The sequence below is a fragment of the Quercus robur genome, chromosome 8 (genome assembly GCF_932294415.1).
Source record: "Quercus robur chromosome 8, dhQueRobu3.1, whole genome shotgun sequence".
NCBI lineage: Eukaryota > Viridiplantae > Streptophyta > Magnoliopsida > Fagales > Fagaceae > Quercus > Quercus robur.
In genome coordinates this window covers 25,027,032-25,093,930 of record NC_065541.1, presented here as the reverse complement: position 1 = coordinate 25,093,930, position 66,899 = coordinate 25,027,032, and the positions used below count along the sequence as shown (strand labels likewise).

The 66,899-nt window shown below is 36.1% G+C and overlaps 1 protein-coding gene and 1 pseudogene across 1 annotated transcript; both read left to right on the top strand.

Moving 5' to 3' along the window:
* The first annotated feature begins 35,889 nt into the window (after nucleotides 1–35,889).
* On the top strand, nucleotides 35,890–49,371 carry LOC126695079 (uncharacterized). Its single transcript, XM_050391692.1, has 6 exons — nucleotides 35,890–37,720; nucleotides 41,329–41,469; nucleotides 41,585–43,346; nucleotides 45,658–45,947; nucleotides 46,858–47,720; nucleotides 47,815–49,371. Exons 1-6 carry the CDS (start codon nucleotides 36,359–36,361, stop codon nucleotides 48,992–48,994), a joined length of 5,598 nt encoding a protein of 1,865 aa, XP_050247649.1. The 5' UTR covers nucleotides 35,890–36,358; the 3' UTR covers nucleotides 48,995–49,371.
* A 9,723-nt stretch (nucleotides 49,372–59,094) lies between these two features.
* Nucleotides 59,095–60,469, top strand: LOC126696080 (UDP-glycosyltransferase 79B6-like; annotated as a pseudogene).
* Nucleotides 60,470–66,899: the final 6,430 nt, after the last annotated feature.

Here is a 66,899-nt window from a genome sequence, read left to right as displayed (position 1 = left end):
TCAATTAAATGCCTTGGTTTGTCAATTTTATATGAGAGAGAGAGAGAGAGAGAGAGAGAGAGAGAAGGGGGGAGGGGGAGTTAAGTTATAACTTATAATATCAAAATTTTTTTTTGGCTAAATGGACAATTTTATATTAATTAAAACTTAAAAAATCCAAGAGTAAGGTATGAGAATATATCTCATGTATTAGATATATGCATTTTCCCTCTCATTAAACTTCTCTTATATTTTTTTATTAGATGTGAATTTTGAAAATTTAACCGTTAGATTGCATGTTCTTTATATTCTTCATACACATGTCAAATTTCGTTTTTATTTACTATTTAATCAATAAACTTATTTTTTACGCCTAAATTTAGAATTTAAATATTTTATTGAAGACATAGTTATTGATATTTGATATTCGATATTCTTGAAATTTCGCCAGCATGAAGAATAGTAAAAACATACAATTTAATAGTTGTATTTTCAAAATTCACATCTAATAAGATTTATGCCCCCATAGTACATCCCCAATGTACTCGGGTTGGCTGTTTTCTTTTGTTTAATAAAATTTTCGTTACTTATCAAAAAATTCAAATCTAATAAAAAGATATAGCTGGAGAGAAACATTTTCTTACTATGTGCATGTGGGTGGTTTTACACTATTGTGGAACCTACATACAATAAGATGGAAGGTTCATATATTTGATGTATGAGAAAATTTTTGCGATGGTACAACTTTAGAAGCCTCCCCAGGAAAGATTATGAAAATGATTGGCCATTCAAAATCATGGACTAAATCAAAATTGCAATTTACATTCTTCCCCCACATAGTTAAAAGATATTATAACCCTAAGGAGTTGGTTTAGTGGTTTCTAGGTCTCATGATATCTATGAGATTTTAGGTTTGAAACCTCTTGCCAGCATGGGGCCATCCTATGGGATTCTTCCTTGTAATAACCCAGTGTGTGTGGAACGAGGGGGACTGCAGGATACCCTTGTTTATATGTATATATATATATATATATATATATAACAACCACCTGCAGATCTAAATTAGAGGTATGTAGCCAATTAGCCAAAACTAATCCGATTCAACCCAACCAATTGAGTTGAGTTTACCTCTAGGGGTTGGTGGGTTGGGTTGGGAATTTTTTTTTTTTTTTGGTGCGTCAAATTGGGTTCAGGTTATAAGATTTACAAATCTGTCGTACTTAACTCGACCTACCTATATTTAATATATATTTAAATTAAAAAATATTTAATGTATATATTTAAAAATATATTATACAATTTTGTTATTTACTTTTTTGCCCCTCTTCCTAAATAAATTCCAAACCTATGTACTCCTCATATTATGTTGGTTTGGTGTTATGCTTAGGATTATTTTATTATAAATTTTTCCTTATTTGTGGTGGTGTTGTTCTAATGCTCAATTTAATAATAATAATAGTAATTAAAAAAAAAGTCCAACCCAATCCATGTGGTTTGGGTTGAACCCCTGTGATGAGATGTGTTGGGTTGGATTGGATTTTTTTAACCTATCATGATGGGTTGGGTTGAAAAAACCCCTCAATCTGGCCTAAGCACACCCCTAATACCCAAGGTCCCCTCCTTTCATCCTCATGGCTTCAACTTCTTGCATTGCATCACCTAGAGTAACGTTACTTGTGTCTTCTTCCATGATCCTTTTATTTGCCCACATGGAAGGTTCAACTTTAGGCACCAGAGGAGGAGAGGATGATGGGATGTATTTTTTCCATGCTTTAAGGACTATCTTTTCTCTATGTACTACTACCATTCTCCCATTCTCTTTTGCTAGTGCTGCATCCACTTTGACTTTGAACATCTTTAGAGGAGAAGAAAATTCTATACGTAATTGGGATAGGTGTAACGCCTCTCATATGGGGGTGGGGTCTACATGTGTGGAGCCCATCCCATGTGAGAGGCATTACTCCTATTTTCATTACACTTAATACCATCTCTTAGAGGTATCATTTTTCACTCCATCTTATTTGCTCGAATTTATTGATTGATAGTTGTCAGTATCTCGTTCATCCATTAAAACATTTATGTGCGTGATAATTTCTTCAAAACATTTGATCTTGGTCCTCGTTGGCCTCCTCCTGATAACCAACCTAATAACTGCAAACAAAGAGAAATCAAGCTCTCAATGAATCCATACTCCAACTCCTTAGAAGGATCAATTATAATCTTCACAAAATCTATTATTAATTGAACAACAATTGTCTCTAAACATCTACTTCCAAACCATACTAGGTTTGTGAACTCATAAACTAGTTAAAAGTTTTTCTCCTCATTCTTACCTAAAAGTATTATAATAAAATTACAAGTGTCATAAGAAGGATAAGACGTGTGAAAATTCACATGTGACTGAATTTACTAGAAAATTGTTTGATTTACATGTGACTAATGATGTGGAAATCCCTTGTTAAAAGAAGCAGGAGTGGGGAGCAACAATTACAATAGTTTTGGGATTTAAAATGAGAAGTTAATGCTTGAATGAAGGAGATGATCATTTTAGTAAGGAGTTACTAAAATTTATATTCAATAGAATTAGATTCCATAATAATGTAAGAATAATCAAGAGATTAAATTAGGGACTCAAGGACTTAAGATGTAATGATTTACAAAGTGACAATAACATGGGTTCCAGTTAGCTCAACTAATAAAATTTTTGATGGTTGAATAAGAGACATGAGATTCAATTTCCGTTTACACCAAAAACTTATTAGTGCCTTGATTTAATGATAAAGAGTACAATCATCAGAAATGCATGCCATAGGTTGAAACTCTATCAATAAAGTAATAGTAACCATTGAATTTGTTTCACTATGGATATTTTCATGGAGATATTAAATGCTAATTAATAGATTATTTGGATGACTTAATAGTCAAATAAAAGCCTAGAGTGCGACCATAAATTTATAATGGACTAAATTATTGGCTAAAGGTAATTTTAGGCTTATCATGAGTTAACATGAGACCCAAGGCTCAATGGCGTAAGTGTTTTTATATCCCTTTGGTCCCACTTTGAGCCCTATTACTAAAGCCCACATGGGCTGGCCATTAATTGATCCATAATGTGTCAAATATATTAAAAGGGATTAGTTAGTTGAGAAAAACCCTAGACTAAGTGTGAGAGACCTCGACGAAAGCGTCCCTCAAAAAAGAGATTCGGATACCTTTTAGGGCACCTCTCTTTTTGGGTAAGTGGTATGGAGTCGCCATTTATTTTTTATACAAAAAATAAGAAAAACTAAATATATACAAATACATGACTGAATTGTTCTCTTCATTGATTGAATATTACATATTTGGAAAATTGAAAAGTTACATAGCTTTGGGTTCTAGTTACAATCTACCAAATATTTACATGGCTTTTGTCCTAGTTACATTTTACCCAAAACGAATAAAGACAAGGCTAGATCTACTTAGTCAAAGACCTAAATCCGGAAGCTATGTTATGGAATGGGAAGGTGTTAGGTACCCATTCCGCCTAAACAAAGTTCGGTCTTCTATACTCTTGTGACCAATGTACTTTTTCATGCATGTCATGAATGATATGTTGAACATGTGATACTAAAATTACATCACACAAATTTATTTATGAATGAAGTTTCTTCTTTTGAAAATAATAAGATTTGTTTTGATTGGTAAAAAAAATGGATTTTGATTTGTCAAAATACCAGATTTGTTTTGTGGTATGTGGAGAAAAAAGTGGTTTTTGGAGATAAAAATTCAGATCTGTGTTGTGATGATAAAAAAAAAAAGATTTTTAATAACAGAAAAATCAGATCTGTTTTATTGTTAAAAAAGAATGAAAAAGATTTTTTTAAGAAGAGAGTTTTACTCACAATATGAATTTATGCAATCATGAATTAAAACAAACACAAACCTAGTAGTAAATGATCTCTTTCTTTATTTCAACAACTTGCATGTATTAAAAAAATTAGATTAAAAAAATTAGATTTGTATCTTAAGAAAGATACAAATCAGTTTTGATTTGAGAAAAATTTAGATCTGCATCTCATAAAGATGCAGATCTCTTTTTGTTTGAGAAAAATTCAGATTTACATCTAAGAAAGATACAGATCTGTTTTTGTATTGAGAAAATTTTAGATCTACATCTAAAAAAGATGCAGATCTTTTTTTATATTGAAAAAAATTCAGATCTACATCTAGAAAAGATGCAGATATGTTGAGAAAAATTCAGATCTATATCTAGAAAAGATGTAGATCTGTTTTTATGTTGAGAAAAATCCAAATCTACATCTAAGATAGATGTAGATCTGTTTTATTTTAATAAAAAAAGTCATTCACATGCAGATTATTGACATTCAAGAAAGAGACTATAACAATCACATTAAAAAAAAAAAAAAAAAATCATGCTGTAAACAAAATAAAAATTAACAATTCATGTTATGGACATTTGAAGAAGAAAAAGATGTCATCACATCATAAGAAAAAGGGTTAAGAAACAACCTCTTGCATGAGCACTCTTTGTTCTTGAGAGGATGTTTTAGGGTTCAAAGAAATTTATGCAATTCTCTTTGAAATCTAAAAACCCTAATTTAAGCAGTAACACTCAGTGGAGGGATCAGAAAATATGGGCAATTTGAGAGCCTAAAATGTATGCCTCCCAGAGCGTAGAAAAAATGTGCTGAATTATGAAGTTCAGTCTCTATTTATAATGATCAGAGGGCTCTAAAAAATAGGTATGGACGATTAGGTTTTAATCTGGACGCATTTTTTTGCGAAAATATAAAAAAGGGTGTGTCTTATCGTTACCCGAAGGCCGTTGGGCCAAAGCCCAACCAAGGAAAATTCGGCCCTTTTAGAGTGTCATTCGGCACTCCAAAAGTGCCAAATTGGCCTTTGGACTCCAAACGTTATTTCGCGTTCGAGTGCCGTTTAGACTCCTCTTCTAAGGTTTTTTAGCTAGTCCTTGTACCTAGACACGTTTTCACCCTCCATCTATGATTTTTCATCTTTTTTTTGAATAATTCAAACTATTTAATAACAATTATCTTGTAGATAAACACCTTAAAATAAATCTTGATAAAGTTCAGATTATCCACAATTTTAATGTTATCCAATCATCCCTTTTATTCCTATGTGTGCATCCCTATTTTAAACACTAATTATCAACCAATCACAGAATTATTTAATTAATTTTAATGATTTAACCAATTAGAATTAATTTAAACTAATCATGTGTGGTTGTCCTTACCTAGACACAATGCATGCTGATCGTGCAGGCTTGAACATGCGATATCTTTCGATCCGATGGTCCGATTTGGAAACCGGAAACACCGTTGTGATTGTTAGAATCTCAAGATCATTTCTATGAATTAATGCATGTAATGGAAGAAAAAATTGATGTATGTAATTCAAGAACAAATTGATGCATGTAATGCAATCATGATTTTTGAAGTATATGAATGGTCATTCAAGTCATCCTCCCTGATTAAATTATGGGTGCAAAATTGAATGTCTACAGAATGTCCCTCATTGGCAGAACTTGAAATGCGAATGTCAATGTAAAACAAAGACACTGATTTTAGCGGCCATGATTTAATTGAGGTTGAATTTTCAAAGATTACCTAGCCCTCGAACCTAAAATCTTGGAACATAGAACTAGCTTTATCTTTTGACAAAAAATAATGAAAATATTGGACCTAGCTGGTAATTGATGATTTTGGAAATAATTCTTGGCAAGTGGGGTGACTTGGAAACTTTCCAATCCTAATCTTGAAAATGGAATTATCTGGGATGACGATCAAAGGTCTTCTTCTACTTTGATCTAGATTTGTTGGAATGACGATGAAAGATCTTCTTTTACTTCGATCTGGAATGGGATGACGATCAAATGTCCTTTTCTATTTTGATAATTTGGAATGGGAATGGCGATCAAATGTCCTCTTCTACTTTGATAACCTAGAATAGTAATGTTGATCAAAGGTCCTCTTCTACTTCGATCTGGAATAGAATGACAATCAAAGGTCCTCTTCTACTTTGATCTGGAATGGGATGACGATCAAAGGTCTTCTTCTACTTTGATCTGGAATTACTGGAATGACGATCAAAGGTCTTCTTCTACTTTGATTTGGAATTGCTAGAATGATGATCAAAGGTCCTCTTCTACCTTGATAATCTGGAATTATTGATGTTGATCAAAGGTCCTCCTCTACTTGGTCTAGAATGTTGAGATGCTGATCAAAGGTTCTCTTCTACTTTGATAATCTGGAATTATTGATGTCGATCAAAGGTCCTCCTCTACTTCTATCTGGAATGTTGAGATGATGATCAAAAGTCCTCTTCTACTTTGATAATTTGGAATTATTGATGTCGATCAAAGATCCTCCTCTACTTCAATCTGGAATTATTGATTTCGATCAAAGATCCTCCTCTACTTCAGAATTAGACTTTAACAAAGGTCCTCCCTTACTTCGATCTGGAGTTGCAATGTCACCTGCAAAAAGTCAAGATTCAGAATTAGACTTTAACTGATGGCTTAGTGGTCCCACCATTTTTGAGATGTGTGATTTTCATTTGCTCACTCTTGATTTGAATTTTATCAAGAAAAGTTTAATTGACAAAAGATTTTTCTTTTGAGAAACATTTAATTTTTGAAACTTGGAAGTTTTGAAATTTTTATTTCAAATTTTGAGACTTTGGAACCTACAAATTTTTACTTGAAATTTGGAACCTAAAATCTGAAATTTTGAACCTTAGAATTTTGAAAATTAAGGCTTGGGATTTTGATCCTGAAATCTGAAGTTTGAATTTTTGAAAACTGAATATTTGAGTTTAAAATTTGGGCATTGAGAATGTGCAATTGAAAGCTTGGGAAAGAAAATTTTTGAATTGAAAATTTGGATTTTGAAAGATACTTGAAACTTTGAAAAAGATTTTTTTTTTTTTTTTTTTTGGGTTGACTGAGTCAACTCAGTTTAACTGAGTTGACTCAACTTTGGCAGAGTAGTGTGTGGGGGCCGAAATTTTGGTCCCCCCACTTCCTTGTCTCTCTCTTTTCCTTTTTGCTTCATCTTCCATCAACTTTTTCTTCCTCCATTGACACTATTCACCTTCTTCTTCCCTTGATTTTTCTTCTTTATTTCATCATTTCTTCTTACAAAAAACACTTTTCTAAGTTTCTTAACTCTCCATCATCCATCTCCATCAATATTTCTTTAGATCTTTGTGTTTTGAGCACTTTCATCCCACACCCATTTTGGTGAAACCCATACCCATTTTCTTTGCATCAAAATGGCTTCTTCTGCCAAGGGATCTTCCTTTCTAGCTTTTCATGGTAAGAAATATGATCCAACATTTGAGTGGCATGATGATGGTGGACTTTTTCAAGATCCTAGGACCCATGCTCCATATTGTCATGTGTCCAAGGTGAGTTATTCTTTCATTTCATTGCTTGGAAAAATATTGTCGCATGTTTCATTGAAAGTTCCATGGTGAGATATTTATCATTTGGTTATTTTGAAATTTTGGGGGCATTGTGGGATTGTTCATGTTTGGAAATGTTGGCTTTGTAGCATTCTTGCAGTGTTTTTTTTTTTTTTTTAATTTTTATTATTTTTTTTTATGGTAATGGTGCAATTTGGACAATGTTGGTGACTCTTGGAATTTTGACAATGTAGGTAAATTGTGATGTTGTTGGATAAATTTTGGTTTGGACTTTAGGAGTATTGGCTTTGTGAAAAATTTGGGTTAGACTTATATGAATATGTTAATGGTGTATGGCAAAATTTTGTGGGTATGTGCATGGATATATTTATGGAGATGGGCAAATTTTGTGGGTATGAAATTTTGACTTGTGAAAAATTTTGTTGGGCATGTGATGTTGATTCTTGGAAAATTTGTATGGTTATGATTTTGGCTATGTGAGAACTTATTTGTGCATGAGCTTATGGGAATTTTTATCTTGGTCATGTAGGAATTTTTTCTTTTTGCATGGCTATGGAAAATTTTTGGTAGTTGTGTATAGATATGTTAAAAATTTTGATTGTGGTGAAATTTGGCAGTGGTGACATTTTGGTGGGGCATTGATTTTCTTTTATGGTGGTGGGGCATTGGTTGTAAGAATATTTTTTTGGGTATGAAATTTTTTGGTCATGTGGGTCTTGGTCATGAAAATTGATGAGTTGAACTTTTCTGTTGCAGAGTCTTAAGAGTTGAGGCAATCTCCAAATGTTGAAAAGTGTATGGGCATCATTGTCTCCTAGCATAAAAAATATCATCAATGAAGCAGACTTCGGTACTTTCTTCGAAACTTTGTTAAATCATAAGACACATGAGTACAAAGATCTTTAGTTACTTCTTGCCTTGGCAGAGCGCTTCTGGGACACTACCTCTACCTTCCATTTTCCAGGCATTGGGGAAGTAATGTTGACACCTTATGACTTCTCTGTTATCACTGGTCTAAGGTTGGGTGGTAAGAGAATTCTTGTCAATGATTCCTTTACTTCCACTGAGCTAAAAAAACTTCTAGGTGTAGTGTCTTCTAGAATGAGGAGTAACAATATCCCCTTGTCTTGGCTATGTGAGAATATTCCCCAATATGAGACTGTGGCAAAGGGTGCCCGCATGTTCATGCTTCTTTTTATTGGGACCTTTTTGTGTTCGGATTTAGGTAGTACTGTGAATCTGCGCTACTTGGGGAGCTTGAGAAAAATTGAACAAGTCCGGAATTATGATTGGGGCAGCATGACCTATGCTACTCTGATGCATTTCATGACCCAACTCTCTAGGCGAAGCCTTTCAAACTTGGGTGGAGCTCCATTTGTTTGGCAGGTGAGTTTGGTATTTATTTTGGCTATGTGTCGGTTGTGGGAAAATTATTTTGGCTATGTGGTAATGGTGCTGTGAATTTTTCAGGTCTGGATGTATGAGTATTTTGGAGTTGGTCCTGAAATTCGGGAGGAAGTTGCTGGCATATGTCCTAGATTTCTCTGTTGGTTGCCTAAACATCGTTTGTCTATATCCTAGGCGTCCTTTGGAGATTTGGCGCTTGGTGATTGTCTGATTGACAACCTGACAATTGATGATGTGAGTTCTTTCTTTTTATTCATTTTCAAATCTTTGGCACTTGGTTATGATTCAGTCTCTTCTCTTTCTAAGTTCCTTTTTGTGATTTTTTAGATGAACTTAAATCCTTAGGTTGGATGTGAGGGGTATGCTGAGTGTGAGCAAGCTCTAGAATTAAATGGCCACCAAGTATTGTTTGAATGTGGGCATGGAAGGTACTGGTATCTTAGTGATCAAGTGTTGTGCCAAGTTGAACATGTGTATCCTCCTACCACAACTTCAACTCCTCATTGTCACACTATTCAATTGGTTGACCTTCTGGCTAATGAAGAGATTGCTCGGGCCCGTGATGGCTACATTGTTGCAGGAGTAGAAAGAAATTATTCTGACTTTGTCCTAGATCATCTGCAAGGTTGCTTGGTTGGTAGAAGGGTATTTCTCTTCCCTTCTAAGATCAAAATTTTGTTCTGCAAATTCCTTTTCCATATTTCTGCTTGGTAACAATATTTGCATGTTGGACTTTCAGCCTCCATCTTCTGAAAGAGAGAAAGAGGAAGAGATTCCCTCTCCTCACTATGCTGGTAGCTCTTCTAGTTTTTTCACAAAGACTTATCCTCATTTTCCGGCATGGTAGTATGATGTGATGAATCCTAATGGAATGTATAGTTCTATGCCTTTGACTAGGCCCGAGCACGTACCAAATGTTCCCTGGCCCAATCCGGTATGTTCTTGAATGTTCAGTTCTTTGTCCTTATTTTCTTCTTAACTGAATGAATGGTTCTTAATCTAGTAGAGTTGCTTCAAGTTGATGTGGATCTTGTGGAAGAAAGCATGCGGATGATTGGAGGCTTGCAATCATTGGCTCACACTCAGTCCTCCCAATATGTGCTCAATGATTTGAACTGGGTATGCCATGTTACCTTTTGAACATCTCTTGCTTGAACTGTGCTTGATGGTGAAGTTGACACCTGATTTTGATGAATTTTCAGGCACATTGAATAGAAACTGCTGATGTTGCCAGAAGAACTTTAGAGGAAAGGATTAGGAGCCTCGAATTTGAAAATCGTCAGTATGATCCTCGCTTTTTCACAAGTCAGGAAGGAAATACTGAAGATGGCTCCGAGAGAGAGAGAGAGAGAGAGAGAGAGAGAGAGAGAGAGAGATCTTCTAATTGGTTCATTCCTCTTCCTTGAGTCCTTCGTTCTTTAATAATGATGGAGGTAGACATGTGTTACTTTCCTATTGGGTAAGGTGTCACATTCCCATTCAAAAAGGACATAGTAGAGTCTTGACAAAATAAGGCAACATGCATTTTGTGCTTCCTTGCATGTGTGCTTGTACATATATTACATGTAGTGGTGTTGCTTTGACAAGTTGGTCCTTAATGTGCTGTAATATGGCCAAAACTTGTAGCATATGACGAAAATTTGTTGTTGTAGTTGTAGTGGTTCTTGACTGATCATTTATCTTTCTCCACTCATTATTTTTCTATACCTTAGACATGTGGTAATGGTGGATTGACCCATTATTTTACCATTGTGTACATTTGGCCCCTTAACTTTGGGAGGTGTGTTAACAACGTCCAAGGTCATTAGGAATTTCTTCTTATGAATAATCTTTTAATCACCTCTCTTCTTTGGTCATTTTGAAATAGTGTGCTTGCTTATGAGTGTCCCCAAGTAAGAAAGCCCTTATATAAGGACATGGCATTTAAGAGAGTAACGGGAGAGGGACAATTGTTGCCTTTAAAAATGGTAAAGATGTTGACTTTAATTAATGAGCCTTTAGGTGATTTAAATGCATGAGAAGGTGTCAAAAAGTTGAGAGTTAAAAAAAAAAAATTTATTCAAGGGTTGAGATTAAAAGTGACTTTTGCAACTTTTACTCTCAATCGTTGATGTCCTATCTGTGCAAGTCATAATATATCAACATGTATCCATTCTTCTTTGTTGGATGTATCAGAGGCATAGCTAAATCACAAGTGTCCTTGGGGAACTTGATATTGTGTTGGATACATGTATAGTCTTGATTGAATAGCTGTTGGCCAATGCCATTTTGGAGTGATGGCCTTTGTAAGCCAAGACGATTATTTCCTTGAGGCTTAAGAAATAGAGGAAGAAGTTTTATCACTATCACTCAAGATACCTTCAATATGCATTTGATGCAAGTTTGTCTTCATACTTTGTAAAGCCAATTAGTCTTAATAGTAGGTACCAAGATGTGATTTGTACACTTTCAAGCTTAAGTCTTAAGATAAATAGGGGACATTGAAGTCTATGTGGCCCTATCTCTCGACAAATTCCCTATTGGAACTAGGAAACATTTAAAATGGGGGCATCGTTGTCTGTTTGTAGTCTCGATATATTGAAGGCTATGTGGCTCTATCACTTCACAAATTCCCTTCCATACTAGGTGACACTTAAAGTTATAGGCTTTAATGTAGAATGACTAGCAAGTCGTATTGATATATTAAACGATTTATAAAAAGGTAGGGCCTATTGTACAAGATTCTTTGTCCTCACTTAGGCAGTTGAGAGGAAAGGAGGCAACTCATTAAGCAAGGATGGAGGAAGCAAAGGTGGCCACAAAGGCACGTGAGTACTCAATTGCCTAGCTCCTGGATACAATTATCAAGTTTGATATAGGGATATCTGATGAGGAAGACACATTTTGCAGCAACAACATTCAAGATTTGGCACTTAGTAAGAACTAAGGTATTGTTGGCATTCCACGGTAGGATTTAGGGAGAAATAATAGAAGGGTCATCATATCCAGAAGATTACATTCCTTATTTAAGGATAATATGTCAATCATGCACAACTTCTGCGGAAGATATTCTAGCATGTTCAGCAGAATTATCTAAAAGTCTGCAGCAAACCCAGATTAATGATGATGTCTATCTTCAGCAGAAGATCATGCATAGAAGTTGGAAAGTAGCAAATCACATCCCTAATTGATTTGCCTTTAGTATTTTAGTTGACTTAGGAGTTTAATTTGTATTTTGAATTAGAATTAGGATTTAGATCTATTTGCTTTCCTAGTTTATCTCTATCTTTATTATGTTTCCTAGTTTGATTAGGTGAGGTTCTCTTATAAAAGGGTGTAAGGGGACCTTGGGAAAGGGAGCTTATGTTATTATCAAATTGATTATTATAATGAGACCTGTAGGTTTTCATCAAGAGTTGTTGTAGCACTCTTCTGTCTCTTCTCTTCGTCTTCATTATGATTTGACAAACCATAGATCGGAGTTGAGTCGTATTGTTGTTATTATTTCCCACATATTTCCATTATTTGGTTCTGCAAAAGCTGCGGGTCTAATCTGTCTCCCATCAAGTGGTATCAGAGCAAGCCTTTCCTTGAGAGTTCCATCAAGCCAGTTCACAACAACAACCATGGTGAACAACAGGCATGGTAGAGGTGGTTTCCACATGGAACATGCTACGAGACTTAGAATCGTGATGATGAAAATCTCGATTTTGAGGATGTCAACCCCTTTCATTTTTGTACTCCTATGAGTGAGCCGGGTGATGGGGAGTTCGTGGAGAGGCTCGACAAAATCAATAACCACGTGATGTTGATTTGAAGGACATTACAGAGTTCGAAGGGAAGATTTAGCCAGATGAGTTCATCGACTGGTTGAATACGGTGGAATGTGTTTTCGATTTTAAGGAAGTCTTAAATGGGAGGAAGGTGAAGGTTGTTGTACCAAGGTTTGCTTCGGCTTGGTGGGAGCAACTGAAGGTTCGTCGAGAGCGTATAGGAAAGCCAAAAATTGTGACTTGGGAGAAGATGAAGAAAGAGCTTAAAAGGACGTTCTTGCCTGAGAATTACCTCCAAGATGCATATATGCGGCTATATAATTTGAGACAAGGTTGTAGATGAATTCACAGAGGAGTTTGATCTTCTGAGGCTGTAGATGAATTCACAGAGGAGTTTGATCATCTGAGCATGTGATGTGCGTTGATGGAAGCAGAGGAACAGACTGTGGCTTGATATTTGGGTGGCTTGCAGAAAGACATCCAGGATGTGGCGACATTACAACCATTCAGTGATTACAATGAAGTCTACAAACTTGTCCTAAAGGTTAGGAAGCAACAAAGACAATATTTTGGGATTTACACTAGTAGTAATGGATATAGTGTTGAATCTACAAAAAGTGAAGATGGTGGATGTGTAGAAAGTGAGGAATGTAAGTTGCTTGCGGTAGAACAAGATTTTGAAGTGGGCAATGCAGCAACAAGTTCCACCATAACAACATTATTAGCCACAGAGATATATAGCCACGTAAACCTCAATATTCAAGCAATCATCTACAAGTTTCAAAACTTACTTCGCACCAAATGAAGGGTGAGAGATTTTTGAGATGCAACAAATGGCTAGGATATGGTCATATCACTTGTGATTGTCCAAATGGTAGGTATATTAATTTGGCTAAAGTATCACTCAATGAGCAGCAAAAGAACAATGAGTTTTGCCAAAGACAATCTTGTCTCATTCGCTACATGCCTAGCGCGGCAGAGAGTGGTATAACTCTTGAAGCCTAGAGTGAAGATTCTTTTTATGAGTATGATAATGAAGCATAAGTAGACTTCAATGCTCCATCGAAATTTGATAAGTACCCTAATGAGGATTGCGAATTGATCATGGATGAATGAGTTGCAGAAGATCAATAGGGAGCCATTATAATACAAGGTGAGCCCATAACCCATAAGGTTAGCAATCAAAATTCAGTGCTTGATTTAGTCTTGGAAAATGTTTGCTTAAATCAAAAGTTGGGTCCCATTGATTTCATTGGCATTGATCAATTCCTCATAAGATCTGGTAGCATAAGGTATGATGATTTTTATTGAGAAATTATTATGGAGTTGATTTTAAAGTTTCTATCATAGAAGAGGCTACACCAGTAAATTCTTCTTATATTGATGGATTAGTGGTCAAAGGGTGGTTATGTTCTCATGACCCAATCTAGGAAAGATTCATGGAGTGAAAATCATTTCGAATGGGTTCATTACTTAAGAAGATGAAGCTCCAACAAGTTTGCGGAAGCAGGGTGGTAGCATCTGCTGATGAATATGATGACTTGTTCACAGTATTGACTTCATTTGTTCAATCAAAATGGAACAAGCCCCTAGCAAGAATCTGCATAGCCATGCATGAGTAAAAAAAGATTGATTAGTAGTTTTACACTTTGTCTTGCATTACTAAGAATTGTTGGATGGAAGGGACTGATTAGACATCCTAGAGATTAAGGCAAGTACTGTTCGAACTTGAGGATGAGTTCTTTCCAACCTAGGGAGTTTGATGTAGGGACATCTAACGAGGAAGACACATTCTATGGCAACAACACTCAAGATTTGGCACTTAACAAGAACCAAGGGATTGTTGGCATTTCACGACAGGCATTAGGGAGAAATAATAGGAGGCCAGCATATCCAGAAGATTACATTCCTTATTTAAGGTTAATGTGCCAATCATGCACAAGTTCTGTGGAAGATATTCTAGCATATTCGGTAGAATTATCTAGAAGTTTGTAGCAAACCTAGATCAATGATGATGTCTATCTTTAGCAGAAAATTATGCGTAGAAGTTGGAAAGTAGCAAATCACATCCCTAATTGATTTGCTTTTATATTTATCGCTTATTAGTATTTTAGTTGACTTAGGAGTTTTATTTGTATTTGAATTAGGATTTAGATTTATTTGCTTTCCTAGTTTATCTCTATCTTTATTATGTTTCCTAATTTGATTAGGTGAGGTTCTATTATAAAAGGGTGTAAGAGGACCTTGGGAAAGGGAGCTTATGTTATTATCAAATTGATTATTATAATGAAACCTATAAGTTTTCATCAAGAGTTGCTGTAGCACTTTTCTATCTCTTCTCTTTGTCTTGATCATGGCTTGAAAAACCATAGATTGGAGTTAAGTTGTATTGTTGTTCTTATTTTCCATATATTTCCATTGTTTGGTTCTGCAGAAGCTGTAGGTTTGATCTGTCCCCCATCAAAGTTTGTAGTAGGAGTTAATCATTGATGAGTTAATGACTCATGCTAATTATCCTTCTCTGGGTCCTTTTCAGTAGAGGTGGAAAGATTGAAGGAATAGTGAGCCCTGGGGGCACTAAAGGAGCATTTCTCATGCTTCATGGCCGTTACAGAATATGCAATTGTTAAACTCAAAGGTCAACACCCACATATACATAGCTAGGGTTAGAGTTCTCAATAAGGAGATCCCATTCTCTCGGGAAATTATGTGGTTATTGAGGTGAAGATCAAGGAGATTCCAAGATCAAGTTGCTAAGATTTCAGTTTTGCTTAAAAGTTTCAAGTGTTCTTGGTAAGGCTTTTCAAAGTAGATGCCCCAAAGGTATGATTATTTAAACCTTAATATGAAAATTCAAAAGTGCATGTGTTCTAGCATCATAGAAGTAAATCTTGTTTGTCTTCCGTTGCACATGTTTTGTATGAGATGCAAATACTTCTCCAACGTATGCCATATCCATGCTATGGTAAATCGAAGGTATCTACATCCCTTTAAGTTGCCTTGGTCCAATATACTTTGACCAAAAGCATGTTTTTTAGATTTTGGATGAGATCATATAGTTATAGTTATGGTATATTCCATTTGTCGAAATTACTTGTTTCCATGTAAGATTTGGACACCATAGTCTTAGACTAGGACAACCCCTCAATTTGGAAATGTATTGGTTTCATCTTTAGACTGTGCTTTAATAAAATAGTTTACATGGGTGTTTAAATTGTGATTTAAGAGTATATTAAGTCATTTTTAAAAATTTTATGAAAAATTTTGGTTAAAATTCAAATTACACCCTTTAAAGCATAAAATTTATTTTTGACATTTTAGTCCTTAAACTTTCATATTGTTGTCAAATTGGTCATTTCATCCTTTTCCATCTACAATATTGTGATTAAGGGTGCGTTTGTTTTGGGGGAAAATGATTTCAGGAAATCACTTTCCCCCAAACTCGCGTGTTTGGCAGTAACGGAAAATGAAATTTTCCGGAAAATCATTTTCTGTTGACCAAAATTTACTCCTTTGACCTGTAAATGATTTTACACTCTCATTTTCACTTCAAATCATTTTCGGGTCACGTAAAAGAGAGAGAGAGCGAGAGAAAGAACGCAAAAGAAAGAGAGAGCGAGAGAAAGAACGAGAGCTCAGCCAAACGCTGATCCAGCCAAACGCCGATCCAGCCAACGAGCGAGAGAAAGAAAGAAAGCACTCCCTCCGATCCAGCCATCGACACCAATCTACCTCACACCGGTCACGCTGAGCTCAGCCAGACGATCACCGAGCCAAACGCTGCAAACCCACGGTGAGTGAGAGCTCAAACTCACACCGATCCAGGCCAACGCACCCAATCCAGCTCAGCCAGTCGATCACCGGTCCAGCCAGTCTGATCACCGAGCCAAACACAGACTCACGGTGAGTTTTCCGGAACCGGTTGACCGTCCACACACTCACCTCACCTCCGACCCACACACGTACGATCCACACACTCACCTCCGATCCACTCACCTCATCGGTCCAACCCATCCTCCCGACCCACCTCCCGATCCGATCTCTGCATTATATTTATATATATATATATATATTTATTTATATAAATATTTATATATTTATTTATATAATTATTTACTTTTTTTATTTATTAATTTTTTTAATTATCCATTTTTTATTAAACTGTGTATTTATGGGTTATGCATATGAAATTTTGGAGCTTGACTGGTTGCAGGTTATTTAGGATTGGTTTTTGGTTTGATTTTTTTTTTAGAATTTTGGAGCTTGACTGGTTATGCATGATTGGTTTTTGCTGTGATTTTTTTTAGAATTTGGCTAGTTGGGTTATGTGTAGAACTTTTGCTGTGTTTTTTTTTTTTTTTTTTTTTTTTTATTTTTTTATTTTTTATAATTTGGGTAGTTGGGTTATGTGTAGAAATTTTGGAGCTTGATCCATGCTTGGTGGTATTATGTTCTTGTAGTAGAATATGTGTGTGTTTAAACCTTAATTGAAGGTGCTTTGGGTATATAGGTGATTGTAAATAGAATGCAATGTGATTTGGTACTCGTTATCAATGTGGTTTGGATGTTTTCTGTTTGTGGCTATTTTTATTTACTATGTAATCAATAGCATGCTTGTTTACATACCTCTTAGACCATAGTGTTTGTGATTTTGTTAGATGAAGAAAAAAACCAAAGTCGCAATTCTTGCCTCAGTTGCATCTGTCCTCCTTGTGGGGGTTGCATTGTTAAGGAAATTGCGACGTAGACGTAGACAACTGCCTAGGGCGCCTTATGTTAACCATGCCGCCGAGAGAGAGGAATACATAAATAGTGTTCTGCATGGAACTGAGAGACATTGTGTGAATCAACTTAGGATGAAGCCTATAACTTTCCACCACTTATGTCACATCCTCACTGAGGGGGAGCATGTACGCTCGACTATTCACATGTCTGTTATGGAGCAAGTGTTCATTTTCTTACACATTATTGGTCATAATGTAAGGTTTCGTGTAATGGGTAGTCGGATCTATAGATCAACTGAGACTGTTCATAGATACTTCAAGGTCGTCCTTAGGGGGGTCCTGAAATTATATAGAGCTCTAATAAGACTGCGTAGCGAAGATACACCCCCAGAGATAAGGAATAGCATAAGGTTTTACCCATATTTTAAGGTAAATATTGCGACTTGTGTATTTTTGTAAATTGTGAAGATTTATGTAATTTTAAACCATTATGTCTGTCGAAAATTAGGATTGTGTTGGAGCAATAGATGGTACACATGTTCGTGCATCTGTGCCACCTGAAACACAAGGAAGATTTCATGGTCGCAAAGATGGAACCACACAAAATGTGTTAGCTGCCATTAGTTTTGACTTAAAGTTCACTTATGTATTGGCTGGATGGGAAGGCAGTGCACATGATTCACATATGTTAAATGATGCATTTGCTAGGCCAGGGGGATTTTCAATTCCCAATGGTATTATACGATTACTTCACCTTTTTGGTTTATTAGTTTAATAAATATTGTGCGTTTTCCTAAGCATAGTAGTGATTTGGTTTTATTTTTTAATATATGTAGGTAAATATTATCTTAGTGATGTTGGGTATGGTAATAAAAATGGAATATTGTCACTTTATCGGAGTGTGCGATATTACTTGAAAGAGTTTAGTGATCGTCCTCCTAAGAATGCGCAAGAATTGTTTAACCTCCGACACTCTTCATTGAGAACTACTATTGAGCGAGGGTTTGGAGTGTTGAAGAAACGTTTTCGAGTGTTGGATGCAGAGTCATTTTGGTCTTTCCCAACCTAAGTGAAAGTAGTGTTAGCGTGTTGTGTGTTTCATAATCACATTATGGGGGTTGAACCAAATGACCATATTATGGAAGATACAATGAACCAAGTAGAGTTTAGTGACCACCAACAAGAAACACAATCACGTCGGGAGTCCGTCGAAGATAGTAGTCGTGGAATGCTAAGAGAGATGAGATATGCCAAGCCATGTGGTCTGATTATACTAGGAGTGGAGAGTAGTACTTTATTTAGATTTCTATGATTGTAATGTGTTTTTTCTTTTTGTTTTTTGTAAAGACAATGTATTTACTATAGACTTTTGGTGGTGTAATGAAAAAGTATTTTCAGCATTACATTGTTATTTGATGGTATTACATTGTCATTTCCAGTGTTAGCATGTTTCATTCTGTTGTGTACATTTATAAGTGTGGTTGTATGTGTGTTTGATTTGTTGTTCATGTTCCGAGTGTAATTACTAAATGCTACTCTCACTATACTATTTTCATATGTAGTAATGTCAAAGGGCAAAAAGAAAGTTAGCAGTAGCAAGCAATTTAGGTGGCTACCACCCATGCATGAAATGATGCTTAGGATACTTACAGAGGAGGCTGCAAAGGGCAATAAGCCCTCTAGTACTTTCAAGGCCGGCTCCTTTGCTCTTGTAGCGAAAGAGATAACGGCCCAATTCGGGGTTGAGTGCCACCCGTCCTATGTTGACAACCGGATGCAAACTCTAAGGACCATGTGGTCCACTATTCAAACTCTTAGGAAGAAGAGTGGATTTTTGGGACGATAATCTGAAAATGATAACTTGCGACGCTAAAACATACCAAGAAGAAGTTATGGTATGGCTTCCAACTATATTTTCTTAATATAGATGATAATATATGTTTTTGCCTTTTATATGAAATTTATAGTGTCATTCTTTTTAGGATTTCATTGCTTTTATAAGGTTTTTCAAATATAACTTTCATGTGCGGATCTATTGTAAAATTTGGGCTTAGCTATGTATTATATCTATACATACCTATGTGTTTTCATCTATCTATATGTGTATATGTGTCTGAGCTACAATTTTCTTTGGTTCTCTGTTTGGTTGCTAATAAAATGTTGGAAAAGTAAAAAAAAGATTGATACTTTCTTTTTAAGGTTATTTTTGTAATGGGTTTTTTTTTATTTTAATTTTTTTTAATTGGGCTCTCGCAGCAGTGAAGCGTGCATAATAATAACACAATGTATTGACTTGTTCAATCCTTATTTGAGAGTTTTTTTGCATTACTTGTCTGATTACTGAGAAAATGTAGGAAAAAGTATGGAGTCTTTGCTTTAATTGTTATTTCATAGCCTTTTATATTGAATTTATGAGTGAAGTTATTATTGCATTGTTATATACGTTCCTTTCTCCCTTATAGGCGCATCGGAAGCATGCAGAATATTTAAACAAAAAAATTGACTTTTATGATGAATTAGCGATTGCTGTGGGGAAGGACACAGCCACGGGTGGCTTTTCTAAGTCCTATGTGGATATTGAAAATGAGCCAGACAATGGGGATAGTGCGGAGTTTGTTGCAGACAATGTGGAGGAAGGTGTGGTTGAGAAAGGGAAGAATGTAGTCGAGTCATTCACCACTGGGTCGGGAATTTCCAAGTCCCGCAAAAGAGGGCGTGCACCTTCTAATGCTAATGATAGTATGCTGACTGATCTGTCTGATCAGCTGAAGGAAATAGCTGTGGCTCTGAAAGAAATCAATCGGGGCCCGGTGGATTACACAGCTCTGTACAATGAGGTAATGGCTATGATGGCGGATGGATATAGCGAAGATATGCTCGCAACTGCCTTCGACCATCTTTGTGAAAATGAGAAGATAGCTCGTGGATTTCTAGCCAAGAATGCTAGGTTGAGGAAGTTGTGGTTAGATGGTTTTTTGTTTGCACAAATTTGATTTGTTTATTTCATGTTGACCATGATGGTAGATTTAGGAATTAACTTTTGTTGTAGTACTAGTATTGACCTACCATTGTATTATATATGTAGTCTTTTGTATTATTGGGATGATACAATTGCCCAAATTATGTATTTGTACTGTTCAGATACCACGAATAGGTATCATTTTTGTACACCATGGAGGTGTAATGATTTCAGGTGAACGATTGATGTGGCTGTTTTTATATAAATATTATGGGTATATTCAAATGATTATTTTTGATGTTGAAGTGGATGATTATTTTTGTACTGTTACAGATATGTCTAGGCAATGCAGGTTCTTGAATTTGAATGATTATTTTTGATGTTGAAGTGGATGATTAGTTTTGTACTGTTACAGGTTTGTCTAGATAATGCAGGTGCTTGAATTTGTAACACATTTCATATTTTCCGTAAAATGATCCACAAACCAAACACCGGAATTGATTTTACATAAAAAACGAATTTCATTTTTCATAAAATGTTTGACCGAACCAAACATGAGAATTGATTTTTCGTAAAGCATTTTCGGTAAAATGTTTGGATGAACCAAACACCGGAATTGATTTTCCGTAAAACGATTTCCGTAAAATGTTTGGACGAACCAAACACCGGAATTGATTTTCCGTAAAACGATTTCCGAGACAGCCAAACAGCTTGAATACATTTTCCTTTTCCGGAAATTAGCATTTCCGGAAAATATGTATTTTCCGGAAAACATTTTACAGGAACCAAACACACCCTAAGTTTGATAAAAAGACGTTGCATCACACGTTGTGATTCCTGTAATTTTATAGATGTTAATAAATGCTGGGGTGGAGCTACGCTGCTAATGGCCCCTCAAATTTTTAATCTTCTCATAGTGCTATGCCAGTTCTAAGCTATCCCCCCCCCCCCCCAAATTATTCCTGATTTATGGTTGGTCCAGTAGATAATAGCCTAAAGTCCTTAAAAAAAAAAAGGTTGGCTCTCTCAATTGTCCAAAAGATCTATAACCAATCTAATGGACAAAATAACTCACTCTCTCCAAATAGTGCAATTCACAACCCACTTCTCAACAAAATTTCACTTCTTTCCTATCTTCTCAACTCAAGCAAGCAACCTAAGGTTATAGCTACTTCATTATTATTTTTTTCTTCTATCTTTCTCAACTCAAGTAAGCTTCCTATGGGTCCTTCTCTCTTTAGTGTTGTGGCTGCTAGCCCCACATTGCTCCATTCTATTTGTTCTCAACTCAAGAACTCTCATCTCAATCTAGCCAAATCAAAGTCTTGTCATCTTAAAAAAAAAAAAAAAAAATTGACCATTAATCCATTTTTTGTTCATGTGATGCATCATCTCCTTGATGAAGTGAACGTGCAAGAGTGTGCTTTCTTCTCCCTCTCTCTCTCTCTCTCTCTCTCTCTCTCTCTCTCTCTCTCCACTCATAATAATTTTTTTAAACATTGTTCTTATTATGTTTAATCTTCTATTCTATTTTTCAAGAAAGCTCTTGTCTTAGAATTTCAAGTTTATTGCTTTCTTCTACACTATATGAGTTTTGAGATTTATTCTTTGTTATACATATTTTTAATAATGGCCATATCGTTTATTTATTTATTTTATAAATTATAGTATGATTGGTATTTAAATTTCTAATAAGTTTTATGAATATATATATATATATATATAATTTTTTTATTTATATGACTTGATGATGCAAAAAATCAACAGTTGAACTTCTTGTCGTAACAAATGGACAATGTTGTGAATAGGGTCGTCTCCTTAGGTGGGAATCCTGCAAAATGAACTGAGGGGAAGAGTAACACGCCGGTGTGGCGTCAACCAAACCGCCTCCGATACTTAAGTCAGTAAGGGAGAAAGATTCGTAAAGAAAAATAAGTTGAGAGTGATTTCATAAAGTATTTATGTGTACCTTTGGCTTCTGTTATCTTCTCTTTTATAGTTGTATGCCTCATTAATGGGCAATGATGTGCTACATTTATGCTTAACGGCTAGTGCATTACATAATCTTTGTCTGGAGGCTATAGCTCATTCTGTGACTGTTGGTCCGTCAGTTATGTTTTGTCATCAATGATCGTAATAAATGCATAACATCTTCTCTGGGTGAATGATGACCATAAATTTCTGGTTCATTAGCTGCCCCCTTGTTCGTTATCTCGTCTTTTAGACGAGATAAGAACAAATTTGTCTGACACTTCGAATTTCGTGTGCTGTGCATTTATGATAGTTTGATGTCTAGGTGGTTGAGCGCCATGTGTACGTCTAGGATGTGTTCATCGTGCAAACATGTCTTGGTTTTCCCTCGTGAGTTTTGGCCACTTGTTTTGCATTGTTCCCCCATCTTTCCTTTCTTTTGTGTTTTTCCTTATTTAGTTCTCCATTCTAGGGTTTGTTTCTCCTTCGAGCCTTGTTTCACTGTTCTGCGTTTCCTGGTGAGTCCTTCGTGCTTCTTCTTCTTTTATGATTCTTCCATGGTAGAATTCTGTTGCTAGAGTGGATTGTCCCTCCATAGCTTTCTTTTTTGCTCATTTAGGTAGTTTACTTGAGTTTGTAGAGGGGGAGTGTCTTGAAGGGGTCAGTTCTTTTGTAGGAAAGGACTGTCTATATACTTCTGTTCTTTCTTCCTTGTTTCCTTTAGTTTCCCGTTCTGCTGAGGTAGCTAGATTGTTGAGGATGTTCGAGGTGAGGTCAAGTGACTTAGAGACGGGGTTATCCTCGTCTGATGACCGTGTGGTCTTGAAGGCCACTTTTGTTTCTACCCCCTATAAGGCTTGGAACGGATGAGAAATGGATTAGGGACATATTTCAGTTCCCTGATTCTGTAAAAATTAGGATCCCAAGTGATGAAGAAAGAGCTTATCACTTATATGCTTATGAGGTTTGTTTCTACGAGGCCGATTTTACCAGTGGCCTTCGTTTCCCTATTTGTCCTTTTGTTAGGGAACTTTTTTCCTATTTGCATCTTGCTCCGGCGTAGTTGGTGCCTAACTCTTGGTGAATCCTTGTTTCTTACATGGTGGTATGGATATCCGCCAATGAGGGTGATGTCATTAAGAGGGATGAATTCCTCCATTTTTATCGTTTGAGGAAGTCTAAGGACCCTAGTTATTATGATTTTAAGCCATGGGATAGGGCTTCTAGGTTAATCCTTGATTACCCATCGTCTCTCCGAAACTAGAAACCAGATTTCTTTTTTATCTATGGAAATGGTTAGGAGTTCGTCCCTGGTGAGGACTTGGACGAAGCCCCCAAGTTTTTTCGTAGTTGGGGAGTTCCCGTGTCTAGTGCATCTTCCTCATCTTTTCAACTATTTCTTCTTTTTTCTAGGAGTGACGGTGATAGGTAACTTACTCGTTTTCTTGTTTTGTAGTTGCCCAGCATCCTCATCTGAAGAAGAGGTATTAGTTACGTGTGGAAAAAGTAAGGGAATACTTGGAGACTGTCAAGGATTTTGACAAGCTTATCTCTCCTTAATCTTTATTTCTTCATTTTTTGGGTCCGGAATTGTCTACTAAGGTTCGGAAGGACTTGGAAGTTGTGAAAAAGAGTAAGCGCCCCCTTTTTCTTTTGTCTTCTTCTCCCTTTTTTTAAAACCTTTTCTTCATCCTTTTAGGAATGACGACTAGGTTTAGCAAGCAAAAGTTAGCCGAGGTTCAAGAAAAGAAGGCCAAGGGTGGAACCGTCAGTGGTCTTTTGTCTAAGAAGAAGACTGGTGATGTTTCTAAGAAAGATTTTGTGACGTCAGTTCCTTCTACTCACTTGCCTGTTAAGTGTCCTGCCTCTCCTACTTCGTCATTGGAGATGATTGCCTTTGATGGGAAGGAGATTAATAAGAAGAAAAAGGCTAGTGGTAAATCCTTCCTTCCTACCTTTTGGGATGATGCTGATGCAGTAGCTTTGAAGGCCTACAAGGCATTTTCTATGGATGATTTGAACCCTCTGATAGCGAAGTCATCTGGTGAGGTGATGTCGTCTCACATCCAAAAGCTTGTGTAGGTATGTGTTGTTAGTCGTCTCTACTTCTTCTTTTTTCTTTTATTTTTCTTCTGCTGATAGAAAATTTCTTTATAGGCTTTGGGGGAGTCCCTATTCGATTCTGGGAAGCTTTTGGTTTTAGAAAAGAATGTGGCCACGTCTGAGCCTTTGGTCAAGTCTTTATTTGTTGAAAATGAGACGCTTAAGAACAACGTTGCCATCCTTACTACCGAGGTTGAGAATCACAAGGAGCGCGTGGTAACCTTGGAGAAGAGCCTACAAGTGGAGAAGGACTTTTTCAAGCTGAAGGATAAGCAGATTGGTGACCTGGAGCTGAAGCTGGAGAATGTTAGGGCCACGACGATATAAGATTTCAAAGACTCTAATGAATTGTGTAAGTATTATGTGGAGGGCTTTGATCTTCTCGTGAAATGGATGGCAAAACACCACATTGGCTTGGACCTTTCGGGTTTGGTCGTGGACGATGTTGAGAAAGAGCTCGTGTTTGTTGAGACCATCGCAAAGAATGTGACGGAGGAAGCCACAGACGTTGTTGAAGGAATGTAGGAGGCCACTGTTATAACCCCCGTAGACCCTGTCCCTGACGAGCAGTAACTTTATCTTTTCTTTTTATTTTTATTTCCTTGTAAGGCAAGAACAATATTTCTTCCTGGGCCTATTGTTTTGGGCAATTAAACAATTTCTTTAATGATGATAGACTAGGGTATGGCTTTCTTGCTTTTAGTTGTAATAACCAACTCTTTTATGCTTTGAAAACCTTGTGTGACGATGTTAATTGTGCTGGGACAACTTTTATTTTTAGCTCGCATTTAAATAGCTTTCTTGTACTTAACCTACATTTGAACAACTTTTTATTGAGTCGTGCTTGAATGACAATGTTAGTTGTGTTTGAACAACTTAACATTTTTTAGCTGTGTTTGAATAGCTTGTTGTTGAGTCATGTTTGAATGACGATGCCAGTTGTGTTTGAACAACTTAGTATTTTTAGTTGTGTTTTAACAGCTTTTTATTAAGTCATGTTTGAATGACGATGCTAGTTGTGTTTGAACAACTTAGTATTTTTAGCTGTGTTTGAACTGCTTTTTAGTGAGTCATGTTTGAATGATGATGCCAGTTGTGTTTGAACAACTTAGTCTTTTTAGTTGTGTTTTAACAGCTTTTTATTGAGTCATGTTTGAATGACGATGCTTGTTGTGTTTGAACAACTTAGTATTTTTAGCTGTGTTTGAACAACTTTTTAGTGAGTCATGTTTGAATGACGATGCTAGTTGTGTTTGAACAACTTAGTATTTTTAGCTGTGTTTTAACAGCTTTTTCTTGAGTCATGTTTGAATGATGATGATGCGCTCTACTCATGACTTAGGGTCGTGGTACTGGAGCGTCTTTTAGGTTAACCGTTTTTCATTTTGTCTTGAATGAAGATTATGTTGGTTGTGTTTAAACAACTTTGATTTAGTCAACTTTGGTAGTTGTGTATGAATAACTTCAATGCCTATGATGCCATTGGTTGTGTGCGAATAACTTTTAATTTGAAATTTTGATGACGGAGATCCATAAGACGTCTCCCAAGGACGACTCCTAAGTGTTGCACATGTTTTGATAGTGATAGATCATGGATAATCATTGTTAAATACGTATTGTACATGCTTTGACAAGTCAGGGATAATCATTGATAAATACATATGGATAATGCTTTCAGGTATTATTGGTTTTATGAATGAGGAAAGTAATGGTTGTCATACATACTGATATGAAGATTAAGCAACTTGAAAATGTAAAGCGTTCCTTACTGGTAGTATTTCTTCAAGTGTTCTATGTTCCATGGTCGAGGTAATTCCTGGCCATCTAAGGACTTCAGGTAGTAGGAGCCTTCTCTGGAATGATGAATTACCTCGTAGGGGCCTTCCCAGGCTGGTCCTAGTTTTCCTTGGGATGGGTCCTTTGTTGCCTGTGACACCTTCCTAAGGACGAGGTCCTATCTTCTCACCTTAACCTTTCTGTTATAGTATTTGGCTATTGCTTCCTTGTGCTTGGCCATTCGCTTCATAGCTTCTTCTCTGACTTCATTAATTAGGTTTAGGTTGCTGTTAAGCTCCTGCTGATTCCTCTGGTCTTCATATGTTTTAATTCGGTAGCTCGTCAGTCCTACTTCCACCAATATGACGGCCTCAGTGCCAAATGTCAGTCTGAATGGTGTTTCTCCTATTGGGACTCTTATGGTCGTCTTATATGCCCAAAGGACATTTTGTAGTTCTTCAGACCATGCCCCTTTTGCCTCTTCAGGCCTAATTTTGATAATTTTAAGCAAGCTTCTGTTCATCACTTTTGTCTGGCTATTGGCCTGAGGGTGTCTAGAAAAAGAATAGTGATTCTTTACTCCTAAGTCTTGGCAAAATTTTTGATACTTGGGGTTGTCAAATTGCTTCCCATTGTTTGATATTATGACATGTGGGACTCCAAACCTGCAAATGATATTTTTCCACACAAAGCTTGTGACTTTAGCCTCTGTTATCGTTGTCACTAGCTCTGCTTATACCAATTTTGTGAAGTAATCAATTGCGACTATTAGAAATCTAAGTTGCTTCTTCCCTAGAGGGAATGGACCCATAATATCAATTCCCCATTGGGCGAAGGGCCATGGTGAGGAGATGGGTGTCATCGTCTCTCCTAGTCTCATTTGGACATTTGCGAAGCGTTGACACTTGTTGCATGCTCTGATGATGTTGTATGTGTCTTTCTGTAAGGGTGGCTAGTAATATCCTGCTCTGAGTGCCTTTCCTGCTAAGGATCTTGCCTAGCGTGGTTTCCACAGGTTCCCTCATGTATCTAGCGGAGCACATAATCTGCTTCTTTTGAGCTGGCGCATCTTAGATATGGGAGTGAATATCCTCGTCTGTACAACACGTCATCAATAATGACGAAGTGAGCTACTCTGATCTGTATCTTCCTTGCTTCCGTTTTATCTTCAGGGAGCCATCTTTCTTTTAGATAATGGACGATGGGAACCATCCACTTGTCTTGTTCTTTTATTGTCAGGACTTGTTCACCTTCTGTGCTTGGCTGCCCCCTTATTTCTACACATAGTTCGGAGGTCGCATCATAATCGTTTGACGAGGCCAATCTTGCTAGAAAATCAGCTTCTGCATTTTTGGATCGAGGGATTTGCACAAAGTTTAAACTTTCAAAATGTTGTGAGAGTCGTTGGACAATCTTTAAGTACTTCTGCATCCTTTTTTCTTTGGCTTCATAATCTCACTTCACTTGTCCTATTATTGGCTGAGAATTAGCTTGAACGATGAGACTTTTTGCTCCTAGAGCTTTTGCTAGGCTTAGCCTGGTTAGCAATGCCTCGTACTATGCCTCGTTGTTGGTTGTTGGGAATTGCAATCTGACTGCATATTTCAACGTTTCTTCTTCTAGAGGTATAAGAACTACTCCTGCTCCTCCCACTTTCTTCGTGGCTGACCCATCTATTTGGACCGTCCATATTTCCATAGGGGATTCTTCTTCCTTACAGGGATAAGTGAATTCTACAATGAAGTCCGCCAGTACTTGGGCTTTGATTATTGCTTGAGGCTGATATACAATGTCAAATTGGCCCAATTCAATTGCCCATTGAATAAGTCATCCTACCACGTCTATCTTATTCATCGTTTTTCTTATGGGTTGATCCGTTATGACGACGATGGGGTGTGCTTGGAAATAAGGACGAAGCTTTCTAGAGGCAATCAATAATGTGAAAGCTATCTTTTCCATCCTTAGGTAACTTGCTTCTACTCCTTGGAATGCCTGATTGGTATAATAAACTGGCTTCTGAACGTTCCCTTCTTCTCTGATCAGTGCTGAACTTACTGTGGTACTGGATACTACTAAGTAGAGATACAGCTTCTCTCCCATCATTGAGGGACTCAATAGTGGTGGCTTCGTCAAGTACTCTTTCAATTTGGCAAGAGCTTCTTCGCATTCGTCAGTCCACTAGAAGGCCTTCTTCAATACTTTGAAAAATGGCATGCACTTGTCTATTGCCCTAGAGATGAATCTATTTAGGGCTACAACCTTTCCTATTAGGCTCTGCACCTCCTTTATTGTCTTTGGTGATTTAACCTCGATTATTGCTTTTACTTTATCTAGATTTGCCTCTATTCCTCGTTGGGATACCATGAATCCCAAGAATTTTCCTAAAGCAACAGGAAAAACACATTTTACAGGGTTTAATTTCATATTGTACTTATGTACTGTGCTGAAGGTTTCTTTGAGTTCGTCTAAGTGGTTGGCTTTGTCCTTGCTTTTCACCAGCATATCATCCATGTATACCTCCACATTCCTTCTAATCTGGTGAGAGAACATACGGTTCACCAATCTTTGGTAGGTGGCTCCTGTATTCTTCAGTCCAAAGGGCATAACCTTATAGCAGTATAACCCTTGGCTAGTGACGAACGAGGTCTTTTCTTAATCATCTTTGTCCATAAGAATCTGGTTGTATCCAGAGAATGCATCCATGAAACTCAATAGCTTGTGTTCAACAGTTGAGTCTACCAGCTGGTTAATCCTTGGCAAAGGGAAGTTGTCTTTTGGGCAAGCCTTATTCAGGTCTGTGAAATCGACGCACATTCTCCACTTACCGTTGCTCTTCTTTACCATAACCATGTTTGCTAGCCAATTTGGATAAAATACCTCCCTGATGAAATCAGCCTCTAGTAGGTTCTCTACTTCTTCAGTCACAGCTTTGTTGCGTTCTGGTGCAAATATTCTCCGTTGTTGCTGCACAAGTTTGCACGGGTTGACGTTGAGACGATGCTTAATGATCTTCCTATCAGTCCCGGGCATATCCTCATGTTTCCAAGCAAAAACATTTTGGTTTGCCCTTAAGAAAGAGATCATTTTCTCTTTCTCAGGGGCTGGAAGTGCTGTTTTGATCTTCAATATCTTCATCGAGTCTCTTAGAACGATCTTCACTCTTTATGGTGTTTCTAACGGTTCAAGAATGGGCTCTGGTTCGTTGATCATCTAGGTGTGATTCTCTCAAGATGCTAAGGCAGCTTGATAGCACTCTCTTGCCAAAACTTGGTCTTCTTTGATTTCTCCTACCCTATGGGTTGTTGGAAACTTCACTTTCAATTAATATGTTGACGTTGCTGCTCTTAGTTTGTCGAGTACAGGTCTTCCCAAGATGATGTTGTATGTTGAAGGACAATCAACTATAAGGACATCAATTTCCTTGATGACTTGTGCCAGATAAGTTCTTGCAATCACAGTTAGAGTGACGATGCCTCTAGGGGTGACTCTATCCCTGGTGAAGCTTACTAGAGGTGAGGTGAAAGGCCTGATCTTCTTTTTATCCAGCTTCATTTGTTGAAATGTAGGCAAGTGGATGATATCTGCTGAGCTTCCGTTGTCAATGAGCACCTGGTGGATGTTGAACTGTTCTACCCTAAGCATGATTACAAGTGGATCTTTATAGGGTTGCCTGATGCCACGACCGTCTCTTTTTGAGAAGACAATATCAAATTTATCATTCCTTGGTGTCTTCATTGGAGGGAGTCATGAATGGACGTTGTTTATCTCCCTTCCCTGCGCCTTTTTTAGGGATTTCAATGTTCCACCTACTGTTATTCCTCCCAAGATGGTCTTTATTTCTCCTGTAGGGGGTTTGGTGTGCCCCATCTCCAGAGTTCTGTCTTGGTCGTCCATCCGTTGGTACTTGTATGGCTTTGTCTTTCTAACGTATTTTTGCAACTTCCCTTGCCAGATTAAAGTTTCCACCTGGTCTTTCAAGTGCCTACATTCATCAGCACGATGCCTGTGGTCTTGGTGGAATCTACAGTACTTGCTCTTGTCTCTTCTTTCTACTGGAGTGCTTATTGGTTTTGGCTATTGCAAGGAAGGATCGTCTCTTATCTGCATAAGGACCTGCTCAATTGGCATTATTAGAGGAGTGAAGTTGGTAAACCTGGGTTTCCTATTTGGAAGCTCCTTCTTTTTCCCTGTGGTCTGGCCACCACTTCGTGTCTCCTTCTTCTTATCCCGATTGCTATTTATTCCTTCATCTCTCTTCCCTTTTGCCTTCATCTCCTTTGCAAGTATTGCATCCTCTGCATTCATGTACTTCTGGGCTTTACGGAGCAACTTCGCTACTGTTTTTGGTGGACTTTTAGTAATTGAGAAGAAGAAATCTCCTGGTAGCAATCCTGCTTGGAATTTTAGGATGACTTGATCTTCAGTTTCGTTTACCTACAATAGCTCCTTATTGAACCAAGTGACGTATTGCCTTAGTGATTCTCCTTCGGCTCGCTGAATGTTGAGAAGATGGCCAGTTGGCTTTTTGTGCCTTTACCCCCCAATGAAATGATGAACAAAACCCTTTCTGAGTTGTTCAAAGTCTGCGATGGTTTCTGGGGGTATCTTGCTGAACCATACTCTGGCTTCTCCCTTCAGTGTTGTTGGGAATGCCCTACACATCACTTTGTTTGGGTTCATCTACAGTAGCATCAGCGTCTTGAATGATTCAATGTGATCCAAGGGATCTTTGGAACCGTTATATGATTCCAACTGTGGGAGACGAAATTTTGGCGGGAGGGGACAGTTCAGTACTTCAATGGTGAAAGGTGAGTCCATCCTTTGAATCATCCCATCCAGATTCTCTTTGCCTTTGTCCTTCATAGCACTTTTTAGTTCATCCACCTCCTTCCTCATGCGAAGCTCATTCTTCATTCAAGTGGAATCTTCTTTTGAAGTTCTGTCTTGTTTATTGGCTTGAGAATTCGATTCTTCTTCATTTTGGTTTTCACTTGTTCGCCGACGTTCAACGTTTTGAGACTCCATCGTCTTTCGTAGCTCTTCATTCTAGCGAGTCAGCTCTTCCACATTAGCCAAGAGGGCTTGGATTTGTTGTTGTTGCATAGCATCTGGCTGAGGTCCAGTTTTTGCTTCCATCTCATACTTCGAGGAACTCTTTTGTCACTAGGAAATATGGTTTGAATGATTAGCAATTCCCACAGACGGCGTCAAACTAATGATGCAAAAAATCAACAGTTGAGCTCCTCGTCGTAGCAGATGGACAATGCTGTGAATGGGGTCATCTCCATAGGCGAGGATCCTACAAAATAAACTGAGGGGAAGAGTAACATGCCGATGTGGCGTCAGCCAAACCGTCTTTGATGCTTAAGTTAGTAAGGGAGAAAGATTCATAGAGAAAAATGAGTTGAGAGTGATTTTGTAGAGTATTTGTGTGTACCTTTGGCTTCTGTTATCTTTTCTTTTATAGTTGTATGCCTCATTAATGGGCAATGATGTGTTGCATTTATGCTCAACGACTAATGCGTTACAAAATCTTTGTCTGGAGGCCACATCTCATTTTGTGACCGTTGGTCCGTCAGTTACATTTTGTCATCAATGATTGTAATAAATGCATAACGTTTTCTCTGGGTGAATGACGAACTTTGTATAATGACGACCATAAATTTCTAGTTCATCATAACTTATGAATATTCTTTGTTTATTGAGATTTTGCTGTTCATTTTTCCTATTGCTATATGATAATGTACTATTTCTCTCCCAAGTTAGTAAAGCATCTCTTTTTCACAAAGAAAAAAAAGTTAGTGTATCATATTTTTTAATTGATTTTTTTGTGGGTTTGAAATTAGGTGCCCAAATAATTCATTAAAAAAAAACATATAGAAATTTTTAATATTATGGATGATGATAGGTTGATAGAACTTAAAATAGTAGTGGATATTTTGTCACAACTAAAATAAGTTTGACCCCACTTCTAGCAGTGAGATCTTTTGGCGTCAGAGATCTCGAGTGTCATGGTTAAAGCATGGAGATAGGAATACTAAAATTTTTCATTCCAAAGCCTCCCAAAGAAGGCAAATGAATTATATTGAGGGAATCAGAAATGCTAATGGAGTTTGGGTGGAGGAAGTTGATGAAGTGGCGGATGTGGCGTTAGATTACTTTATGAATATCTTTAAAGAAGGCCCTTGTGACAAAATGGAGGAATGTCTTGATACAGTTAATCATAAAATTATTGATGATATGCTAGAGGTGCTAACCAGGTCGTATAGAAGTGAAGAAGTTAAAGCAGCGTTGTTCCAAATGGGACCAACAAAGGCTCCTGGACCTAATGGTATGAATGCACTCTTTTATAAAAAATTTTGGCATATTGTTGGCAATGATGTGACTGATGTTGTGTTAGATTATTTACATTTTGGTAATATGGTGCTTGATATTAACTATACTCATAATGTCCTGATTCCTAAAGTAAAGAAATCGGAAAAAATGGCAGATTTCAGACCCATTAGCCAATGTAATGTGATATATAAAATTATATCAAAAGTTTTGACAAATAGATTAAAGTTGATTTTGCCACAGTTAATTTCTCCTACTCAGAGTGCTTATCGATAATGTGCTCGTAGCCTATGAGACATTACATGCCATGCATATTAGGAAAAATGGTAAAAATTGGGCTTTAACTTTGAAACTGGATGTGAGCAGGGCCTATGACAGGGTGGAGTGGGGTTTTCTAAAGGGTATGATGATCAAATTGGGGTTTCTGGAGGTTTGGGTGGATAGGGTTATGAGGTGTGTTTCCACACCTTCCTTTTCAGTTCGGATCAATGGCAAAGCATATGGGAATGTTATTCCTTCTAGAGGTCTTCGCCGAAGAGAACCCTTGTTCCCATATTTGTTTTTGATATCTGCAGAAGGTTTTACTTCTCTCCTTGCTAAAGCAGAATTAGATGGGAGGTTGCATGGGGTGGCAGTTTGTAGGAATGCTCCTAGTATAACTAATCTGCTTTTTATTGATGACCCTTTGATTTTTTGCCAAGCTAATAAAGATGAAGTGCAAGTTGTTTCTAATACACTTCAGTTATATGCTGAAGCTTCAGGCCAATGTATCAATCTTGAGAAGTCTTCTGTCTATTTCAGTAGCAATGTGTCTGTGGAGCAGAAAGAATGGATTGTAGATAAACTGAAGGTGAAGGAAGTGGAGAAGTTTGATTCTTACTTGGGGCTGCCTACTTTGATAGGAAGGAGGAAATATGATATTTTTTCTTTTCTCAAGGAATGGGTTTGGAAAAAGATGCAAGGTTGGAAGGGGAAGTTGCTCCCTAGGGCAGGTAAAGAGGTTCTGATAAAAGTAGTGGCTCAATCCATCCCCACCTACACAATGGGGGTTTTTTAGTTGCCCGGGAAATTATGTGATGAATTGGATGCTATGAGTGCTAGATTTTGGTGGGGTCAGATTGGTGAGGAAAGGAAAATACACTGGAAAAGTTGGAGTTTTTTAACGCAGTTAAAGAAAGAGGGTGGTATGGGTTTTAGAGACATAAGATCCTTTAATTTAGCTATGCTAGCAAAACAAGGATGGAGGTTGCTTCAGGACCAAAGCTCTCTTTTGTATAACTGTTTTAAAACAAAATACTTTCCACGGTGTGATTTCCTTGAGGCGAATGATTTTCCAAATAGTTTCTATGTTTGGAAAAGTTTATTGGTTGCTTAACCGATTTTGAAGAACGGGTGTTGTTGGAAAGTGGGCAATGGTGCTTCAATTCGGGTTTTGAAGGACTTTTGGCTACCAAACCAACCAACCAAAAAGGTTATTTTCCAACCTGAGGATAAGATATGGGAGTGGAGGGTCTTAGATTTGATTGATTGGCAAAACCACCAGTGGGACAAAGAAAGAATTGAAGCCCTGTTTCATCAGTTTGATGTTGAAGCAATCCTAAAAGTTCCTTTGAGTAGGTGGGTCATGCAGGCTGCTTTGGTGTGGACTCTCACAAAGAATGGCAGATACACGGTGAAGTCTGGGTACCATGTGGCTAAGTGAATGAGGAAGGAAGAAAATCATAGTGGGGAGTGCTCGGTGCAAAGGGCCAACAATCCAATATGGTCAAGAATCTGGAGGGCAAAGGTTCCAAATAAAGTTAAAATCTTTTCCTGGAGAGCATGTCAAAACATTTTGCCCACATAGGACAATTTGGTTTGCTGTCGTGTAATCGAGGATGCAAGATGTTGCTTTTGTTAGAGAGCATCTGAAACGGTATTGCATGTGCTTTGGGGTTATGGGGTTGCACAGGATGTATAGGCTAGAAGTGCAACCCGAGTCCAGAAATTATGTATTGAGCAAGAGGATTTTATGTAGCTGGTATACGGTTTCATGCCAAAGCTATCGCTGGAGGAATTGGACCTGTTTTGGGTTATGTGTTGGCTGATTTGGCAACAACGAAATACGGTCATGCATGGGGGTGCCTTCCAACATCCATCATGCTCTTACCAACATGCTTTGGATTACTTGAGGGAGTATACTGAGGCACAGGATCAACTGAGTGTGACAGTTTCAATCCCAACCTTAGTAAACCAGACATGGCAGCCATCGTAGGGGACGTTTTTCAAGCTGAACTTTGACGAAGATAGTTTTGATAATGGTGTTGTATCGGGTTATGGGGTTGTTATCCGTAATGTGAATGGAGAAGTGATGGCTTGCCGCAAAGCTCTTGAGTTTGCTGGATTTATGGAGGTGATTCTAGAAGGAGATAATGCAATGGTGCTGAAGACGATATCACAGGCTCAACCAAAATTTTCTTGGCTTGGGTTAATTTATGAAGATATTTGGTGCTTGGCTACTGGTTTTATATCCATTTCAATTATCTGTGTTAGGCGTAGTGCAAACAGTGTTGCTCATACTTTGGCTAGATTTGCTAGGTTGATTGAAAATGAAATTGTATGGATGGAGGAGGATCCTTTGCTAGCGGCGGATGCCTTGTACCTAGATTCTAGTCTTTTAAATCAATGAAAGTTATTTGGCTAAAAAAAAAAGTGAAAATTTATGGCTATGCCCTTAATAAATGGAAGGATTTTCTTGAAAAAAATAATGCAAAAAGTTTAAAGACTAAAATGACCACAAAAAAAAAAGACCTTTAGGATAAATATTACAATTAACACAAATTTAGAGGATGTAATTTGAGTTTTAACCAAAGAAATTCCATTGGTTGGAAAAATAAAAACCCTCTAACCTAACCCCAAGCAAGTAGCCCCAAAGAGAGCATCTTAGCAAATGGGTTTTTTGGGCACCTAGGAGCCGTTGTCCTTTGAAAGTGAAAACCCTACACAATGCTATTTGCCAAGTTGCCAACACCCATTTCACTCCCATCTTATGGAATGGAAAACTTGCCTATTTGGCGGCAAAATTTGGTAGGAAAAAAAGAAAAGAAAAGAAATTAAGCAAAATCCCACAAATATTCACCTCATCCCGACCCCCTTCAAAAGCGCGTGAATTTCACACTCGAAAAAATCACTGAAAAACACAAACCCTACCAGACTACCACAAATCCCACAATAAAACCATAATTAATTTTTCACTAAAAACTCTAAAGCCTTAACAAGAGCCCCCGACTTAATCATGAAACTCTCAAATCTTACAGGCCCATTCCACCTAAATGATAAAAAATAATAAAAACGCGTGATTTACACGCGCGTGAGTGAAAAGATTAAAAAAGAAAAAGAAAAATATCATTGTTAAAAAAAAAAAAATCCACTTCTCTCTCTCTCTCTCTCTGTCTATGCTCACGCCCTAGTAGTCTTCCTTCCTATTACTATTAGTATTAAGCAAAAGCAAAAGCAACAGCAAGAGAGAGAAAGATTTCATTTCAGAGAGACACACAGAAATCCCTCTTTAACAATAACAGCCCAAAGCCCCAAAACTTTTCCAGACTCAGAATCGAAAAAAAAAATATATATATATTTCATTGGGAATTGATTTCCTAGGGTTTTTTTTTTTTTTTTTTGCTTCTCTCTCGTTTTCCTCTTTCATTTCAATTTCCAAATCCAACCTCATCATTTCCATCTCGGACCGATCCGACTCAGTAATCATTCGGTTAGTCAGTCACTACAATTTGACAAAGAAGTTCAAATTTTCTGTTTATATATGTATATATATTCATAGACGTATATCGATAGCTATATATATATATATATATATACACACAAACGTTTGTGTATAAGATTTTATATATTTGTGGATTATTGGGATGCGATTGTCTTCGTGGAATCGAAGGATCACTACGAATCGGCAGTCGGGGCCTCGGCTTCGGAAGAAGCACAAGAGGCTCGATGCCATATGTGAGGAGGAGTATAATCGGAATCATGTCGAATCGAATGAGGGGGACGGTGGAGGAGATGGGATGGGGGAGCTAAGGAGAAGCTCGCGGGTGCGGCGTGCCCCGGTTTTGCTGGATGTTTCGCCCCCTCCGGCGAAGAAGAGACGGAAAATTGGGAATAGTGTGATGTTTATTGGTGAGAAGATTGTTAAGAGTGACTCTTCGCCGGTGCAGTCTCGTGGGAGTGCGGATCTTGGGGGTGTGGAGACCCCCGGGAGTTGGAAATCGAGGTTGAGATCAAGGGGGAGGAATGTAGGTTTTGGGGTTAAGGAGGAGAGGGGTTCACCCAGTGGGAAGAGGAAACTTTTTGACGAAAAGGTTGAGATTAGGGAGGAGGAGGTGGTGGTGGTGGTGGATGAGAAGAAAGAGGAATTGGGAGATGGGAAATCTACGGTAGTGAAGTCTAAGAGACCAGGGAGGGTTAAAGCGGAAAATGATTTGAGGGAAGGAGAGAAAGAGAATGAGTTGAATGGGATGAAGGAGAAGAGTGATGGGGAAGAAGTGGAGGTCATTGGTGATATGGGTGACGATGAGGGTAGGTCGGTTTTGGAAAGTGGAATGGGTGGCGGAGATGATATAGATATTGTGGTGGATGGTAATGCCACTGAGTTAGTTGAGGAAGAGGAGAGAGGAACATCTGTTGATTTGAGGTTGGAAGAGGGATGTGTTGGCAATGACAATGTGGTAACCATGGAACTTAGTGATAATCAAGTAGAACAATTAGAGTGTGGGAAGGAAGGAGAAAGTCAAAGTGATGATGTAGAAGTTGTTGGAATATTGGCAAAGGAAGGAGAAGGTCAAAATGATGACATAGAAGTTGTTGGAATATCGGCAAACCAAGTGGATAATGGAGGATCTCATGATGGGAACGAAGCTGATTTGGCTAAGGTTAATGACATACCTTCGGAAGATCAAAATGCTAAGAAGGTAGATAAGTCCAAATGTGCTTTAAGTGATACGCTTGGCAAGCCACGTGTCAAAGAGGGTAGACGATGTGGTTTGTGTGGGGGAGGGACTGACGGTAAACCTCCAAAAAGGTTAATTCAAGATACAGGTGAGAGTGAAAATGAGGCATACAGTGGCTCTTCAGCATCAGAGGAGCCTAACTATGACTTATGGGATGGTTTTGGAGATGAACCTGGCTGGCTTGGCCGTCTTTTGGGTCCTATAAATGATCGCTATGGTATTGCCGGAATATGGGTTCATCAACACTGTGCTGTATGGAGTCCAGAGGTGTGGTTCTTGACTTGTAATTATTTCCTGGTTTGCTTGCATCATAAAACTATCAATATGTAGTCTCTTTTAATGTATGTTTAGCATTAGGAATATGTAAATGCTGACTGTTATTGTTGTTGTTCTATGCAGTTCACTTGCTCATTTTTAATATTTATGTTTTTTTTTTCCCTCTTTCCAATTTAAAGAAAATCCTGTCTTCATGGATGATATAGATTGTTTAAATATTGTGGGATGTGAGACTTGTTATCATTCTAAATTTGGAGCCCCTAAGATGTTAACAACAAATTGTTGTAGTGGTTCCCCTGCTGAGGTTCTTTGAGGCCCATTTTTACATTATATGTGTTTCTATAGATCCCTTACATGTTACGTCCTGACAAATGTGTTTACAGTGGTATGGAACGTGCTGCAAGAGGAACAGCATTAAAATATAAATACAAAATCTCCATGAGTAAATGATTATGTACAACTTGATTGTACATGTATCCAAGTATTTATAAAAAATTTCCGACCCACTAAATACAGTGGTAAAAACTACTAAATTTGGCCAAGATAAGCTGAAAGTAATATGTAATTAAAGATGTTGAACACCATCATGCAAAGCCAATGTGATGTAGGACAAGGGGGGGAACAACAAAATCTGATTTAGAACACCAGGGGCAGATCTGGTATAACTTGGGTTTTGAAGGATTAGGTTTAGGTTTTGGTGGGGAATAGGCTAGAAAATAATAGGGATTATAGGGTTTGGGACTGAAACAAAGGTGAAAATCAAGATTTGGGCTGCTGTGAACGGTTTGTGAACAGTAACTGTGAATAGTAAAATTAAGGAAAATAGATAAATTCTAGGAATCACACCTAGACTTCTTAAGCATCACACCTAGGGTTCCTTAGCATCACATCTCAGAGAAGGTTGCATAACACAAACCATAAAAGAAAGAATAGCTCTTAAATTCTGAAAACAATCATTAATAATCAACTTAATAGTAAGTACTACAACTCTTTAAATAGAAGGCTAATACCTAATCCTAGTTGAACTAGGATTTCTTAAAACCCTAATAAGACTTGGACTTGGACTCCTTGGGCTTTATTATTAAACCCAAACTAAATAACCAAACTTAAATAAAACCCAGAAGAGGATCTAATGGACTGTTAGCATAGCCCATTCCAGAATATTATGAAATTACAAAATTGCCCTTGATACTCAAATAAACTATAATAAATCTGTCTTCTCATTGCCTCCTGCATCACAATGCATCAAAGAATTATAGGGTAGAAGTCTTAACTCTTAATCCTCTCTTAGGCATAATTTGCTAGTTAGGGTGTACGAAGTGATCAGAATAAGGATAAAACATGTATAGGGGTCCCTTTTAAGATTATGGGCTAAAGAACCTTATTGGGGCTTGGTCCTTTAAACTTAAAAACGCCTGCTTTCAAAGGATGCTTTGGGCTTCATGCTGTTATGTTTGGTAGTTTGGGAGGTGAAAATGAATGTAGGAATGTCATTAGTTGGGTTCAGTGATGTATGGGTGTTGGAATTTATAAACAAAAGCATTGAACTATTCCCTGCCTGCTCTGACACCTATCCACTTCAGATAGGTGTTGGAGCAGCAGTTCAGCAGATGGTTCTTCGGCAATCTTACAGCTTAAGTCCCAGCTATATGCTTCTGATGCACACCTACCTATCTCAAAGAAACTTGCTTGCCTGAAAATCTAAGGAGAAAAACTTCAAAACTGTCTTTTAGACTTTTAGTTACACTTTTTATTTGTCATCAGTAGAAAGAAACTAGCTTATTCAACACATAGGGGAATATGGAGTTTCAGCTTCTGCTACAGAGTCCCTTTGAGGCTTCGAAACAACCTGTATGTGATTATTCTCTGGACACATCGCCAGCCAACTTTTGCTGTAGCTTCCGCAATACCATGAAATATGTTTATTAAGGCTCACAGGTGGATTTCTTAGTCCACATTGAATTTCCTGTAGTGAATGTTTACATAGTCATAATATGAAGTTTATTTATTTTATAACTTTGAATTTCCTGTAGTGAATGTTTACATAGTCATAATATGAAGTCTATTTATTTTATAACTTACTTTGAGGTAATTCCCATGGTTCTGGGCACTATTGATGAGGTCTGTTTTAAGGCTTTTTTGAAACATTTTGAAATATGTTTTAAAGAAGAGCATGTTGTATGCATGCTATAGAATAATTTATCATTTAACAATAGATAAATAAGTCAAAGATGCTATTGACTAGTCTGCTTGCCTGCTTCCAGTCTTGGTTGCATAAAATACTCAAAGAGGCTAAATGGTACATTCAGTTTTAATTAATTGATCTATCATGTGAACCCAACTGGCAATAGGCAGGGCTACTGGCTCTGCTGTCCTAGTGTCTTCTTATTTATCTATCATGGAAAGGGGACAAACAAATTCTTAAGTTTAAGACAGTAGTGGTCAAGTTAGAAAATGTTACTCTAGAACCCTGGGGTGAGCCATTGGCCTCCTGTATGCACATTAATAAATTATATATATAAGATAGGGCTGTATATTTATTTTGTTAGGACTTAGGAGTGAGCACTGATTAACGTAATTAAATAACCTAGTAGCTTTGATGAATGCCTTGAAGTCTGACTCTTGACTATTTGTGGAGAAAATTTCTCTCTTCCAATGAAGGTTGAAAAACTACTTAATATTCTTCCCAATGCAACCAGAAAAGCTCTTCTTTCAGCAAGTTGGGCCTGACAGGTGCTCTTATTGTGATTGTGTGTTGGAGGAAATTCTATACCAGTATTCACTAAATAAAAAAGAAAGGAAAAGTAAAAAAAATGGTGTTCTATACTAGTATATTCACTGGTACAGTTATAGTTTTTATTTTTTTTATAGGTGCCAGTACAGTTATAGTTTGGTAAGGAATATACTATATTGTTATGTTTTATGTGCACAGAGGAGCACAATCTCCTAAACTTTAGACAATTCTGATCCTGGAAGCATCTAGGAAGTCAAAGGAGGGACCATCAGGAGAAGTGTGATCATCACAATTGATCTACAGGAGTTTTGTGAATAGAGTATATTAATTTAGGTTTAAGTCTCTAATATACTTTTCCACCTAAACAGATTAGTTTGAGGTTTCCTATTGTCTATAGAATCTGGATTTGTATGAGTCTGTAGTCTCATTCCTCTGTATTAGTTCTTTGGTTTGCATTATTTTTACAGTGGTATGCTCTTAACTGATACTGATGAAGATAATGGTTGGTCCGCAATAGCTCCAGTCTTGAGTTATTTAGTTCTGTTTCCTTCGTTGTCATTACAATTTTTGTTTCCTTGACTTGCTGTGCTTATCAGATTATTATGGGTTGAGATTATATACCATGTCATATATTGCCATGTGATGGAACACGGTAGTTAGGTGTAAGCAACAATCTTTTTCACTTATTGTCAACTACTTATATCTATTTACGTGCCTACTTCTCCTTCCTGTCTCTCTATTCTCTGAAATTTATTGGCTTAATAGCTGTGGTACTAGAAGTTAATATCATTTATTATTCACTTATTTGAGTTCATCTACTATCATGTTACAATAAATCTTCATACATTGTGATTTGTGTTTGAAGGTTTATTTTGCTGGTTTGGGATGTTTAAAGAACGTAAGGGCTGCCCTTTGCAGAGGAAGGGCTTTAAAATGCACCCGCTGCGGGAGGCGAGGAGCGACTATTGGATGCCGGGTTGATCGGTGTCCAAAAACGTACCACTTGGTTGGTTTTTTGTTGTCCTTGGAATGATTTTCTGTTCTTTTATTTTGTGGATAACGCAACCATCTACTGTTCTACCAACGTTTATAAGAATTTATATGCTATCTATGTTTTGCAGCCTTGTGCACGAGCTAAAGGTTGCATCTTTGATCATCGCAAATTTCTTATTGCCTGCACAGATCATCGGCGTTTTTTTCAACCTCAAGGTAATCAATATCTGACCCGGATAAAGAAATTGAAGGCTAAGAAAATAAAGTTGGAAATGAGGAAGCTTTCAAATGATGCTGGGCGAAAGGATATTGAAGCAGAAGAGAAATGGTTGGAAAATTGTGGCGAGGATGAAGAATTTTTGAAACGTGAGAGCAAGAGGCTTCACCGAGACTTATTAAGAATTGCACCTGTGTACATTGGAGGCTCAGAATCAGAGAGTGGAAAATTGTTTCAGGGTTGGGATTCGGTTGCTGGGCTTCAAGATGTCATACGATGCATGAAGGAAGTTGTCATATTACCTTTGTTATATCCTGAGTTCTTTAATAATCTTGGCATTACACCTCCTAGAGGTGTTCTTTTGCATGGGTATCCTGGAACAGGTAAGACTCTGGTGGTTCGAGCACTGATAGGTGCATGTGCTCGTGGTGATAAACGGATAGCATATTTTGCTCGCAAAGGTGCTGATTGCTTAGGAAAATATGTTGGTGATGCTGAGCGCCAGCTGAGACTCTTGTTTCAGGTTGCTGAAAGATGTCAACCTTCTATAATATTCTTTGATGAGATAGATGGGTTGGCACCCTCCCGCACAAGGCAGCAGGATCAGACTCATAGTTCAGTTGTGTCAACATTGCTTGCTTTATTAGATGGTTTAAAGTCTCGAGGTTCAGTCATAGTAATAGGTGCAACAAATCGTCCAGATGCTGTTGATCCAGCGTTAAGGCGACCTGGGAGATTTGATCGGGAGATTTATTTTCCATTGCCGTCAATTGAGGACAGAGCTGCCATTTTGTCGCTACACACTCAAAGGTGGCCAAAACCAATTACTGGATCCTTGCTTAATTGGATTGCAAAAAATACTGCAGGTTTTGCTGGTGCTGATCTGCAAGCTCTTTGTACTCAAGCAGCCATTACTGCTTTGAAGAGGAATTTCCCTTTGCAGCAAATTTTATCTGCAGCTGGAGAGAAAGTTTCTGGTCATAAGCGCCTTCCTCTTCCTGCCTTTGCAGTAGAGGAGAGGGATTGGTTAGAGGCTCTATTGTTTTCTCCACCTCCATGCTCTCGCAGGGAAGCAGGAATTGCTGCTAATGATATAGTATCTGCTCCCCTTCCCAGACATCTTGTTCCTTGTCTTCTGCAATCATTATGCACTCTGCTAGTTTCCCTTTATCATGATGAACGCCTAGGGCTACCAACTCCTATTTCTAAAGCTGCTGCAATGATTGAAAGTGTAATGGTTTCTGCTTTAGATAAGAAGCAAATGCCTACTGATTGTTGGTGGTCCCATCTTGATGATTTTATCAAAGAAGCAGATGTTGCAAAGGAACTAGAGAGAAAACTTTCATATTCAGGCATTTTATTTGGAGATGCTGACTTTGCTGGTTCTGATGTGTCTAATGATGACACTGTTGATAACTTTGTACAGTTTGAACCTTCAATAAAATATCATGGTGACACTCGCTCAAGTTTGTTACAAAATATATCAATTTCATCAGCAAAAACATCAGGATTCCGATTATTGATTGCTGGAAGTCCCAGATCTGGACAGAGGCATCTTGCTTCTTGCCTTCTCCACTGCTTTGTTGGGAATTTTGAGATTCAAAAGATTGATTTGGCTACAGTTTCACAAGAAGGACATGGAGATGTGGTGCAGGGGATAACACAATTATTAAGTATGTGTCCCTCTCTTTATCTTGTTTTTAGCTTCTTTTATGCTGTAGATTGTTCAAACTATAAGCAAACATGAGTTTCACAACTGACCGCCTATCTAGTCTCTAGTGACATTATAATGGCTTGCCAACATATTAGTTGTGTACCACATATTCTTCTACCATGCTCTTTGAGCGGGCATGAATTTTTTGATATAACTAGACTACTTAATTCCTGTGCCTATTCTTGATATGGGGATGCTAGGGGTTAACGGTCAAATGCATTTGCATGAGGTGCTTCTGTGCTGATGATATCCTATGTAATGGAAGCTTTTGTGTGTAAAATTACTTCTGTTAATTGTTTTTTGGTGGTAGGGAGAGTGAGGACAATTTTATTTGATTTTAGAAGTCAATTGAACATTTACTATTGGACCATTGCATTTTATTCTAGGTCTTATTTGCTAAATTAGGTAATTGGTATTTTACCTAATTTCCTAGAGCAATGGTTAGTTTCGTCATTCAATGATTGGGTTTTCGAGTTTGGCCCAAGTCAATTAAGTTAAGGTTTAGTCCTAGTAGTCTATATAAGTGCGCCATTGGACTCCAATATGGATGGTTTTATGATTGACGAATACAAACTTTGTTGGTATCATGCCAAAGGCTTGTGTTGATTCCAATTTCCAAGCAATCTTAAGTGCTAAAGCCTACGGTTCAGACTACTTTAGTTGGCGAAACCTAGGGTTTTTTCTATTCTTCTTCCTTATTTTTTGCAATTCTATATGAGAATTTCATCCTGAATATCTTACATAAAGTTTGTAAAATAAAGTGTAGCTGTAGCTTAGTAGTTAAATCTAGCATCAGTTAGATTTCTGCTTTCATGCAGCTTTTAGGGAGCAAAAATATGTACTTCACTGGTAAAGCTTGATTTTGTTGTTCTCTCTTGATACTTTCTGTATTGCTATAGATTTTTGTCTTTTTCCTTGTTCTGTCCAAAATGATATTATTATATTTTTCCGCATCAATAAGGCATTGATGATTGATGTTATAATCTAAGGCTTCATTTTAGCTATTTAGGATATTAGTATTTTATTTTATGACTTATTTAATTTCCTAAATCAAGTTTATTTTCTTTAAATCACTTTCCTATTGAAACTTCCATGCAAACCAAAAGATGGTTTGAATAGTTGTAAATCAACTTTCCTCTCTTTTCTTCACTTTCATAAGCACTCATTGAAGACTTTGAGTGTCTGATGCATGTTTAGGCCCTCAAGAAGCTTGGAAAGCTCATACCTAATAGATAGTTCCCATCCTTGGCAGGGTGGGTATGATAACTAATATGGACTTTTTTTCTTCTTCTCTAATTAAATAAAATAATTATTTACTTATCAAAAAAACTAATATGAATTTTGTTTCATTGATAAGCAATGCTTTCAAATAATGAGTGTTTAAGCAGCATTTACTACAATGGGCTGAGCCTGAGTTTCATTAGCTTGATCTAAATGGGGGATGGAAGGGAGAAATGGGCAGGCAAACTTGTGCTTGACCATTTATTAATTGATAATGAGTAAAGGCATATGACAATGTAGAGAACATGGTGGTGAGTATGTTTTGATGTATCGTGAAAAAAATTGCTAATAATAAATATCATCAATTATAAAAACGTTGTGAGGAGGTTTCTATACCTGTAATTTGCAGGGCCTCAACAAATGGGCTAATATCATTGTTTGGCATTTCTGCAAGTGTTTTAAGTTCATTATTTGGAGTTTACTTTGAGAAACAAACTTTTGAAACTTTGTTGAAATCCCTAGATCAGTTCCTAACTATTTTACCAGTGCTCATCTGCATTGCTTTACTGTGATCATGCCTTCATTAACATTATCACAAGACCAACATGTGGCAGAAGTACTCAGTATACCTTTGCGTTAATTTTTTTTACAATGAATTATTATGCTAAGAGAGAAAGTGGTTGGGTTTCACTCACAACAAAGAAGAGTGCTATTTTGTTCTCACACACTGATTCCTTAAGTCTCCTTCTCTCTTGAAGACATGCTCCCTTATCTCCTTGCACACCATTTTCCCTAAAAGATAGGATTCCTATCACTAAGGTACCCCCTAATGTCTTGCAACCATTTTGTGAATGGGGTTGCCATGTATTTCCAATAATTATTTACCTATAAAAAAAAAAGGGTATTTCCAATAATTATAATGTGAATGAGGTTTTTCAGTCAACTTCTGTTCAAATTATAACATAAGTTGAATCTTGATGAATTAAGTACTTTCATGGCTATAATTAAATTCATATAAAAATATCTTCATGACTATCTGTCCTTGGCAGTGAAATGTGCTAGTGTGGGGTCATGTGTTGTATTTATGCCAAGAATTGATTTGTGGGCTGTGGAGAAAAGTCAAGTTATTGAGGAGAGTGATTCCAGTTCAAAACACCATCAGTTTCCTGATTTCATACATGGTCAAGCTATTCAAAAGGAGAATGAGTTTGGTACACAGAAAATCAAATCAGCAAAGATGGATGATCGCCTTTGTGCTGTCCAAAGTGCTTCACATGCCTGGAGCTCATTTATTGAGCATGTGGAATCTATATGCGGGTCTACATCCTTGATGATTCTGGTACGAAATAAAATTGTCCATTTCTATCTGTGTCCAGATTTTCACAATAATGGGATGATCACATTAAAATCTCAAAACATGTTTTGGTACTTAAATTTTTTTTTTTTTTTTTTTTTTTAATAAGACGACATGTTTCAGTATCTAGAATTGGGTAACTTAATGTTTGTTATTTGTTGATTTAAGCCATCTTCGAGAGGAGCCAATGTTCCATCTGAAAATGAAAAGTTGATTTTTCCCTCTCCTGTGGGGGGTGTGGTTGGTTCTTTGTTTCTTCTATAAGTCATAGATGTCTTTTTAAGTAATATATATTATAACATTACAGTGATAAGCATAAGCCCCCACCCAGGGTGCCACAGCAGTAAGGAAGAGTGCCTGGACTAACTGTAAACCTAGAATTCTCTAGTTCAACTCCGAGCTGAGGTATTTCGCGGTTTACCTGATGCCTGCTCAGTGGGGATGTGTAGGCATCCAGGGTTTGCCCCTCAGGGGTGGTGATAGTGGTCCCACAGGCCCCATACCTTGAGGGGGGTTCCTCATCATATAATAAAAAAAAAAAAAAAAAAAATTACTGTGATAAAATTGAAACAATACTCAAGGAAAAATTCCACTGTAGCTCAATGGTTATTCATAATAAACTTATCCAAAAAAAACTCAATGGCCAAGACAAAATGTTGATTGATAATGTTTGATATGTCTTCCTGTGTTTTGCTATAAATTTATAGCTGTCTTTAAAGTAACATGTATGTTAATGTTACAGTGATTATGAATGTATGAATGTTGGCATTTGCTCAGTTCTTTTGCATGAGAAGTTCATTAATGATGGTGCAGTACTTATATGCTTGATAATGTAGTCAATTTTTCTTTCTATACAATAGAGCATATTCTCATAATGATTTTAATTTGCCCACAGGCTACTTCAGAAATTCCATATACAGTACTTCCACATAAAATAAGGCAGTTCTTTAAGAGTCACTTATCAAATTGCAGTCAGTCAACTCCTTCAGAGCACACTGTCCCTCGATTCTCTGTGCAGATTGATGGCAATTTCAGCCATGATGATAAGGTGATCAATCTTTCTGCAGAAGAGTTATCAAAGGATATTCTTAGACAGCTTGTTCAGCTCATTCATAAAAAATCTCACTTACATACCAGTTCATGCAAGGAGTATACAACCTGTGATTCCATTAAAGGCTATACAGATAAAATAAATCATAGTTCAGATAATGGATCAGGTAATGTACATGAGGCTAACTCACAATTTCCTGATGAGTCTTCTATAAAAGTTCCACAACCACCCAACAATAGAATTTTGAAGGGGAAATCAAGCTTGCTGTTAGCAATTTCGACATTTGGCTATCAAATTCTGCGATATCCTCATTTTGCTGAACTTTGTTGGGTCACTTCAAAACTGAAAGAAGGTCCCTCTGCTGACATAAATGGACCTTGGAAGGGCTGGCCTTTCAATTCTTGTATAATTCGTCCTAATGACTCCTTAGAAAAGGTAGCTGTTGCTTGTGGTGCCAGCACTATTAAAAGCAAAGAAAAATCTGGACTAGTTAGAGGCCTTATTGCTGTTGGTTTATTGGCATATAGAGGTTCCTACACATCACTTAGGGAAGTCTCCTTTGAGGTGCGCAAGGTTCTTGAGCTCCTAGTTGGACAGATCAATGAAAAGGTTCAAGCTGGAAAAGACAGATATCAATTTGTTCGTATTTTGTCGCAAGTAGCTTATCTGGAAGATATGGTTATTAGCTGGGCGTATTCACTGCAGAGGTACTATTGGTATTTCCACTAAGAAGCTTGAATAATTATTTTCATTTTTTTAATTGTTATGATGTTATCTAATAACCATTCCTTCCATTTTCAGTTTAGAGATGGATGCTCCAACAGTAGTGCAAGACCCTATGCTAACTAGTATGGAATCTGTAGATAAGCACTTTACATGTGTGGATAATCAAGTTCAAAGTGAGGAATGCAGGTCAAATGCTTGTGGCAATAGTTGTGATGAACCAGAAGTGCCGGAGGAAAGTCCTCAAGGAATTGCTGCTGAAAAAATTGAATGTGTTGACTTGAACAAAGGAAATGGTGATTTAAGTTATCCTTGCTCTGAGAAAAGGGTTGCAATTTCCGAAAAAGGTTCTCCACAGAAAATTGGCCACTTGGGTCATTCAACCATGGACGAACTTCTTCACAAATCTGCTGATGCTAATCAGTTGGTTGGTAAAATTTTAAATAAGCAGAATGGGATGAAATCTGGACCTTATAGAATGGAAAATACTGAAAGTCATGCATTGGTGGATGATAACTCTAGATCCTCAATACATTCTAATGGATTTGCATTCATAGAATCTAGTGTCCCTTCTGAGATTGGTCTCAGTAGGTCTGGTGAATTGGGCTCCATGGAAGCCTGCAACCAGGTTAATGGTTTGCCCTCAACAAGGACTGGCGCTTCATGCAGTGATGGTAAGCCTGATGCTGATAAGCAAGCAGTGGATAACAGTTTCTCCCCGAGCAACACCAGTATTTCTGGCAAGGGGTTTGTTTGTTTGTATCAATGTTGCCCTGAATGCCTATACAACCTTCACGGTTTGATGCAGAAAATCCTTATTCGTGTATGGGGATTAAATGGGAGCCATTGGACGGTAGAGGATGTCCACGATATTGTTGCATCATTATCTGTGGATATTCTTTCAGCGTTTAAAAAAGTTTACATTTCTGAAAATTTCAGCGGTTCATTTGATGGGAAACTGAAAGACAGGAGGAATGTTGAATGTCCAGAAATGAGAACTTGTCATTGTGAAAATTCAGGAAATAGTGGTGTCATGCCGATGGAATGTAGTTGTCACTCCATAAGCCAAAGTGCAACTGCAAAAGCAAATGCCTCCAAAAATACTCAACTCAGGCTTGATTCAAAATTTCTTTTCAGAGATGGTGTACTGGTTCATGTAGATCCTGGCGAGGACGTTTCCTTTCACTGTAAATTTGAGACTTTGTGCCTATGTTCTCTTATAGAGTTGATAGTAATGACCAAGCAGCCTTTTGATTGATTTGATGTTTTAACAAGCTTTGATTGCTCTGCCATGGCAGTGATTGCCACTGCGACGGGATTTAGGTGTGAAACAATTTTCAAGAGATGAAAAAGAAACCAAATTTTGTCGACTGTTTCAGTGCAGTTTCTTTTCTTCTTTGATGAGCAACGATAGTAGGGCAGTTTCTTGCTTTTCCCCAAAACTACCTATAGAATTTTTGACTCATTGCTAGAAGCTAATCTACACGGTGTAAGTATTATTTTCTGTTAGGTGATTTATGCCTTCGTATGTATAAAGCTCTTATTTCATATTCCCTTATGTATATTTTGATGGTATCACCATTTTTTTTGGGGTTAATACAAGTGCAGCTAATAACTGCATGTTTACGAGACTAACTGAAGTAGATATAGGGAATGTCAAACGGTAGAAAGTTTGTAATGTCATGTTTTGACGAGCTAATAGGTATACTGCGGCTGCATTAGAAGTGTGTTTACATGTTGTGGCCGGAAATTTTATGTAGAGGTGAAATTCTTAGCTGGATACAATTTTATGAGCCACTGTATAAACTAACATTTTATTTTTCGTTCCAAAGAAGATGTTTTAATAATTTAGTGGTTTAGTGCCTTAGACGTTGATGAACAGGATTATCTACAAAATCAAGGGAAAATGTGGTCCCCAGTGCCATAAAAAACATGGGTTAGGTTTGGATCGAGAAAAATTCTGCAATAACTCTTAGGACGATGTTTTTATAATATTTTTCATCACAATTGTTGATAATGTTGTGAATATTTTTTTTGGAAACTATATGATGTGATTAGTACATAATTAAAGTCATATTAGTAGTTAACCTATCTATAATCAATCAATATATATATATATATATATATATCATATACTATATATAAGAGTAAAAGCCTTCTCCTGCAACTAAGGAGGTATTGCCATGTAGGAAAAAAGGCCCTTTAAAATGTTCCCACATGTACAGCTTTTAAGTAAAACCAGGTGCAACATGTTGCACCATTTGGCCATTTAAAACTCTGCCACGCTTGCAATTAAAAAAGGATAAATTATATTGTTTCGTTAGGTTAACACCCCATTTGATAGCATCTCAGTATAAAAGAATAATCGGTTAAAATACAGTTTAAAGGCTTGCAATACTCCCAAAAAAAAAAAAAAAAAAAAAACGCAAGATACAGAGAGGAAACTATGTTTATAAGCCGTCAATCGCCAGACTAGAGCACAGCAACTGTAAGCACATGCATAGAGAAAGAAAAATCTATGGGCATCAACACCATTAGGCTATCTATCTGCCACCATCAGATCGTCGAACCGGCTCCAATGCATTTTTCTCTACTTTTTTAGATTTGGATATGAAATATTACTTTATATTGAGTTTTTTTGTTGGATAGGTTTAGATTTGATTTTGGTTTTGATTCCTTTTTGTTTCGGGTTTTTGGGTTCCACATGAAAATGTTTGTTTACTCAATTTTTCGATATTTTTAAAATTTTTTTTTTCCCTATTTTGGATTACAGAAATCACTAAAAATATTGATCTTAATTTTGTACTTCCATTTCTAATCTTAACAAAATAAAAAACTGGAAAGGTTGTGACTTTAAAACATCAAGTGTTTCAATTTCATTCTCTGAATTTTATTTCATTTTTTTTTTCTTTTCTTCCTTCTTTCTTTTATTTTCAATCCTTATATGATGGTTGTTGTTGAAAGGTAGAGACAAAGTAATTTTTTTTTTTTTTTTTTTGAAATTTAGGCATTAATTATGATTTGCATGTGGGTATTATGGTTCAGTCCGTTATGATTTAGGTTTTTTGGTTAGGAATAGAGTTGTTTTGGGTATTTTGGATGGGAATCGAATTTGCATATTTGCGTTGTTTTGTTTTGTTAATTTGCAAAATCTCTTTATTATTAAAAAATTCTGTCTTTCTTATGTTATTTTCAATCTATTCTATTTAGTTATTAAGTTAATTTACCAAGAATTTTATTTCATATTATATAATATTATATACCTAATTTGTAAACCTAATTTATCATATTTGCCTTTTGTTTTGAAAATATTGGGAGTGTCACCCTTGATTTTAATAGTCAAATCTGAAAGCTTAATTTTGACCCTGTAATTTTATTGAAATTACAGATTTGTTGAGATCTTTGTCAATTACAACACTTGGGTAATTTCCAAGAAGAGTTACTGGAACAAACTAATAGGTTAGGATGGTCTGATTTCCCTTCTACTAATCTCATACTTCATATTAGATTTTGTCCATTTAGTGTATTTGTGTTTGAATTGGCTTTGATTTGCATGTTTTAGCAAGCTTTTTTCTTTACAGATTGATTTTATTAGCCAAATCTGAAGTTTGGAGTGAAGATATTGTTAAACTCTGTGTTACTGCATATTAAGGAATTATTTACCAGAGTTTTTGATCTTGATATTCATATTCAAGCTAATAAGGACAATGTAATCGTTACTATCATATAAGCTTCTTGAGCATCAATAACTATATAATATAAACCCTGTTTTGAATTCTATAAAAATACTATATAGAAATAATATTTTTTATTATTTTTAATGTTCTTCATATTAAATTTGACTAAGAAGATTAATGAAAAGGTTAGGCAATGGAGTTATTCTTGGAAAGAGGATGTAAATCAGCAGTTTATTTGTATATTTAGTTATTTGATTCCATGAAATTTCAAGTTAAATGAGTCACAAGTGAAAGGAAAAGATTTGAAAATATATCATAAATTTAAGAATCAAAGAAGACAAGAAATAGAGAAAATATACTTCTGCTTGGAAGAATTTCATCTTCTCAGTTAAAATTAGAGTAGCAAACTTTGAATATGACTCCTTTCTTTTTTTTTTTTTTTTTTTTTTTTTTTTTTTTTTTTTCTGAATTTGGGGATGAGATATGACTTTTCTTTGGTTATTTTAGTTGAATTAGTTTTGATTTACATGTTTGAGTTAGATTTGTTTTTGTTGTGGGTATGGTTCTCTCTCAAAATGTTTGTCTTTCTACAATAAACCTTCTCAATTTTATACATTTGCTTTTGTTATATTTTTATAGATTATAGAAATTACAAAAACAGATTGATTTTAGTCTTGGTTTTACACTATAAAGAAACAGAGTCTAAATGAAATTTCTCTCAAATTTAACAAATAGATTGTTTCACTCCAATATACATCGTTTGCTTTAATGGGAGAACAACTTTCGCACTCTAATTTTGTTTGGTTTGGGAATAAAATAAGAAAGTTGATTGAAATCACTAACAGATACATAACTTGCATAATATGAAATAAATTTGGTTGATTTGTAGTTGGATTAGTATTGATTAATGTACTTGGTTAATTTTGCAGATACATATGCCAATTTTGGTTGTATGAATGTTTTGTATACTTTAGTCATTTTTTTTTTCTTTTAAGAAAAAAGGTTGGATTCAATTAGTTTTTATTCTAAGTTCAATTGACCAGTAAAATTGTTATGATTTCATTAACTTTTACCCACCTTTTCCTAGTAGCCAAATAGATTGTTAGAGTTCTTTTTATTTTATTTTTAAAATTTTAGGCTATGCTTTGTAATAAATTTGGCTTATTTGTGTTTGTGTGGTCTTACAATTCAGTCTAGCTTAGTGACAACATTGTGTTGGGTTTTGAGAGATTTTAGTTTGTAATAGTGAGAGTTTTGTAATTGCTAATTTCAATTTCAAGCCATTATTGTGTATTTGATTTGTGGTCTCTAACATTTTAGTTTTTTAGTGTTTGTGGTTAAGCTTATGATTCATAAAACATTTCATGCACTGGAACTGTTGATTTGTGAGTTTTTATATATGGTTTATGGTCTCCATTATTTTCCCCTATCGGTGTTTGTGAGTTTTGGTGTTTTGATTTTTAAGGTACTAATTCTAAATAAGTTGGTTTCCTGTCAAAATGATTGGATATGAAGTTTTTCGTTTTTTTTTCCCCATAAATTAGTTCATTAATATAATGCTTAATTTCATTTTTATTGTCCAAGTATATATATGCTCAATTTTGTGAATTCAGTATGCTACTATAATATGAATGGCCTTCATTATAACCACCATGTTCCATTTTATTGACCACTTATATTCTAGATGAAGTAGAAATATTAAATTGTTAAACTTGAGTTCGGTTTACTCAGCTTTCAAATGTTTTTATTTTTACAGTTCATTTATTTAAACCTGCCATGTTTTTATGGATTTTAGATAATTTTACTTGATTAGCCAGCATACGGTAAATGAAACCCAAAACTTCTATTTTTTTTTCCCTGTGGTGTCATGGTGTATAGGAATTTAGTTTCTAGAGCCTCATTTACATTGATGTCTATCAGGTATTTTTTGTATTCAAAGGCAAAGGAAATGAAGACCTAGACAATTCATTGCAGAATAGGTATGTTCCTAAATTCTTGGTAGAAAATTTCCGTCATAATGTATTATAATGTAACTCAAGTTCTTTTAGCTAAAATAGTATCAACAAGTGGGTATTATTGGGATGCATGATTTATGTTAGAAAAGCATTATATTTAACAGATGATGAGAAAAGCTAGGTTGCACCGACACGCCATTTTTGGCGACGTACCGGTGTCCGACACGTGTCGGACACAGATACCGGCACGACTCGCCGGACTCCGATGTCCAAGCGGTGTCCTCTTTTTTTTTTTTTGCTTCTCCAACACGGCTCCGACACGGCTTCGACACGGTGGACACGCCAGCAGTGAAAAAAAAAAAAAACAAAAAGTCACAGATTTTGACAGTCGCCGGCGAAAGTTTAGAGTCTGAGAAGTCGTTACCGTGAAAGTTGAAACCCATAGACAGTCGTCGGTGCTAGATCGGCTGATCGGCCAGTTGGCGAGCTCCATAGACAGTCGCCGTCGACGCCGTGCCCTTTGTCCCTTCCGATCTCTCTCTCTCTCTCTCTCTCAGCGTGGACAGGTCCGATCCGACCTCTTCTCTTCGCTCTCTCTGTTTTTTTCTTTCTTTCTTTCAGATATGCTGTGTACTGTTCTGTTAGTGTTATAAGTTATAACGCCCTTTTTTTTTTTTTTTTTAATCCCACTCTCACTACATATATATAATTTTTTTTTAATCCCAAAAGTTTAAAGCTTTTTTCCTTTTATGTTTTTAGTATGACGGTGAATGTAGTCTATTTAAACTTTTGGTTTGTCCTATACTTTTATGTGTATTATTGTACTACTTTGGGTATTCGTTTACTTATTTGTAACTCCTATATAATTTAAATTCTAGACATAAATGTATTTTATATCTAAAAATATTAAAAAATATGCCTAAATATAAAATTTAATTAATTATTTAATTGCCGTGTCCACGCCGTGTCGTGTCTTTATTTTTCAAAAATTGCCGTATCCCCGTATCCGTGTACGTGTCCGTGTCCATGTCCGTGCAACTTAGGAGAAAAGTCATTGTGTTTCAGGGATGTTAAGACATTGTTTCTGTGGCATGTCTAACGTATTAAGTTATTAACAGAAACTCGAATCAACGTACTTCAAGTAGATAGGTATACATATTTGCAATGTTATGTAATTAGGACACATCAAGAAACTCTGTATGCTAGGTTAAAGATCCATTGCTTTCATGTAACAATGATAGAGGATGCTTAGCATATCTTGCCTGGAGTTTCTCAACTTACAGTTTTTTGATGCTTATGTTGTGATTGTTTTAAATAAAAGGCATGATTTGATAAGCTTTTCTTGTCATGAATTAAGCTTTTAGACTGTTTTTTTAAAGCTGGATTTTGTAGAATCTAAGTGCACAACATTTCATTTGGAATCAAACAACAATTGAGTTCTTGAGCAGATTTCTTGCCATTGGTCCGTATTTTTTATAACAATAATTATCTAATCAAAATTAGTGTTAAAATTTGATGTCCAATTTTCTGGACTATTTGCAGTTTTATCTTAGCTTCATTTGATCAATGTCTTCGGATGAAGAAGTATTAACATCAACGACGTGCAAATGACGACAGCCATGCTTCTCTATCAAAGGATATTCTTACCATTTCCTTTAGCTAGGCTTTTTTTAATTGATAGAAAAATATTGTCTCCATCACATATGATGTTAAAGTTCACTATAGTTGCTTACAATATGTTTAAAATATTTTATTTGTAAGAAATATATTGTTACATATATCGTATGATGATTCTGGACTCATGTAATCTATATAATTTGATTATTTTTGTTAATTGAAAACAAATGTCCTTAAGACTAAAGTATAAATATATATAATTAATTAAGAATGCCCATCTAACTTTCAGCCATGTCTACATATGAAAAGAGAAAACTCAAAAAAGTTAGTGTTTCGCACGTCTAAATACTCAAAACCAAATTCAATACCAGTTTGGTGCTAAACTATTTGACTTTTGGTTTATTTTAGGATTATAAATGTTATTTTGAGCTATGAATCTAAATTTTTATGTTGTTATGAAGAAGTGTATTTGTTTTCCCACTATTGTAAGTTTAATTTTTTCCCCTTATTCAAAGTTTGTTAATATATGTTACTATGATGAAGTATGATTTGATTTACTTTTGATGATGTTATATAATAATAAAAAAAAAATTAAAAAAAAACTTTTGAGATGCTATAAAAATGCAACAACAAAATTATAAAAAATTATAAATAAAATTTCTGTGCATTTGAACAGGTTATAAGCCAGTATATAAAAAAGCAGAGACTTTATGTGGAAAAACATGAGATTCTGCCCAGTAGCGCATTCTATACAAAGATAATTAAAATATTCTCAAATGCTATATCAGAGATAAGAATAAATTAAATATTGACCTTTTGTTTTATTTGGTTCAATGTTTCAATACTTTTCATCTTTAACACATACACACTAAATTCTTTGCATTTTAATTCACCATTTTCACTTCTTGCTCTTCTACCCTTTATATATACCTACTAATAGCCCTTCAAGCCATCTCATGTCAAATACATAGACAAAAAATGATATCATTTACCTTCAATCTTTCGACAACACCTACTTAGCTCTAACATTGTTTTTCATCTAATTCTAACCCATTTGAGTTGGCTACAACCAAGGAAGGAGGGGTTGCATTTTATATTGAATTTACAATTTTGATGTTAGGTTGGACGTTGTGGATTTGTGGGTTTTGTAAATGATGTGATTGACTGTGGGTATTTGAGATGTATATTTTGTTTTAGAATTAAGGAAAAAGAGAAAAACACATTCTATATCAACTTTTATTCTATAATATTCCTCCAAAGTTGTTTTTATTTATTTATGTATTTTTTATTTCTCATTACTTCAACTAAATAATTATAATGGATATATGCGTGCAATTTATAATTGTTACTTTTTATAATGAACTCATTACTAATAAAGTTCTATAACAATTATGCTATTATACATACATAACATTTTTCAAAACCATTGTACATAAAACATTATAATATTATCCATGCATTGCATGAATAACTTACTAGTATATTATAAAAGTAGAATCTCAAAACTCAAAATTGGTGGATGGATGCTACGATGACACTTATTCGTTTTCAAAGCATACTACAATGACACGTAGCTACTTCCTATATTTAATCGGTTTGATTGGACAAACAATACCACATGTTAAAATAGTATTTGTACATCTCAATGTGTTTGCCATAATACTTGGCATCTATAATTAAAATTTTGAATGAAATAAATGCATTTATTTAATATGGTATTTAAGATCATTTTATTATTATTATTTATGACTACTAATTCTTAATTTGTTATTTTTCTTCTTATTTTCCTAATCATTCCCCTTCCAAAGATTATTCAAGTATTTTGTTCTAAGAAAAGTAATTTGTTGAAATATGTGTAATCTATTTATCTATTAGATATTATTGAGATTTAAAAAAAAAAAAAAAAACTTATTTTGGAACCGTAATTAAATACATCACAATTAGAAAGAAGCCTAGAAGTCATTTTTATTTATTTATTTTTTCACTTTCTTGATGTACATATAAAATTAAAATTGTACACATATGGTAATAAAATGTATACATTATTCTCATAACTTTTAGCTTTTGATGTTTTTTTTTACACAAACGTGTGTGTGTATATTTTTCCTTTTGCTTTTATATCACATCATTATTTTAGCAATTACAATAACATTTACTTCAATTATCTACATGTATAATATTTCATCATCTTCTCCAACTTTTCATCTTCCTCATCCCCCTTTTTTTAGATATAAATATGTTCTCTCTCCCCCCCTCTTATAATCAACAAGCTTAGGAATTTTGATGACAAATTTGTTTTATAGTTGCATTTTTGTTTTTGTTCTCCACTATTAGTGGTACCTCTCTCTCTCTCTCTCTCTCTCTCTCTCAGGCATAGAGAGCTATAGAGAGGTAGAGAGGTATAGAGAGTTGTAGAGGTAAGAGAAAGGTGTTGAGGTGTAAACATAGAAAGGTGTAGAGGTGTAGGGCTGTAGAGGTAGAGAGGTGTAAAGAGGGGTATAGTGGTGTAGAGGTTTAGAGAGGTGTTAAGGGGTAGAGGTGTAGAGAGGTGTAAAGGGAGAGTGTAGAGAGGTGTAGAGGTAGAGGTAGAGGTAGCTTTAATAGTAGATATAAAAAACAAATATGTAGTGATAAAAAAATTCCCACCGGAAATACTAAGTATGTAAAATTTAAGAGAGATAACAAGAATATAAATATAAATATATATATATATATATATATTTATATATATATTTATATAAATGAGTAAATACAAAGAAGGAAGCACACAATAATAATCAATTTTTTTCCTTTTAAAAAAAAGTATTATTATTATTATAATAATAAAAAAATGAGCTTAAATACCATACTAAATAAATGCATTTATTTCATTCAAAATTTTAATTGTAGATGCCACGTGTCCAATATTATAGTAAACACATTGAGATGTACAAATAATATTTTAACATATGGCATTGATTGTCTAACATACCAATTAAATATAGGAAGTTGCCACGTGTCATTGTAGTATGCTTTGAAAACGAATAAGTGTCATCTCACCCCCCTTCCGAAGATTATTTATGTATTTTGTCCTAAAAAAAGTAATTTGTTGAAGTATGTGTAATTTGATTATCTAATAGATATTATCTATTGAGATTTTTAAAAAACTTATTTTGGAACCATAATTAAATACATCACAATTAGAAAAGAAGCTTAGAAGCCATTTTATTTTTATTTTTTTCACTTTCTCAACATCATTATTTGTGGGTTTCAGTTAGCTTAATTGACAAAGTCTCAAGTAATTGATAAGAGATCTGTGATTCAATCCCCACTTACACCAAAAGCCGATTGGTGTCTTGGTTTGATAATAAGAGTTATCATCAGAAGCGGATGCCATAAATTGAAACAGTCTAAAAAAAAAAATCACATCATTATAACAGTATATCAACGGTTGGAAAAAAAAAAAAAAAATACATTATTAGCATTACTCTAAATTTTGACCCTTAACCCATATGGTCTTATGGGATTCCCCTTTGAGTGAACAATTTTATAAATTTGATATAATTGCAAAAGGACCTTGTGAAAAGTTTTGTTTTATGCTCAAAAGCACATGATGCCATATACCATTCAAGGCATAATTGGAGTAGCAAACTCAATATCATGTTGAACAAGGCAACGTTCATGGTCAACGCCTCAATTTCGGCCTGAAAAATGGGCCTCTTTGCCAATTCTCTATAATTTTTAACCGCTAACAATTTTTATTTTTAAAAAAAATTCTTTGCAACTATTTTCTTAATAGATTAACTCCTAGAAATCTGCCATGTGGATAGGTTATGGGACTTGTGGCAGTAGTACTAGATTTTTTGGTCTATAAATAACTCATTTAAGCTCTCTGAAAATAATAATGACCATGCAGAAATTTTATAATGGAAAAACCTTCTACAACCCAAACACTATTCACTCTTATCTCTCCCACCTATCTAGTTAAGAATGATAGATATCAATTATTTTGTTTAAAGAGTTGTATTCAATATTTGCTTCAAGTTGTGTTTAGAACCTGATACAACATCTGTTCTAGATAGGATAGCCACTACTGGTTCTTCCTTACCCTTTTTCCCTTGAGTATAAAAATGGTTGAATGCAAGAGCTTAGAGCTTCACATAGCCATGTTCCCATGGTTTGCAACTGGCCACATGACCCCCTTTCTCCATCTCTCTAATGAGATTGCTAAGAGAGGCAACAAAATCACTTTCATGCTGCCCAAAAAAGCTCAAATTCAGCTACAATGTTTAAATCTTCATCCAAATTTCATCACCTTTCATCCCCTCACAATCCCTCACGTTGATGGCCTCCCACTTGGTGCAGAGACTACCTCAGACATATCGATATCTTTGGTCCATTTGCTTGCCATTGCCATGGATCGCACATGTGAACAAGTTGAAAATATTTTCCAAGCTAAAACTCCAGATATGGTATTCTATGATAATGCACATTGGATACCAGAAATCACCAAACAGCTTGGAATCAAATCAATTTGCTACAATGTTGTTTCTGCTGCATCACTTGCAATTGCTGTAGTTCTGACACGTAATGTTCCCAAGGATAGAGCCATTACAAAGGAGGAATTAAAGCAACTACCAGTAGGCTACCCTTCATCGACCATAGTCTTGATTCTTTATCATTCATTTCTCTACCTTTTGGAGATGGGATAACATTTTACGATCATGTCACAACCGCCATGAAAGAAAGTGATGTGATATCTATTAGAACATGCCAAGAAATGGAAGGACAATTGTGTGACTACTTGGGAAATCGGTTTGGAAAGTCTGTGTTTTTAACAGGACCAGTGTTACCAGAGCCCGCTAAAAGTCCTTTGAAAGGCATGTGGGATACTTGGTTAGATGGGTTTGAGCTTGGGTCAATGGTGTTTTGTGCATTTGGGCTTAAATCATCCTTGAAAATAAGCAATTTCAAGAACTACTATTAGGGTTTGAGTTAATAGGGTTGTCATTTCTGATAGCCTTGAAATTGCCAATGGAATGTGCAACACTTGAGGAGGCATTGCCAAATGGGTTCAAGGAAAGGTTTAAAGAGAGAGGAAGAGCTTTTGGGTGTTGGGTGGAACAACCATTGATACTTAGTCACCCATTAGTTGGGTGTTTTGTGAGCCATTGTGGGTTTGGATCAATGTGGGAGTCTTTGATGAGTAACTATCAAATAGTGCTTGTGCCACATCTTGGTGACCAAATCTTGAATACTAGGTTACTTGTTGAAGAGATGAAGGTTGCTGTGGAGGTGGAGAGGGAAGACAATGGGTGGTTTTCAAGAAAGAGCTTGAGCAAGGTAATCAAGTATGTGATGGATAAAGATAATGAAGTGGGTATTATGGCGAAGAACCATGCAAAATGGAAGGAGATATTAGCTAGCCCAGACTTCATGAGTGGTTATATGGATAAATTTGTCCAAAACTTGCAAGATCTTGTACTAGTAAACAAAAAAGCATAATTCAAGAGTTTGGTTCTTGTACTAAAATGGTAAGGATCTTTATTGTTGTTGAATAACTGTTCACTTTCACGGGGTCAAAAATTTAGGAGATTTTGTCCCTTAGCTTCAGTCTCTCTCTTCCCTCCCCATGATTGTCCATTGCTTTGGGAAGCCATTAAGTGTGATGATGCTCTCTCTAGGATCAGAACAAAGTAGCTTGTGAACTTTGTTCTTTTTCGTGCCCTACCTCTAGAGGTTGTAGATGTCTTTGATTAATAAATTGAGTTATATAAATAAATAAATAAATAAATAAATAAATCTTGACAAATATATCATTTGAGTTATAGCACGGATGACCACTTGAGTTTTATGCATATTATTTAATTCTAATATTTCTTTCTATTGTCTAGATATTTCCTTTATTTCACAACACATTATTAGCATGAAACTTTAATCAAATTCTAAAAAGGAAGTTGTCCACATCCTACCTTTCAAAATTATAAGAATTGTAACAATTTGGAATTGTTATTATAACTGTTTGAGTGGTATCTGTGTTGTATTATCTCATAAGTTTGAAGTGAATTTTTACCAAAGAATGAATTACATGAGTTAACTATTCACGAGTAGGACCTCCATTCCTTTGTGTGAGAGACTAGGCCCCTGGCCTATTTTGAATTGAATGGTTTAGGCCAAATCCACTTAAATGGGTGGAGTCGTGTTATTGCCTCTCAAAATGGAGGCTTGACTGATTACATTTTCCCTTTAGATTAAGAGTTTTAAGATGGAGGCGCTACTTATTTAATTATTGGAAAAAAAAGAAAAGAAAACCATAATTGAAAAATTCATCATTTTATTGATTTGAGAATGAGTGTACATTGGTCATAGGAAATGACATGGCTTTGGTCCTAGATACAATCTAAGATATATTACATGACTTTGTTTCCTAGTTACAATCTAGAAATTGAAAATTACATGGATAAGTATTTGATCTACTAAACCCTTGATCTAAGCTTGGAAGCCATGTTACAAGTAGGGGTGTGCACAGATTAGATTGGGCAGGTAAAGGCCAACATTTCTATCCAATTTGCCACTAGTAGGTTGGGAAAATTCCAATCCGCCACCGACCCACCAAAGTCTAAACCCAGCAAATTTGTTACAAATTTTGGTGGTTTCAAATCGGCGGGTTATGCGGGTTGGCATTAACAATGTTCTTTTAAAAAAAAAATCAAAAAAATACAATTTGTTATTAAATAATCTCAAAATATGACTAATGCATACAAAAAAATTAAAGGTATCTTTCAATGAATAATCTCAATTCCAACACAAACATAAGGTCAATGAAAAAGCGATATATCATCTCTAACAGACCTTGTCTCCACACACACACACACACACACACACACACACACACACACACACACACACACACACACACACACACACACAGACACAGAAAAAGAAAAAAAAAGTAGGCTGCTACCTTACAACTAAGGAAAATTATATCAGCAAACCCAAAGTTTTAACATTCCTAAAGTCTCATCAATGATTCAAAATAATAACATACCAACATAACAAATAAACTTAAAAATGGTATGCATGTTCTTAAAAACAATTATCACAGACTACAATTAGTTATTAAATATAGAGTATATATATACTTTTGATAAACTATAGAGTATATATGCTTACATACAAGGATAATCAACCTTGGTGCCTAAATTAACTGTATTACAAACTATAAGACCACTAAGAGTATTACACGTGCACAACAGTATAACTAACTCTATTATTAGAAACTAAATGACCTCCAGCTTTTCAAAAAGGTTAAGGAAGAAAAGGGCAAAACAACAAGAAAGAGGGAGAGAGAGGAAGTGGTTGAAGGTGAAGGCTAAATATAGAGTGTATTATATGATTGAAGTGAGTTTAGGGTTTTAATGTTGACTTTTTATATTTTGTTTAAGGAATTGATTAATGATTAGCTGTAAAAATTGATTAGGTGAATTGATTAACTTTAAATACAAAATATAAAGTTGAACAATTTGAGCTAATATGAAAGCTCGAAATGTGTGAAAACACAAGAGCTTATTTAGACCCCTAATTCAAATTACGGCTTGGTTGATTTTACACTAATTTAATACTAAGTGTGGAATAGTGTAAATGCAAGTAAACAAGCAAGAGAGCTACTCTAATTCATATTTAAAGCAACGCAGCAGTAAAATGAAATGAACAAGAGTAGGGAAGAGAGATGCAAACACAGATAACATCGAGACGTGTTATCGAAGAGGAAACCGAAGAACTTGGCGAAAAACCTCTCCGTCGCCCTCCAAGCGGTAATCGATCCACTAGACAATCAGTTGGGATACATGGGTAAGCAAGAGACCCTCCAAGCCTAATCTACCCTCTGTACCTAAGCCCTCCAAGCTCCTACTCCAACAAGGCTTCTCGGAACCGTGTTTTGTCTAGCTCTCCGGATCCTGTAACAAGCTCCATGTTGCATCTGCCATTCTTGGCTTCTTCCAATGTTTCCTAGCAGTACCAAAACCTCACTGGACACTCTCAAAAGGTGTGGTAAGTGTTTGGGCTTTTGACCTCTTAATGGTATGGAAATGGAGAGGTAGGAGATGAGGAAATTCCACAAAAAAATGTGTAGAGAATTGTTAGATGAACAATTTCTAACTCTTAAGTGTTTTAGCTAGGGTTTTCTCTCTGAAACTCTCATTTTACATTTGTGGGTAATGTGGGTATAAATAGTGTAGGCGCAGAAGTGTGTATCAGACTAAACAAGCTGGCAGAACAGAATGTCTCGCGGGTGTCTCGTGGGAAGGCCTTACTCGCGAGATACTCGTGAGACACAGCTGTCTCCATCTGGCCTGACTCTTCGCATTCCAGTCATGTGCAAGGCACATGCTTCCTTTCATGGGATGCTTAGTCGTGATATACCTGCGAAAACTCTTCAGTCTTCAATAGCTTGAATCTTCACACTCTCTTTCACTATCACACAACCCTTACAATAAATTCCTACAACAAATACAGGGTACAAAAGATTGAATAAAATTACAATCAAATTTGGCACGGAATAAAAGCCAACAAAATACAAATTTGTAAATGACAACTTTACATAATATATATAATTTTATTTATGTATAATTAAGCGGACGAGTTGGGTTGCAGCGGGTTGACAAATTTTCAATCCGTTACCTAACCCAATCTACTATTTTCGGGGTCTAACCCACCCAACCCAAACCGCCTAACTTAATGACTTGCACGGGGCGGGTGGGTTGACTACAGGTCAGGTGGGTCGACAGGTCATGCAGATATTTTGCACACCCCTAGTTACAAGATGAGAAGGTGTTAGGCACCCACCTTGCCCAATGAAACCGGTCTTCTAAATTATGGTGGTAAACATTCATGTCACATCATCCAACATATTATCAATCAATTGTATATTCATTTCTTTGCTTGAATTTAATGTGTATGTATGTGATAAGCCCTAATTCCATTTATTCATTATCACATTTGAATTGAAAAATAAATTATAATGAATATGTGTGAATGGTGATATCCTAGATTCAAGTATTTGGAAAAATTATGAAATTAACATGTTTTTCATATTTTGGATTTGGATTTAAGATCAAATTTAGTGTCGCGCATGAACATGTGATAAACAGCCAAGAACATGTGAAGAATGCATATTAACAACATTCAAGCATATCAAGAACATTCAAGCACATTCAAGTAATTTAAAAATAGTCTTAAATTAACATTATAGAAAATGAAAAACAAGTTAGAGAAAGAGATTGTACCTGTATGCAATATTCACATGGTAAAGAGGAGGAGGCTTTGGGTGGAGGTCCTAAGGGTGGCGCAGAGAAGAAGACCTAGGAGAGGGAGAGTGAGGCTCAATCAATATCTTGAGTCTCAAGATGACCACGAGATGATAAGACTAACTCTACTTCACTAAAACTCAAAAGGAGAGAAGAAAGAGTGTTTCTGTCTGTCTTTTGGAATGGAGAAGAGGGGAGTTTATATAGTAGTGGTGGAGAAAATATGAATGGAAGGGCATTTAATGAGGGTTGGCAAGGGATTAGAGAAAATCATGAACTTAGACCTAATTTCAAAGTTTAGGGAAGGCTAGTGCATTAAATTTGGACATTGGTGGGAGTGATGAATGACTAAGATTTCAGTTTTTTCAGTAGCTTATATAACAGCCTTCAGAGCCAATTTCAAAAAATCATATTTTATTCATTTTTGATCGAAGTTGTCTCATTCTTGTGCTTAATTTGAATATTTGGATGTCTAGTTTCTAGTAAAATCAACCTCACTCAAAAAGTCAAAAAGGTCTAGGAGATATCAATGAAATAGTGAACATAGGTCATTTGTCAGAAAATAGTTTCAGTATAATTAACATTAATAGGTCCCAAATTAATTAGCTTCCAATTAGCATTAATAGACCCCGATTACTTCCATTTCAAAATTAATTAGCCCTAAATCATGACCTAATTATCCCAATTAAAAAAGATAATTACACCAATTATTCATTGAATAATTAAAGTTTGATCATCTAATTAATCAAGTGTGCGCAACTTTACCAGAAGATGTAGTCCTAGCCAATTGAATTATGACACGTCATTGAATTCAAATTGATCATAATTATAACCAATCAAATTAATTTTTCATAATCACATATAATCGGACTTAATTTGTGAGAGTGCATTTCGGCCATTAAAACTTAATTCGATGATAGCTTTCAATCTGATGGTTTGATTATGGCTTATGACTAGTCAATTTTATCGTTACAACATCAAGATTATTTTGATGAAATGAAATTAAAATTCTAATGACCACAATTAAGATTTTTATCTCCAAGGTTAAATTATTCTTTTACCCTTCATATTTAAATGCAGGTTGCCAAATAGGGTGTCAATACTTTGAAATAAGTTATTGGTTATGGACTTATAGTACCTTGTGTCGTTGAAGGTATCTCATAAGTTCAAAGTGAATTTTTACTAAGGAACTAAATGAGTTAACTATTCATGAGTAGGACCTCCAATCCTTTGAAATAAGTTGTTGGTTATGGACTAATAGTACCTTGTGTCATTGAAAGTTAGGCAATGCTTGCCTAGTAGATTTGCTAATTCTAGGATCACTTTCCTCCTTGAACTTTTCTTCCCTCCCCATATATAGTGGTAGAGATGGTGTTTTAATCAAATTTTGACGCATTGCTTGGCCTCTTAATTTAGTCCGCCTACCATCACTTTGTGGGTGCAAGCGCCCGTGATAAATGGTTTCCACGTGGGAAGTATGTCTCAGCCTAGATTGGACTAGGTGGAAGGTGAAAATGGAGTCGCTACCTGGTTTAGGTCTAGGAACCAAATTGGGCATTTTGGGCCACTTACTTATATGCATTGGTTTGTATACCGGATTATGGGTCCCAAGTTTGGGTACGGCTTGGGAAGGTTTTAAGCACCCAAGACCACCCCACTTATAGGCTAGTGTGGGCGCAAGCGCTCGTGACGTGGTAGTCATCCTCCTCGTGGGAAGTACGCCTTGGCCTAAGGTGAAAGCAGGGGGTGTAAATGGAGTCGTCACCTAGTTTAGTTCTAGGAACCATAAATATATCGCCCTTCATAGAAGGACTGATTTTTACTAGAGCACGTGTTTAGAGTTTAGGTATGGGGATGGGAAGGTGTTAGGCACCCAACCCGACCTGACCTATGGGTCGGCTTCCACTCATTGTGTTCCAAGTCTTAATTTCATTAAAGGAATATTTAACACGTTATTCTAACTCACACACACTCTAGTATGCATCTAAAGCAATCATCATGACATAATCATTCCCAAACCTAGCATTCATCTATCAAGGCATATAAGCATATATCTTAAGGGGCAGAAACATCACGAGGCAGATTAGGATCAACATGTTATAGCATCAAGTACATGGTATTCAACCAAGTAAATTCATGTTTATTAGCCATATCAAACTCATCAACCAAACCAAATTCATGTTCATAACCTTATGCATGACTTATCTCACTTCCCTCACTACATCACAGTAGCCATGTGTCAATGTATGATCATATTCATATGCATGTTCATGGTATTAAAACAAACTAAAACCCTAATAAGCATAAAAGGAGTAAAACAACAACAAAACAACACAAAACAGAGAGACAAGGACTCAAAGGTAGACCATAACAAGTTAAACAAAAGATAAAACATATACATAAAACAAATGAAAAGACAAATAGGAGTGAATTAGGGTTTCTGGGCAAAAGTATGCTTGCGCATACATAGGTATGCGTATGCAGCCCATCAATATGCGCACGCATACAAGCAGCATACACACATCTACACACACTAAGAACCTTAAACCAGAAACACAGAATAGAAAGAGACGAAAACACAATAGAAAAAGGAAATCTAACAACCTATCATGCTTTAAACATAAACA

Coding starts and splice junctions, on each gene's coding strand:
- LOC126695079 (XM_050391692.1), top strand. CDS start 36,359: ATGCGATTGTCTTCGTGGAATCGAAGGATCACTACGAATCGGCAGTCG. Junction 43,347..45,657: donor GGGGATAACACAATTATTAA/GTATGTGTCCCT, acceptor TGTCCTTGGCAG/TGAAATGTGCTAGTGTGGGG. Junction 45,948..46,857: donor CTACATCCTTGATGATTCTG/GTACGAAATAAA, acceptor ATTTGCCCACAG/GCTACTTCAGAAATTCCATA.